The 59,004-nt window shown below is 45.2% G+C and overlaps 1 long non-coding RNA gene across 1 annotated transcript; it reads left to right on the top strand.

Moving 5' to 3' along the window:
* The first annotated feature begins 12,269 nt into the window (after positions 1–12,269).
* Positions 12,270–18,375, top strand: LOC128078980 (uncharacterized). Its single transcript, XR_008205941.1, has 3 exons — positions 12,270–12,347; positions 17,688–17,780; positions 18,203–18,375. It is a non-coding gene; the product is annotated as an uncharacterized LOC128078980 (long non-coding RNA).
* Positions 18,376–59,004: the final 40,629 nt, after the last annotated feature.

The following is a 59,004-nucleotide window of genomic DNA, read 5'->3' on the forward strand; positions in this document are numbered from 1 at the left end:
TTCGGGGGTCCTGGGGAAGCACAAGCTTTATTTCACCTTCTGATAAGTGAAAACAAAGAACTAAAGTGGAGCAAAACCAGACGCGTTAATTAAACAAACACAAACACTGTGGCCCCTGCACGTCCCCAGTGTGGAGTTGGCTCTGATTTATCAAGGCACATTTGACTTGCAAAGAATGAGGCCAAGTTCCTCAGCATTTCCAGCATTGGCTTTGCTGTGCTGCCTCGTGGGCAGGGGCAGAAACTCCAGCCATACAATTTCCCCTTGTCCTAGCTGGTATGTGAGCCCACGGACTGTGACCTGAGTGGGACACAGTGGTGACACCACTGCTGAGCAGAAACCAGCTTCTTCGTGAAGCACGACGCCTTCACAGTGTTTCTTTTCTGTAGCTCTAAAAATAAAGCCACAAACAAAAGTGGACGGGACCTGGGAATGGAGGATGGCGGTCAGGAGGTTTGGCTCTGCCTGCTCCTTCAGCTTCTTACAATTGGAAAATAGCCCTGGGGGATACTTGAAGGGGATGAGCACTAAAGACAGCATAGATCCCCGGCCAATGATAATAGTCATTATTAAGCTGATCCCCTGCTAAGGCCACAACAAGTTCACTCCTTTGTATTACTAAATCTGCCAGTGTTTAAGAGATTGCTGCAAGGAGAAGCAGCCCTTCCCTCCAAACCCACTGGGAAGAGATGGAAATGATGGGTTAAACCACAGTTAGAAGTGCGTTGTAAGTCAGAATTCTGGCTGGAAGGGGCTAAGCACTGGGAGAAATGGAGTCGTGGTGGTGGGTGTTCACTGAGACAGGTTGGACACAGAGCTACCAGGGGCTGTTTTGGGGCTGCTGCTCCTGCCCGATGGGTGGGGGGAGGTGATGAGTTCTTCAGGTCCCCCTGGGCATTTTTCTCCATCTTTTGGTGGCAACAGCAAATGTTCCATAGTGTGGGGCTGGTTACACATCATCCAGCCCGTGTGCATGTCTTTGCTGTTACCAGGAGTACAGAAATCGCCATCAGTGGCCTCTGGAGTGTGGTTTCCTTCCCCCAGAGCCAACCCTTGCTTCAATCATACCTCACAGCAGAGCAGACATGTTCTGCTCCCGTCCAGAAACAGCTGCAGTGCCTTAGACTAAAAGCCTAAATAGTGCCTGATGTGTAAGCCAGTAATGCAATATTCAGGGACAGTTATCCAAGTCTGGGATTTGTCATGCAACTGCTAGAAGGTGCAATGGAGCATTTGGCCAAGACCAAAACACCTCCATCAAGCTGGAAAGATGCAGGTTTGCATCAGCAGCACCCAAGGTACAGGATATTCTGCTGTGACCAATAGGGGTAGATCATAGGATGTGTTAACTTAGGCTATGGCCATTATTCACCAAATTCAGCTGCATGACATTGGTGGAAGTATCTGCTCAGAACCGGCCTCGTTCAGGGCATTACCCTAACACAGCTGCTGCTGAATTTGTAGTTAAGGTGGAGGCTCATATTTAAATATATTCTGATATTTGGGAGGGCTCAGATCATTGTGTACATCTTGCACTAGAACTTCAGTGATTCCTAAGGCCGTGTGCTCTCTGAAGTGCGCCATACTTGTGGTATATTCACAGGCAGAGCTAATAATTGCAGTTTCATATGGAAGGGAAGGCATCAGAATCCAATAATGAGTATTTAATGGAGAGAGAATACCAGTAAGACAGAGGTCATAAAAATACCATGCACAAACCCAGCTGTTTAGCCATTTCCTCCGTTGCTCATCATTGCAATGTCTGCTGGCTGAATTATTTCCTTTCTGTTCAGAGGCAGAGCAATGAGCAGGCAAACCAGAAGAAATGGAGCCCTATGGTGAATGAAAAAGACTCTCAGCTGGGAGAACAGCTTTACTTTCCAGTACAGCTCTGAGATGAGTTGTGTAGACAGATTGCGCGGGGAAAGAGTGAAAAAAAATCATCCACGTCTAATTGCAGTGTGTGGCCTGCTTAGGCTTAGAGCAAATTGAGATGTTTTCATGCAGAATAATCCGTTGCCCTGATAAAGCAAGTCACAATTAGCTGAGGGCTTCTTCAATCAACTCCAAATGTGACCACACCTCCGGGTGGTTAATGGGGTCCTTCCCAGAGGAAGGACTGAACGTGCCTGCAGCCCCTTGACCTGCTCTGTAGCCAGGAATTTCCACACTCCTCCTCAGGCAGGGGTGATCCAGAGCCCCTGAACGCTTCTCAGGAAGGAAGACAATAATGATCTGAAGTGAAAATAGTTACAAGTGGGGAGCCGTCATGCCGAGACATAACTCACTTCAGTCTGCCTGTCATGCAGCTATTTGCCAATTCCTTCAGCATGTAATCTTCCCATTTCCTACAGGCGAACTCTTTTTTGCACACTTATAATTAGGTGAGTTTTTTTCTCCTCTGTCTTGCTAACCTCAGGCTCCAGGCTTACGGCTTCCTAAAGTAGCTCATATCCCATTTAAAAAAAAAAACACCAAAAAACAGTACACCGCCATATATACAAATTATTACCCTGTTCTTTGGAAGGAGATAACTTAGGGTTGGGAGGGAAACATTTCAGCCATGGTGTCCTGGAGTGGTTTGGGAAGGAGATGGAAGCTGTGACAGAGGGTTGGGGCCAGGCTGGGTGCATCCAGGAGTGGGAGTGGGTGTCTGGGGGCTGCTGGGGGTCTTCTGTGGGAACGGCTTCATGGCACAGGAACCTCGAGCAGAGGTGGTTTCCCCTTTATTGCTTTGGGATTTGACATGATTACATACATTAACTTGTGGTTTTTCTCTTGCAATTGCTGGTTACATCCTATAAATGTGTATGCATGGATATATGCACACACTCATATACATATATGGATATACATATACATCTGTCTCCGTATACGTGAATATGCAAGTAGAGACAATGCTGTCAGACTCCATCACATCTTAGGGTAAATCCCATTGGACACCACCATGGGGACTCAGAAGTAGCCTGAATGTCCAGGGCAATGAAACTCTATTTGTATGCCTATCCCATTGCCCACCTCTGAGCTCCATGCCTGCAGGGAAGGCTGAAGGTGCACTTACTAGCTGCTTGTTCAAATTTGTTTGCACTGCTTTTATGTAATATGCATCCTATTCTCCAGGGATTCCCCTACTCATCCACAGGGGTAAGGGTTTATTTCTGACCCTTTTAGCAGGATTTAGCTTCTGGTTTCGAGATTTTTTACTTAATTTTCTGTTTCCTCTGAAACCGTGGAAATTGGCCTCTGCTAGAAACAGGATGTGGAGCAGAACACTTATGCTCTGAGTGGTACTAAAACCTCTTGGACGCCTGGTGGATAGATCACTCCCCAAGCTCCAGGTTAAACAAGCGGTCAGATTCAGGGTGCAAAAATCAATTCACTCAGGTCAGAAAGCTAAAGACCGTTGGGTTCCTTTGGAGCATGGGGATGGGTTACTGCACAGGGTCGCTGGGGACATCCCCCAGTAAATTCCATTGTACTGCAGGAGCCCTGAGCATCAGTGATCTGCCCACCTCGCCCACGACTGTGGTTTCTGCATGTGAGAAGGTACTGGGAGGTTTTTGCCACAGTGATGAATGGGAGATGTGGGGACTGGGTGCCCTGTGACCCTTCTTAGACCTGCAGCCAAAGATTTTGCCATCTAATGTGCGATAAAGAAACTTATCAGTTCATTACAGCTGGGCTCGGAGCCTCTCAAAGAGCTGGCAGCACTTCCCTCCCCCTCTACTCTTAGGGGAAAAAAAAAAACCTAAACAGTAAAAAGGACAATTCAGGCTAGAGTTGAATGAAAACTCACAGATCTCCTGATTTAATCTGTGTCACAGGATCTCTTGTTCTCTGCACAGCAACAGAGCCTTCGGGGAGCGACTGAGGCTCGTACCACCGCACGGCTTGGCTCCGCGAGGTTTGCCAGGCTCCGAGGATTAGCCAGCAGAGTTTGCCTTGGGGAGCTATTGCCACAGAGTGGAGCACAGCATATCCTTCTGCTCGCTGTCTCCTCGCAAGGAAAGCAGTGCTGGCTGGTTGCAACCCTCGTGCCAAGGTACGGCTGGAAGGAAGCTGCTTCACAGCTGGAGGGAGCTGTGTGATGACCTGTAAAACAAAAGCCTTTGCAACGCAAGTCCCCGTGCTTCTGGTTGGAGTTCTGCATGTGATTTGGGGTCACAGTGGCTTTGGGTCACCCAGAGAAAACGCATTTCTGTGTACTCTAGGAGCTTGGAAAAGCCTTCATATGAAAACTGATGGCAGCAGCCAGTGAGGTAGAGGATTACACAGCTGCCAAAATGTTGTTGTTGTTCAAGACCTCTTAAACCTTACTAAAGGAGATGCAGATTTCACAGCTGTATCTGCTCAGTGCCATGTAACTGCAGGCCTTCATTCGGGTGGTCCCTTCCTATGGTATCTCATCATCTCATGCCGTCACTGCTTTGCCCCACTGAGCCACAGCAGAACCCCAGGATTCTGCGTCTCCTTTCCCTAACAGTGCAGGGCCTGTTTTGGTATCATTTGTTTATATACCCTATCAATACCAGCACTGGCACGGGCACAATCCCTTCTTCTAGGAAACTCAGCTCAAAATCAGAGCCCATTTCCCAAGTAGTTTCTCTGCCCTGGGAATCAATGCTTATCACAGCCTTTGCAGCCCACAGCCTTTGCAATGCTCACCGTGCTGCTGCCCAATAACCTCCACTCAGCTGCACAGGAATGGTTCTTTTCTCATGCTAAGACCAACATTGCCACCTGATTGCCTGACAAGCTAGCAGCCCTTAAAGAAAACACAGCCAAAGGTATTTTAATGTCATTCTGTTGGATGAACTACGCTTAGGTACCGTATTACATTTCGGTTGCATTACATTTCGGTTGCTGCGTCGCTGCAAAAGACGGAGGGATTTTGGAGGGGGCCAATGATGGATGGTAGAAAGGGCTGAAGATGTGAAAAGCCTTAGAATTTTTTTTTTTGAATCATGGAATATCCCAAGTTGGAAGGGACCCATACAGATCAGAGTCCAAGAGAGAAGAAAAGCAAGAGCTGCTTTGAAAAGTGTGAACGAAACATGGAAAATGAGAGCTTGGGAGCACTGTATTCAACGTAGGCCTTTGGTGCCAAGGAGAAAATGCACCTGGTGGGCAGCTTCCCACAATCCAGAGCACACTCAGCTCTGGACCCACTCATACGAGGATGAAATCTATCCTCCCCACTTGGCTGGGATGGCATGGACAGACTGTGGTCTCCAGTTTATGCAAACAGCCCACAGCAGCTTCCAGCATCAAATCCCCTCATTCCTACAGGCTGAAATGGATACCGTAATTATTAATGGACAATAAACTTCCAGACTGGAAAGGCAAAATTCATCCGACCATGGACAGTCCAGCATTTACAGATATGTCAGCCCAGAGGAAAAATTCTGCTGAAATAGTATTAATCCTTCTGTGTTTCATTTTTGAAGTAAATGCTGTGGAATTGATTTAAAGAAAAGCCCAATCTACTTACAGTAGGGAAGTTCCATAGTTCTGGGTACCAAGAGGTCAACAAATTTGATTTTATTTGCTGCTTCTTTGTAACACTTGATATACACTCACTGAAACACTGCTCTGAGAAAACTTAGGAATTCACTGACAGAGCAATTTTCAAGTTAAAGTTGTGATTTTCCCAATTCCCCAACTCGTTTTCCAATGAATAAATGAATAGGGATTTTTATTTGTAGTTATCAGTTTTTTCTGTAGTAATGCTCCTAAACACATCTACTTAGAAGCTTTAACACCATTTATTCTGTTGTCCCCATTTTTTTCTTATTGTAGTATTAAAAAACCCTCAGAAATACCAATATTCCCATTTTTGAACCATGTGGGCTGATAACTGCGTGCCTCCCCCAGCAGACAGCAGGTGGGCTTTGGGCAGGGCTGGCTGGGAGCTGTTCAAGCAAATTAGAGGCCATCAGCAAATCGCTTGGTCGATGCTTTCATGACTTTGTTCCAAGGTTTCTGATCTCTACCATTGTGGATATTTCAAGGTCAGGTAAGTGCCTGGCTTGTGTTTAATTGCTGCAATGCCTTCTTTGCAGCTGACCCATTTCAGGCCATCACCACACGCCAAGGAGGTGTCCCCACACCAGCTGTTACACAGGAATTTGAGAAGGAACGTTTAACACTGCCTTCCTAGAAAGGAGGGAGATCTGTGTATGAATGCCAGAGAGGATTCTGTCCTGCAGTTCTCATCTCCAGGATGGCCAATGACCGAGCCTGACCCATGCTGCTCTTTGCTGACAGATTCTTATGGGCAGAGAAGAGGGCAGATGGCTGAGAAGGGAAACTTTAAACTGTCCTCCAGCCAGCTGGCTGCTTGTGTGTACTTTATTCAGACAACTTTGAAATGTAGGATAATTTATGTGTTCAATGGACCAGAACTAACTCTAGGAGCCTTAAGGGTCTTCCATCATCCTGGGAATGAAATAGCTAACGCAGACATAAAAAAATATATATAATAAAAATAATTTTAAAAAAATCAATTTCTCCAGACACCTCCACTGTCAGCTCACACTGCATCTGAACAACCCTTGGGTCCAATTTTCCTCTCTATTCCTGACACAGCCACCAAAATCCTCTGCAGAATTCTGCTTATCTGGATGTTTACCAGCTCAAACACTTGCAGTGTTACTCCCAGGAGGGCTCTTCTTGTGCTCCTCTTGCTTGCTTACAGCAGACAACCCAAGTCAGAATTTTCCTAAGAAAACCAATTGTTGTGAGTCCTGCAAATGATGAGCCAACCTGGTGAAAGTTATCACTTCTGTGGAGTATTTTTAAAAACCATGTCATGTTCTTCCATTGCAGCAGTACCTCAGAGGAGCCCTTGTGCTGTAGGACTGTTTTACACCAAGCATTTAAAATTCATCTCCAACATACAGCTCGACATGAAGAACTCAGCCCACGTAGGAGCCAGAGCAACCTCCTGGGGGGGTGTTACAAGAGCTTTCCAGCTTTGCCAACCCACAGAGGTCACGAGTTGTTGCAGTCAGCAGCTGCAGAGCCTGCGTTCTTTGGTTCAAGCTGTTACAGCTTTTAACTGAGCAGTGGATTTACTGGGGATGAGAAAAACGAGCTTTAACTCTGCCATTAACTATATCCTCTCGCTCCATTGGCAACTTGCAGACTCAGCTGCTGCCCACTGGTCCCAGTGGTGAAGAGCTGCAGTGCCAGGACTGCAGTTTTTCTGCACCTATGAGCCCCACTGCATGGGATGGTGTCCGAAGGCGCCGTCCATGTGCAGTTACCCCATTAAACACAACAGCTTCCAAGCCCTGATGCTGACATTCCCATGCATGAGGTGGCTCATGATGATGAGGAGATATCTCAGCCAGTGGGGAAGGCTGGGACTGGCTGGGTGCTTCCCTCCTATCCTGGGTAGAGCTGGGTGCCAATGCCTCTGACAGAGCCCAGATCCCAGACCTGTTGCTCCTGTATACCTTAGAGGTTCTGAAAATGGGAGAGAAGCAAATCCTAATTCTGAGCTTTGGCTGACTTCAGCCACGGCCACACAAGGCCTTTTTCATGTGAAGTTGCAGTAGCTCCAATCCAGCTCCCATCACTGCTGACAGCAAATGTTTGTTGGCTTTGGTAGGCTCCAACTGGGCACTTTTTGATGCACATGGCTGTTTCTGATACCATGTATTTTGAATTTCTGCATTCTTCATGGAGGCTTCTGTCTGCTTCAACCTCCACCCTTCCAACATACAAGAAAGATAAAACAGAAACAGCACTGACTCTTCAAGTCCATCCCTTTGGCTATTTCTCTTAGCAAAGCGCTGATGCTGCTGCCCTTCTGCCATTCTTCCTCCAGTAACTCAGTTGTTGCCAAGGCAGTTATTGTTATCAAGACACAGGTATGGCCCAGGTACATTCTCCTCCTGCTGTATGTACCTTAACACAATGACCCATAAATGACAAACCCAGAACGAACTTGTTTTTTCCAATAGCCCTTTTCTGGGTGTCTCTGTGCTCTCACTGGCTCTGCCCACTTTCCCATCACTTGGAGCATCCTTGGGATGCAATGAGAGCCAGGCCCCCTCCAGCCCCTCTTACATCAGGATGAAGCAATAGTACTTCACATCCTTTGGCATTTCAAGCGTTAATCCAGCCCACAAAACCGAGATGATTTTTTTTTTTCAGAATTGCTTGGCCTTTTTTTTTTTCTTTTTTTTTTTTTTTTTTTTTTTTTTTTTTTTTTTTGCACTGTTAACTGACATCTGAATGGGAGATATGAATATAGAAATTATTCTTTGCTGAAAGCTGCAGAAAAGCCACAACCCTCAGATCAAACAAGTTTTTTGTGCCACAGCAAAATTAAATCCTTGTGATTTCCATATTCTTCAGTCAACAGGCTGGCGCCCAGCTCGTTGCTATAGCTACATGAGCATGGGCTGTCAGGAGCAGGGAGCCGCGCTGTCCGAGGGTTAAGTAGCTGCTTAATTATTCAGCCCAATATCTGGCAAGCACTCCACACTGACAAAGGGGGGTCTCCTGTGATCTCTGTCAGGATGGATCACTTTAACCATTTCTCCTTCCTCCAAACCCAGAACGGGCAGCAGCTCCCTGATGAAAGGACAAATGGGATTGCTTAGCTTTGTGTTTATTCCCACCTGTTTGGCTGATTTTCCTCTGTCAAACTTGCTGGATGCTCCGTGGGACTCGCTAAGTGTGCACTGAGCACCACGGAGCAGGACAGCAGGACAGCACACCTGTGCCTCAGTTTCCCCAGCTGCAGCGGGAAGCGATGCCATCTGGCAGCAGCGTTTGCTGCAGGGACCCCAGCACTGGGACACATTGCCCTGTTCTGGGCTGCTCCATTTCTGCACAGGAACGTGCCCCAGTGGCATTAATCCTCCTGCACTTCTCGTGTGGGCTTGGCACCAAGGCTGCTGGAGAAGTGCAAAGTGCAGCTGCAGAGCACCGTTGCGCAAGGGAGGCTGAGCAGAAGGGGGTGACGTGAGCTGAGTCGAGAACCTCCCCGCCATGAGGTTCTCTTTTCCTCAGCTCTGCATGTACGGTGTATTGGGAACGTAGGCTGCTTTCCTTTCCAATGGAACAAAACAACGAAAATACTTGGAAGAAGAACAACTATGCTGGTCAAGACTCTCTCATTAAGGAGGGCTGTGTTTTCGGATGACTCTCTCTCTTTTCAGCTCTCCCTTTTTATTTAACTCTGGAGAAACCTGGGCTCTTTCTTGCTCATACAAACTTGAGGGCTTTTTCTTTCTGGAAATCATATTAAAAGCGTAGCCTGACTGAGGTCCTTTGCCAAACTGATTATTGTGCTGTCCTGCAATCTGCAAACACTGGGGGTAAGGTAAGGTAACAGTGCAAAATCCACCACTTAGTCATTGCTGGACGCAAACCACCACATTGGTTATCACAGAAATATGCTGAAAGTGGATGCTGAGAGCCCCTGGGGGTCTGAGTACCTGGCCGGTGCCAACAAAAAGAGACAGATTAATGAGCTCTATAGCCAGTTGCTTCTGTACTCTTTTCTTAACCTTTATTTTCCAGAGGACTTCCAGACAGATAAAGGACAGCGCCTGGTTAATCATTTATCCATCTGCATATCCAGCTTCTCTTTTCTTTCTCTTCCCTGGCCTCAGAGGAAAAATTAACGTATTTCTTTTCTGGTTTCTCCCCTACAATCCTACGGAAGCAATTTTGGTCACAATAGGAAGTCATGTCCCATCCAATTCAGCTTAAAAAAAACATAGAAAAAAGGAAAAAAGGAAGCACGCTAGAGTGATTGGAAAGGTCTGCAGGGGAGAGAGAGGGTGCTCCAGCAGCCCTGGCCTGTCTTGAAGTGATTTCTGCTCCAGCGTATTTTTAGCTACTGTCACAGGGTGATTTCCTTGCTGGTCTGCTCGAGGTTCATGTTGCATTGCTGAAAAGCTCACTTGCTCCAGTGCAGACCTCCAAGCTAGAGAGCTTTTGACCGCGGATTTTCATCTGGATGGTTTGCTATTGTCATGGGCCAAATAGTGGAGCTTTTCCTTCGCCTTTATTCAGAGTGGAATCCCATTGGATTGGCTGCCTGACTCATCTCTGGGCACTTTCTCCCAAGCCATTTGCTCTGTCAGCCTCCCACCACCACCCCTGCCTTGCCAGGGGGTGCTTTGTCCTGGCCCTGCAGTTCCTCCAGGCTTGCCTGCAGCCTCAAGTCCTCACTCTGCAGTGATGAAGGAGTACACTGGGAGAGTGGAAGCAACTTCTCACCTATCCTGTGTGTATGGGAACTACTGAGTCATGGCCTGAACCTCTGATTGATCACCTGAGGCAAGCCATGAACCAGCCAGAGGAGCACAGGTGAAGGCAATTCTCCTGTGCTGCCGGAAGGGTGGAGCCTGGCTCCACTCCTCCTGGACCTATTTAAGAGCTGGCTACCAGTGGGGAAGGATCTCTTCTAGAGATTGCCTCTTCTGGTGTTTTGTAGGTGAGCCCAGCATAAGGGTAAGCCTTTCATTTATTCTCTCTTGTTATCATTGTCCGCTTTGCCTAACTCTCTTGATTGTATTGTGATTGTAACATCTTGATATCCATTGATTATACACCTGTGCCAACATGTAGGAAGCCTGCTGTGACACGGTTGTTTTCAGGGTGATTTACTGGGCTTCAGCTGAGCTCTGTCAGCTGTGCTTCATTTGGTCTCGCTGAGGACTCAAATACAATATTTCCATTCTGGATTTTGGTGGCAGGAAAGGTGATGAGATTGTGGTGACCCTGGTGAATCCATGTGCTTCTTGTGCATCAGCAAAGGTGGAACCAGGCAGTCACTTTGTTCCGTGTTTCCCATTTTTAAAATGACTCTGGCTTTTGGGTACTTCAGTTTATTGCTCAGAGTCATGAGAAGCCTCAATTGCGGAGGTTGGGCAAAAGCACTGCCTGCCAGAAATTGGGTTCTTTCTGAGGTTTTTACTGAGCATTGGATTTGCTGATAGCACCAATTCCTGCATTTTCTCCAATCTCAACTCCAGTGCCCATGTAATTTTCTATGCCAGAAGCACAACCAGACCTTTGGCAGCATTTAAAACCTTTCTGAGGTGAATAGGTATCTCCTGGTGGCACAACAACAGCTTGCAAAGTGACCAACACCACCCTGGCATCTCCAGATCAGCTGCTGGGACCACCACGAAGGACAAGATCTCACATCCAAATCTCTGTCATTTGTCCCTCATCTGCCAGCGCAGGCTTTTTCCTATGGCACCTCAGGGTGTGAAGGTGCCTCAGCCAACAGCTCACAGAATGTTTGAGTTCACAGTTTGGTTGGAAAAAACAGCATCACTTAAATCAAGGAGGGAGGCAAAAGCTGTCCTCCTTTAAGAGGGGAAGCCAGACGAACAGGCCCACAAGCACTGCAGCACGCGGCTGTGTTGAGATTAACTTGCTTAATTGTTGCACGCTGTTAGCAACAGTTACCATGTTTACCGGTTGAGTCAGTAATGCTTGTTAAAACTCCAAAGGACCTCATGTAATAAAAAACAGCCTTGGAATGGTCTTTCACATTAGCTACTGTTGCTTTGCTACAGCAAACATACGTAACTCAGCCTTCTCTACCAAGCCTTCTCTGGCTCTGAGATACATCCACCCTCCACAGACAAGGTATTTCAAATTCCACGTTTTGATAAGTGTGATGTTTTCTCCCTCCCAGGTGTTATCTCTGCAGGTTGTTTCCCTGCCCATTGCCATGACAATGAAGGCAGCCATACAGCATCACAGAGTTATCCCTGCTAAGGATTAATTCGGCTCCAGGGAAATGCAGTTTGAACTCCAACATCACCTTGATTCTACCTGGCTTTTCAGAAGGATCTCCGTGGTTGTGGGGAATAGCAATAACAGATAATCAGTTCTAAATTACCCCCCAAAAAAGGCAATGGTCACAATCCAGTTAAAGGAAAAAAAAAGATTTACTCCTCTGTCCCAAGAATCAGGGCTCACCAAATGCTCCCAGAGAAGGGCTCTCCAGCTAAAGATCCTTCCTTACAGGCAGCCAGTGCTTGCATAAAGATTAGGGAGGGGTGAAAGCTGGTTTCCACCCATCCAGACATGCAGGTGAATTGCTCTATGGGAATTGTTGAGTCACAGCCTGAACCACTGATTGAGCACCTGGGGAAAGGACCAACTCAACCCTGGGAGCACAGGTGAAGGCAATTCAGCTGTGTGACTGAAGGGGTGGAGCCTGGCTGCAGACAACCTGAAACAACGGGGATAAGGTTGGCAATTTCTCTGGTGATTGGAAATGGCTCAGAGCAAAGGCAATGCCCCAGGACCTGCAGCATCCTTCCCATGCAGCACTCAGAGCACAGTGGGCGGCTGGTCAGGTGTGTACACTTTTCTGTCTGAATGATACTTGTGTCTGTGGGATCTGAGGGATGTTTTTCAGATGGAAAAAGTGCTTGTGTTGGATTGTCAGGGAGTCAGGAACTACATTAATAACCCCCCACAGACCTCATAAAATCAGAGGGATGCTGCCAAAGGAAAAAGACTGAGTGGAGTTTACAGTTGCAAGAAGCATGGAGGACAAATCAAAGCTTATGATGCAATTTTGTGTGAATAAGGTCAGAACATTTTGTTTTGGCTGCATGAGTGGGACTTTCACAATGAGATGCAATGTTGAAATATTTTGACTATATTTTGGTGAAGGAGGTAAATCTCAGTATCTAATTTCTCCATGACTTCCTGCTGATCTGAAGGGTGACTGAAACATTCTATTCCTATGAGGTATGGGTGGAGTTGCACTGTCACTCCCAGCTCTACCTGAGGAGAAATATTGATTCTGAATCCATTCTGTTCTCAGAGAAAATTGGGTGCTCCTTCAGCTCTGTCACTGATGGTTGCTCCATTGCTGTGTGCAACTAGTGCTTCCTAAAGGCATTATTTAATCCATGTTCATGACTGGGATAATGCATTCTGGGTGGGATGGTGAAAGTGATGTACTCAGGAGAGGAGGGGAAGGTCAATTCATAGGAAGCTCTTAGCAGAAAAACTCTCCATAAGAAGCTGTTTGTGCAGAAGAGAAAATCCCTGCTTCTCAATGGAGGGAAGAGGAGGAGGAGCTCTTATCATGTCTCTGGTGTCTTCTCAAGAGGGATTAAAGAATAGCTGGGCATTCACAGAGAATCCAGGCTTCCAGTTCACATAGCCAGGTTTTTTTTTGTTTGTTTGTTTGTTTTGGGGGGGGGGGGGGTCCTTTCACAAGCAATGACCAACATATACATTAATGTGCCTGAAAGTCCTGCTCTGCCTTCCGCACAGAGCAGACATACCCCTCTGAAGGAGATGAAGACATAGCCCCAGGGCAGGCAAATGCTGAACATGGAGCTTCTCAGCCATGCACCGCAGTGGGGATCTGATGGAAGAAATGAATGCACTTCTTTGCTCAACAGTATGACTTATAATTCAAGGGGGAAGAATGAGCTCATGAGGACAGCCTGTTTCACCTTCTCTCCCACTCCTCATGGGTATAGAGATGGGTAGGAGAGTCAAAAGCTGGCAAAAGCATCGGCCAGAGGAAAACTGACAGGCTAGCAGCTCATTATTACTCATCCTGGTGGCTGTTCCACAGGCAGTGATTTAATGTTGCACTTTTCACTAAGTGCTCTGATAAACATGCTCTAATTCCTTCAGTGCCTCTTGCAGCTTGAGTTTGAAGTAGTGGAATGACAGGAAGATTGAGGCTTTGCAGAAGGGCATTTGGTTTGGAGCCTTGGCCAGTGCAAGTCATCCTGGCTGTGGGGTTTCTGCATCCTTTTTCAGACCCAAAGCTGGTAAGTGTCTTTTGAAGTGTAGATGTCTTGGAAAAGCAGTGATACACAATTCTATTTAAATGATAGTAATAAAAGGAAAACAAAGTTAGGAAATAAATGTAAACCATCCCTAATCGCAACCAGGAAATCAACTTTGCTAGAGTGAGGCTGAGCATGTGTCTAATCTGGGCTCGGGCGAGGAACAGGAGAAATGTAGAAGGAATCAATTTTTACTATGTTATGCCGAGCCTCTCACTGACTGACACAAGCCAGCTGTCAGCCTCAGAACTTAAAGCATAACTTGACCAAACCGCCCTCAACTTTGCGACCAAGATCAATTGGGGCACATGCATGGCTCCAGGAAGCTTCATCCTTTTGGAAACAAGAAGCAAATGAGGGTGGCATTAGTGGCATGGTGCATGTAAGCAAATGGATGTCCTCAATATGAATGTGCTTCAGGCACAGCTGTTGGAAATATTTCAGAAGAGCCTTCTGATTCTTATCCCTTTGGTACCACCTTGTGCAATGGCAAGATCGAGCTCTGGATCTTCCAGCCTGACAACCTCTGGTCAGCTTCTTCATCCTTTCATAAAACAGCAGCCCCAGTGAATGCGGGATGCTCATGCTCTCTCATCGACTCTTCTCTTGCTTGTTCCTCTTCATCTCAAGCCTTTCCAATCTTCAGAAAGAGCAGAATGGAAAGAGAGACCATATGCTGTGGCCTCTAATAGGGTCTTCAGAAAGTGCCAGAGCACTGCATTTGAGATATTGCTGTGATAGTTCAGAGACATGACAGTAAACTGGCAGAATCCAAAGCAATCAGAGTGTGGTAAACCTGAAGCATTTAACATATACCGTGGTTTGGAAAAAAGATTTGGTCAAAAAGTCTTCAAATTACTATATGGTGTCAGAGCAACAGAAAGAGCAAGAAGCTTGTTCTGAGAGCAGGGATCTAGTTCAGATATATTCTACATGGCTATAGGCACTCACGCATATATAAATGTTGAGATCAGCACCGGATGGTGTTTTTTATTTAGTTTCACGCTTTGTTAACTTCTCTAAATTATGTGGAACGCTTTTTTTTTTTTTTAATACCCAAACTTTTGCCTGTTCCCAATTACCAAAAGAAGGAGGGGAAAGAAAAAAAAAAAAAAAAAAAAAGGAAAAAAGAGCTGAGTCTGTGGAGCAAGTTGGCACCACTATGAAGCAGCCTCCAACTACACAATGCATCCTTCTTGCAGGAACCATCAGAGGCAAATTGGGGGATGGAGAGATGGAGGAGTTAAGGCACATGGTGGTAGGCTGCAGGGAAGACACTGACAGATTGAAAAGGGTCTTGAGCATTTCTGAAGCCCTGAAGGAAGTGTCAGAGATATTTTGATGATACTCATCCCTGCCTTCTGGTTTGGGTACTTGGAGGATTTATATTAACTCAAAAATGCAGAAAGAAAATCTGCAGTGCTCCTTCTGAGTAGTCCGCTAAATCTTACTAGATTCAAACCAAAGCCTGGGATTCTGTCAGAGGCTCACCTTTAACAGGACAACTGCAGCTAACCAGAACCTGGGATGGCTCTGGACATGTAGTTTGTTCTCCTATTGGGTCTTTATCCAGTGTTCAAGGTTGCTTTTTGATATGACAATTGAAGATGGTTTTTATTCAATTATTGCATTAGTGGGAGTCTGAAGCAGGCTCATGATCGCCAGGGTTATTGCTGTATGAGTTAATGTTCACACCCCTTTTGGGTGTCCCAGAGGAGTGCTGCAGGCTTATGGCCAAGTTTTATTTTGACTTGGATCCCAGTGTGCAAGCCAACTGTTTCTGCATTTCATTTCTGTCATATCCTGTACATTAAAACACCATTAATTCAAACCTTTTGTTTCTAAGAACAACTGTGCTGTAAAACAGCAATAAAAAGCTGCCAAAGTTCTCTTAAACCAGTGTAATATGTTCATTCATGCAAACTGGGACATAAAAATAAAAAAAAAAAATACAAACACACTTTTGTCAAAAGCATACTACAAACAGTATTTCTTTCCCCCTCAGCTTTGTGAGAAGATGAGGGGTTCAGTCCAAGAGCAGGTTTCTCCCCGTGGCCATGGGCCTTCCTAGCACCTTTCTCCCATTTTTACCATAAAGTAAAGAACAAATTGGATCCTGTTACTTTTATCTGACACTGTGCTTGTCCTTAGGTTTAATTAGCTCATGCTTGCAAGGTGGAAAAGGTAGTGAGGGGTGCTTTCTGCAAACCTGTGAGCTGAGCAGGGATTTGTACCAGGCTTACTCCCCTTTTCCTCGCAGCTCTCCTAAATGCCTGTGGCACAGCCTCACGCAGCACCTGCTGCTTCTTCTGGGCATGAGGCCATGTGTGCAGCCAGTGCTGGGCAGGGAGCAGAGCACTGCTGGTCCTTGTGTTCCTAGGGATGGAGGGGACAGCCACCACAGCCACATCCTTGTCCCAGATGCAATAGCTGAGATGAGAAGTGTGCACAGCTGTTGTATCCAATGTCATGTAGGAGTGTTGCCAGCTTGTGCATGGCATTTATTATTCTTCCTCTGAACTTGATAATTTTCTCTTGACTTTCTCGTGAAGAAGTCTCAACTTCTGTGTTTTTTTTTTTTTTACCAAACTCAGAGTTTTAATCAACAGGATACACTTGCCTCTTGCACCCAAGCAGAATCTGTTCCATAGCCTCTCTCCTTGTTCACATTGTTCACTTGGGATAATGAAGATGATAACCAAGGGTCAGGACACCATCAAACACACTCCTCTGAGACACAAGGGCTGTAGCTGAGCAACAGGTTGCCCCACAGGAGTCCTTCATCTCTCCAGCAATGTCGTTTTCCCATCACAGATAAAAGATTCTTGGGGTTCTTCAGGTGCTGCCATCAGCTTTGATTTATGGCAAGTTTTTCTTGTACTTCCCTTCTTTCTCCCAAACTGGGGCCTTTTAGCATTCTGAATTGAATGCTTATGAGGCAAGGAGAAGTTAGAATCTGGAAGGAGGAACTGGGAAACATTCCTGTAATGGCACTGGGATGGCATCTCTGGGAACCATGGAGGCCACAGGCCACCAAGCCTCCCTCAGGTCTGGCTTTAGAGGTGCATTGAAGAAAGTTTAGAAGCTTTAAGAAAAAAGTAGACAGCAAAGCATCGAGAGTGCATGACTCAGTCTGTGCCCTGAGTTCAACCTGCCGTTACCAACTAGGAGCAAACAGGTTGGGCTCCTTCATCACACACTCTGTCTTTTGTTTTGGGGCTGGCCAGGGAATATTTTCAGTGGAACTAAAACCACTGTAAATCCAAGCCCCATGTTGCTCAAAGTCAGCTCAGAAAGAAAGAAAGAGGAAAAAAAAAAATAAATCCAATACCACCAGGAGACAGGGAGAGATCTTTTCCCAGGACACAAATTCAAAATATACCAGATGAATTTATGAACTGGTGGTTAAACCGATGCTCATGGAGTCCAAGATACGCCATGAAACAAGCTGCAATGCATAAATGAGCTATGTTTTGGGGAGGATATTTTGCCCCCATTTGCTTTAGCATTGTTTCTAAAATTTCCCAAATCACATCCTGATCATTCTCTCTCCTCCCCTGGCTTAAAAGCCTTGTTTTGGCTCTTGCTGCAAGGAATAATATAATGAAGAAGGGGAGGGAAAAAGAATCTCGGTCAGCTGCTAAACATATAAACCTGCAGATTTATTTAGTAGTGATAATCCCTGAAGGAGAAACTTATTCAGTACTTCATCATTGGCGAAACTGCCCACATCTGTTCAGAGACAGCAGCAGCACAGAGGGAACCAACCTGTTGTATTGCCCTCCTCCTGTTTGAGTCTTCTGTGCTCACCTGGATTCTCAGTGCTATTTATGGTGTTTTTTCTCCTTTGTGGAAATGCTGGTGTCCTCTTTCCAGGTTCAGTCAGTGAGCTCGCCTTTGAAAAGTACCCCAGGACAGAGCCAGAAGCTCTGGCAGAAGCCCTCTCCATGCCATGTGCCCTACTCAGGGGTTTGTTGCATCGTGCCATGCATTTTGGGATCCATGCAGGATGGGTTGCAGCTTGCTGGTCTCCTGGCTGTCTTCATTACAAAAGTCTTCCATTACTGTTTGCACTTGGCCAGTGACGTGGGGGTGCTGGGGAGGCAGAGCCCTTGACTCCTCCCAGTTTGGAGGGAAGTGACCTTTTCTTGGGCATGAGCCACTTCCAGATTTCAAGAAGGGAGATGAATGAAACTGAATGAATGCAACTGGTGCAAGTACATAGAATGGGCTGTGGGTCATGGCTACTGGGAGTGGGATGGGGGCTGCTGGCCTCTAGGGTTAGTGTTAATGAGAGGTCTGGATTGCTCAGGAGAAATTAAGAAATGACCAGACAGGAGAGAGCATGGTTTGCAGAGCTGGACCTTCAATCTCTTGTCTCCACCTCCAAGAGCTGCAGAAGGAGACAGAGGTACCAGAGGTGATGCACTATCCCATGCAGGATGCACTGCCCTGAGCCACCCCAGGATTTGGCACGCTCCAGCTCTTCCCAACACATATCACTTCTTTCAAGCTGTCCATTGTGGTGCAGGAAACAGTCCTTCAGAGATGGCAGAAATACGAGATATGGCACTGAGATTTGGTACAGGGAGGGCTCAACAGGGGGAGAGGAGGAAGGACACATCTTTGAATTGGGATGAAGCACTCACACATTTACATGTTCTTTACTCAGGGCTTGGATCAGACCTAGGAGCCACAGAAGGGCTGGAGATGCTGGTTGTCCTGCAGCCACCAGTGCATTCCCTGGCACCAGAAAAAGGCCAAGTTCAGCCTATAAGCTGTAGCAAACCAATTCTGGGGCTTGAGAGCTGCTGCTTCACCTCAGCAGTTCAAGAGTGCTGTTCCCATCTTCTGAGCAGATGGAGCCAAATCACGCCTGGTTTGTCCTTCAGTTTCCAAAGCTGTGGCTGTCACAGCCTTCTATGCTGTTGCAGTGTTATCTAAAACAAGGGCCATGTCCAAATGATATGTGTTATCCTGCAGAGCTGAGTTAGGCTATTTCCAGTGCGTCATTCATGGTGATTTTATTTCCTCTTAACTTTTAATTTCTTCATCAACACATGCAGAGAAATAGTTTAAAATTGCTCTAATCCCAATAGCATTCAAGCTGAGTTCCTTTTGGCTTGCAAACTAATTTTGTTTTCATTGGAAAAATGGATCCTGTTTATTTAATTTTCCTCACTGAAAACAAAATATGTGGGTGGAGGAAATGGGACAGATTGGAAAATACTTTGACTGATAAAAACAATCATTTCGACATTATAGGCTTTTATATCTGCAACAGAAGCCATAAGAAAGTCATTACCAAAGAGTTACTGCAGATATCTGCAACTCCAAGCATAGGTGGAAATGCTGATAAAGTGCTGATACTCCATGCTAGCTGCTGGAAGAGGGAGACTACAGGCTGGATTTTAATAGGCACCAGGGAAACTGCAGGTTGATTAAATGGATGTGTTGATATACACTCTACAGCTGGTGGGAAAACATGCTTCACCCAAGTGCAGAAAGTTTCACCCCAAACTCCAAAGTCCTGATCTATTTCCTGAAAAATACAAATCAGAAAGAATTTTCAACTTCAGATTAAAAAAAATATATATATATAAACACACTTTTTGCCCCACATAGAAGTTTTCAGTTAAAAAAAAAATAATCAATTGACTTTTTTTGTAAAAACATTTTGGCCTTAGATAATGGTGGCCTTAAATTTGATTCCTTTGCTATAGGTTGTGCTCGAAGGGCTGCGTCTTACGAGTGGCATCTGGGGCTGCGGCTGGGATCTGCTGTGTGGTGCCAGCTCCCTGGCAAGGGCCTCATCGGAGGAAGCTTAGGGAGCTTTGGCTTGGGAAGAGATCCTGACTCTTCACGTCTGAGCTGGGATGAGTTCCTCCTTCCTAACGACTTACCCACATCTCAGGTTCAGGGAATTCTTGTGTGAGTCATAGTCTGCCGAAGAGTTTTTCCTTCTCTCCCCAGATACTAATATTTTGAACAAGTCTCACTCTTTATTATCATGGAGATATAAGGGAAATATCCCACAAGGACAGGGGTAGGTCTGAACTGCATGTCAGAAACTTTGCTGTTAAGATTACATGTGATGTGTGACCAGACTGTTTGGATCTGTGGTCGGGCCCCAGAAGATGTGTGTGGTGACTGACCACATCCCCTCCGGAAGGGGAATGTTTGAGTTCATTGTGTCGGTGAAATGCTGGGGTTTGATCGTGGCGTGGATTTAGTGGAGGTGGGAGAGGGGAAAGGGGCTACCGGGGCCGTGCTCCGCCCCGCACACTCGGCCGCAGGGAGCAGCTCATTTGTCCAGGACGCACCGGACTCCGCCGTATGGTGGATGCATCATATTTCTGTCTGCGATTTCCTGCACGGAAAAATGAGAGCCAAGAGCAACTGCTCCTACATCCCCTGGGGTGGTCCGAAGCTGGGGCTGAGGCTACAGATGTGCTCGCGCCTCCCCATCACCGTCCCCTCCCAGATGGCAGAGCACCACGTTTCAGAGGCTGTTGGCCACGTATCCACTTTCTTTGGAAATGTGTCAGGAGCAGTTTCTGGTTCATTTTTTATCTTAAGTTCATCAGATATTTCTCTGGTGGCCCTTAGCTCAGCTGCCAGGTCATATGTAGGTAGATACCGTTGGATCGGGTTGTGCCAGGAACCTGACCATGCTCTCCTGCATCAAATCACATCCACCAAAACACCTACATACTCAAAGCTGGCAAGAAGCACTGTGTCTCAGGACTGTATGTCAGGAAGAAGCCTATGGTAGTTTGCAGGTTCCTGGAAAGCTTTGCAAGCCCTTGACTTGGTGACCCAATGCTGGTGTGGCAGCTCCTGGGAAAACTGCAAGTTCCATCAGTGATGCTGAAAACCTTATCTGTGGTGTTTACATAATGATGATTTCATGTTTACTGTTGTTTAAATTGCAGCTTGATGGAGGGACTCCTCCAGAGGTGTTTCTTCTGCAGAAACTTACTTCTTCTTGCTGTAGCCTTCAGGTCTTGTACAAACTATTCTCGGAGCAGAATTGACTTTTGTTGCATAATGTATGTTTGCATAAGAGTTAGTGGACTGCTGCTGTTAATGGTGGTGGTAATAACTGTGTCTGCTCCCGACAGCAGCTGCTCAGCTGTGATAGTAAGGTAAGCAGCCACAGGCAGATGCCAGTGGTGCAGCTGTCCTTACTGCTATCCTTGGGTTATTTGTATTACAGCAAAACTGCTTTGCTGCATGCCACAGAGATGCTCTCGAACATAATTTGGAGGATGCTACCAAATATCCCGCTTGTCTAATTGTAATGTGATGTTTCAATTGCTGCACACACTGCACTGTTTTGCATTCAGCCATGCAAAACGCTCCCAGGTTCCAGTTCCTACAGATTTATGAGGTTGCTCACATTTTGCTGCTGGCGTGCTCTTTCTCCCCACTGGTGCAGCGGAAGCCACTTAAAACTTGAACCGAAACAACTGTAACATGTGGAAGGTTAACTCCCACCATCATATATTGCTGTGTGGGGAGATGGGGGTGGCTGATCTTTTGAATAAATCGTGTATTTTTATTAAAAATTGTGATACCTTACCTGTGTTTTATTATTGTCAGCGTAGCTGCCTGTCAAGAGGCCATTTGGTAGTGCATGTCAAGAAGCATGTCAAGCATGACGAGTCAAGCAGCAAAGGCAGCCGTGGAACAACCACTTTGGTTTGCCTTGTATCCCCAGTTTGTACTTAGGTTGGAGATGAGGAGCTCCCTTTCCAGGGATGAGCGGGGCAACACGTGCCTCAGACTCAGTAATGCGAACACTGGAGTATGATGGAAATCCCCCCCAAAACGACACGCAAGTCACTTTAACCTGTAGAATAAGTGTTTAATTCTGTAGAATAAGTGCTAGTTAAAATGTTACTTTCTGCCACTGGGGCAGTGCCAGCTTCTTTGGAGGCTGTGCCACTTCATTTGGGGAATGTAGCCAGTGGGACCCTAATTCTGTCATTTAAATAGTGGGTCAGCTCTTTGGGAACCCTAAAATAGTGAATAACCCAACATCTCAGTCTCCTGCACATGATCATGACCCTCCCAGTTGTACAACTGTACTCCAGGACCAAATTAACCTTCGCACCAGTTCTCAGATAGAAAAGAGGCATTGAAATGCAGGGTAAAAAGAGTGATTTTGGTGGCTGAGATCCTTCAGCGTAGAAACCAATTGAGGGCAGGACATAGACGGACTCAGCTCACGGGGGCTCCAGGATTTCCAGGCACGTGCTCTCCATGGTTTGCCATCAGCACTAGGGCAAGGAAGCCTGTGCTGTGGCTGCAGCTTTCAAAGGGCAATTGTGTGAGATTCTGCAGCAGTGCCATGGGATGGGAAGGAGCCATCCACGGAGCAGCTCAGCTATGAGTCTCCTGCGAGAGCCATGCAGCTCCATTGGCTTTTCACACCTAATTACAAAGGAGAATTCACCAGGCTCATGGTTCCCTTTGGTGGGATCATGGTACCAATCAGCAAACAGCATCACTGTGTTCAGGCTGTCATTACTTTTGGGGCCCAGGGTCAGATGGAAAAAAAGCACTTGATGAAACTGTCTGTCTAGAGGAATGTCCTCCCTGAAGAATTTCATTGTCCAAGTTAATGGTCCAATAAAATCCCTAAGTCTGGGCCCTTGGCTTTGCAGCGTGTTATTACAATGCGCTGCGATCCGCTTCGGATGGATGTGAAAGTGCAGTGTGTTGGACATGGTTTGGAGCCTGTGGTGCTGAGGGTGGCTGTGCTGGATAAGGCAGTGGGCACACAGCTGCGTACCAAATTTGGAGTTTGTGCCTGCAAAACAGTGCCTTCCACAGACCTATCTACAGCACTTTGTCAACTGCACTGAGCCCATAGAGCCTGGATCAGGGTGAGCATGGCAAAGTGGATATCATGTGGTAGTGCTGTGACAAACCAAGGCTGGTATAAGCAATTAAAGGTGATTAAATGTGTGCAGAGCCCATCACTGATGATTGATACAAGGGAGTTCACCGTAGGTTGACACTGCTTGCTGGTCCGTTGGGGGATCTCTGCTCTGTGCATTACCTGTACCATAATTTTGAAAAACTGAACTAAATTCAGATTCTGACTCATTCTGCTTTCCCATTCTATTTGGCCTGCAACACTCACCAACAAATGCTACAGAGTGTACCAAAAAACCCCCAAACATTTGTGTGAGTGTGTTCTAGTAGCATAGGATGGACCATTTTATGCTTGGCTACTTTTTGCTTACTAAGTTAGAGAACTGCAAAATGCAAAAGAAAACACACAGAACTCACCCCAGGAAGCTTTAATTCTCGGTCAAAAGCCACAGTTTATGTCACAAAACTCTTGGGAAAAATAGCTGACGCATGGAGCAGAACAGATACCTTGGAAATCACAATAGAAGGGACTTGCACAGAAATTCAGAGCTGAGGAAATCCATTTCTTAGATGGAAAGCAGTTCTTTAAAAGAATTGGATCCAATAGGAGAGACGTAGATTCCTGGGGGAGAGGTTGGAAACTAATTTTTTTTTTTATGTTGCAGGATCACATTACTGGTGGAAAAAATGACCTGCAGAGACTGATTTCCTTCTTTTTGTCACTGACCATCTGCCAAACCCTGATTTTTTCTGGATATTAAGAGAAGGGCTCAAAATACGCATACTTAAAGCCCACCTCTTCAAACCAAGCCTTCTGCCCTGTCCCATCTCCTACATGCCCCGCATTTGTGCATCCTAAAATATTAACCCTTTCTGTGCCAGAACGGTCTCCCTTCATGAGAACAACATTACTACATCTTTCAGACAATCCTCTCTCCAGGCAATGCACCTTTTACCCCTTCTCTCTCATCTTGTAAGGCGCCAACCCATACTACTGTTGCCTCTCTGGTACTACAATAGCTTCTGCACTCCAGGCCAGTCTCAGCAGGGTTTCTTCTGTCTTGCCATATGGTACTTACAACATCATTTCACAGTGTCTCAAGCCATGCTAAAGGTCATGAGAGGCCTGGAGTTATTGCTTTGCATTTAAATAGCTCCAGTGTAAAGCATGTTGGTAGGGCAGAATCCAAGTCAGGTCTTGTCTGCCTTTCTCCGCTCTTTTTGCCCTTCTCAGGACCAAATTTAGGACCAAAGGATGAAGTCAGCTGAGGTTTCTTGTCACAGTTTGAATAAAATGAACTTGGAGGAGAATTCTTCTCAGCAACCGCCTGGAATGTGTGGAGGAGGAGGCTGGATTTCAGGTTTGGTTTCTTTTTTTTCTTACAAAGTCTTAGCTGGGTTTAGGCTTGGAAACCTCACATTCAAATGAAAGATTGGTGACTGAGATAAAGGAGATCTAAGATGCAAGTCAACCTGCTTTTGCTTTCGCAAACCCCAAACCATCTTGGTTTGCCCTTCATAGAAATGAAGAAGGAAACCCCCCAACCTTTTATCTGACCCCTCCTCAACATTCTTTTGATGCCAGAGATAAAATGGAACCCAGATTCACACAAAGTCCTGAGGGAAGAAGGGGCCTCATAAGATGAGGTTCTGGCCCTGCTAACTACCCTGGGTGGATGAGACCCAGCACAGCTTGGCAACCCAAATTCTTCAGTCATTGATCCCGAGAAAAGCAATAAATCATGTTTGACAGCATAAAAAATACCAGTCTGACCTTGTGCCTGATCTTGGTCCCACTGAGTTCAGCACTGATGCAGCTGTAGACCTCAATGAGCATAAAAATGACAGCTCTGAGTCCACGGCCAACTAGAAAGTGTGCAGAAAACACCCTCCACACACTAATTATATGGGGAACATGGAAATGTCTGTCCAGGGTGGTGGCCATCCCTTCCAGACCAATTGTTAGCTTGAGTTGTTAAAAAGATGTAAAAGCAGACACTGAGAAACTGAGAGAGTGAAACAGAATAGATGAAAGCATGAATCAGGACAAAGCCATTTCATAAAGAAAATGGGGGCTATGGCCAGAAACAATTTGCAGTTGAAAAGAAAAGCATTTCTGTCCACAGCAGGCTGCAATATTGCAAAACTCAGATAATGATGAGCCAGTCACTATGGAAAACCTGCTGTGACACCAGCTTAGCACCCACCTATGAATAAATCCTCCTCTAGCCAGGCCCTGTCTCAGGCTGCAGGAAGCCAGGCCTCCAGATGCAAAGTCTGAGCTTTCTGGAGGCAGAGAGGAGCTAAGAGAAGAGATTTATCTGTCGCATGTCGGGAACCCACACAGCATCCAACAGGTTTCATTGGGATTGGAAGAGCAGCATCTCCCCACCAGAGATGTTTATCCTTACTCCCACCACCTTGCACACTTCACATCAGCTAGGTCAGGCTTTGGAAGTTCTCAGAAGCTTTGAAAGCTGCACACAGTTTAGGAATGATTCTCACCAGGCCAAAAAGCTTGCAGCCCTCCAGGTCAAGCCCTTTTAAGATCTCTTTTATTGCGACTTTACCAAATCCTTTTTAAAAAACCAACTCTCCTCCTGAAGACTACACCTCTGAAACGACATCTACCTACAAAGTTTTAACACAGTAGTTCAAAGTGTTGGAAAAGACACTTTTACATTTTGCAGAGAACAGCAGGTTTTAATCTATTGTGATTTTTTTTTTTTCTCCTCAGCATGTTTTGAGTCTGTTACATGAGTGTTATCTGTCCAGTTTCCAGGTTTCTGTAATCCACTGGGGCCTGTGTAAATCTCAGGATTTCCTCTGCAGACTCGGCTCATGTTCCACAGCTGTGCTTGAGCACATGTGTGAGGAAATTAGAAATGAAATCAGCTGATCCAGTGTGGATTAGGGCAAGAAGAGTGATCCGAGCCTGGAGGGTCGGTGCCACCCCCGAGAACATGCCCTTGGTTGGTGCTGAGCTCCTGCATGGGATGTGGGGCTTCTGCGTCCCATGGTCGGTGCTTACCTCTCTATGGGAACAGGGGCTTCTGCATCATGGGGTGATCCTCCTCATCCCTAGAGGAAAACACTACACTTGCATCAAGCAGCTTAGTTCAGCACAACAAAGAGGTGCCAGGAGTTCTCAGCTGAGAGAAGACCACAGCTGAGTGAGGGCAGGGTGGAGGTGGCAGCCCGTATTTGACAAATCTTTGCTTCATCTCATCCAACCAGCCTCAGTCTGCCCGCTCAGCTGCCCTGGCACTCTCACTGTCTGCCAGCACCTCATCTGCCCACAGCAATGCCCGCAGCACCACGGACCTCACCACCTGCTCCAAAAATCTCCCCACATCTCCATGCCAGCTCATAGCATAGCTCACCCAGGTGGGCTCCCACGCAGAGCCAGGCGGGGAGGTTTCATGCAATGCCCCATGTGCTGCTCATAGGATGCAGGGCCGTATCAAAGCGCAGCAGCAGCGTGGGCTCATGGTGCCATCCGAGGGTGAAGCGAGCCCCGGGGCTCCCACAGCTCAGGGCTGGCCCCCTGCCCAGCACCGCATCCCACTTCAGAAAGTTTTGCCCCACATGGTAACTTCTTACCTGTGAGATGGGTTTGCTGTGAAATCCCTGAGCCAGGTGAGTGCTTGCTGTGTGGTGCTGCTGAATCAAACCTGCTCACTGCTTAGGGATTCTGCTCCTCCTGGTGAGGTCTGTGGCATCACGAGGAGCAGATCCCGGCTGCTGGACCACTTTCCTCTTCTGTTAGATCTGGTGTTCTGTTGACAAACCTTCCAAAAGAAGGACGCAGAGGAAATGATATCTCCTATAAATCAAGCTAATTGCAGCGCTGAGCGCAGGAGAAATGGTTCTCTGAGAAATTGTGGACAGACGTGGGTGAGCCCTGCAGTGCACTTGCCCAGGGCAGCCTCATGCTTTGTAAATGGAAATGCCCTTACACTGAATAAAGCTGCTTACCTGGATGGCAGTGCATCCCGCTCATCAGCGCCCATGTGATTACAAACATCCATTTATCTTTAAGACCATCTCATGTGGAAACAGCAGCTGGGGCTGCTTAAAGCATCTGTGCAAAGTTTAAAGTCTTTAAAGACTTTTCAAGGGGCAAACGTTGCATTCCATGGTCTGGCAACCGTCTGCTCCATTTCTGGAACTGCAGACAAAAGGTAATGAGGCTGGGTGAGTGAGTTCCCCAAGATGCCTAACGAAACTCATGGCTGTGACACACATGTGGCTGGAAAACCCCATTCTTTTTCCTTTTAAAGTAGTTGAAGGAGCAGGAGAACGGGAATCTAGCCCAGGTTTCCTGCACATTCAAGCAGCATTTCTCCCTCTAGGCCACAAGCTTATGCGGAGGGAAGAAGAACAAAGGTAAAACACAACAGTTATGAACTGAGATGAACTTCCAGCCAGAGCTGGTGAATGCTCCAGCTTTCCAGAGCTGTGCAGTGCTATGGCTGTGGGTCCGGACACCGCAAGGTACTTAGTGAGCACAGGCTCTGCAATCACTTTAATGGTTAATAAATTAATAACCTGGTTAATAAAAGCTTGCCCTAAGGGTGGGCTCCCATGCCAGGTTTGAAGAAGGCAGTGGGTCAGGACCTGCAGACCCTGGCTGACTTCAGAAATACAGCCAAGTCTCATAGGGCTGGAAACTGGCTGCCAGAAGTCATCTTTGTGCCATCACCTGGGATCTGGGGTGCAAGGCCCCTCAAGGAAGAAATGTTTGGTTTCTCACTGAGCAAATCCAGCAGTTTGATTGCCAATAATGTCACTGCTTTGCAGAAAGTAACATTTTGAAGGAAACAGATCTGGACTTAATCCTGTAACCAGTGCTCCCGTTAGGGTAGAGGACTCCTAAGGGCACTTTTGTCATCTTGGTAAGAAATAGCTCAGCACCAGAACTAGTAAAATTTGGTTTCCTATGCTGATTTCTTACTCTTCCGAGTCTTTGATGTCTAATACTTGATTTCCCCTGATGAAGCTCCCACTGAGGCTGTCACTGATGGGATGTTCTGGTGCCTGATGTTGCAGGCTTTTCCCAAATGCTGTGATGTCACTCAAGGAAGTCAGAGAGGAGGTCAGGAGGGTGAAGGACTCAGCAGAGTGAGCTGAATGATCTGGAAGCAGCTCTGCTTGGCAGAAGTGTTCAGCAAACAACTGCAGTACAAAAATGAGACAGGTGCTTGTGTCACCTTGCATTGTAAGATCCAGGATGCCAGCCTCAGAGAAATGAAAATGCATAGGTGATTTCTTAAGTGTGAAAATGCAGAGTTAAGGATGCATACAGGAGGGGAATAACATCCTCACAACACAGGGCTGTATCCACACTGAAGGCAGCCTATGACAAGTTTTGTGCTCCAAGGACCAGGCAAATCTGGCTGGGTTGCAGAGCCAGCACTGAGCTTCATCTCCACCTGCTGTTGAAATCCAGAGCAAGGAGCTGGAAACCTGGTTCAAGTATGTCAGGTGCGTTGCTGGATGGTCTCATCACCTGCAAGGCTCAGGGCATGGCCATGGCACCAGTGGGATGTGGGCTTGGCAGCCCCACCATCCCATGGAAAAAAGCCCTCTTGGAACTTCAGAAGCCTTCAGTGGATCAGCCAAACCCATCCTGGCAGCCATAGGAAAGGATGTATTTAAGTTTCCTCCACCTGTTGCATTGTTGTTTGGCTCTTTGGCCCTGGAGAGTTCACATGCTGAGATTTATTGGATTTTGCTGGTTTGCACACAGCTTCAATCCAAAGCAGTCCCTGGACACCTGGAGAGGGCTGGGAGTGCACAGGCCCTAATGCAATTTATCCTTCCACCCCAGCACCGTGGGAGGCCCCATCCCCCTCCCTATGCACCCACGCTCCAACAGCTCCTGCCTCCAGCACGGCACTGCTCGCGTTCTGCATCCTGAAGTCCCAGGTCTTCTGTGACTCAGTGGACATTGTTTCATGCAAACCACCCAGAGCGCATCCAGATGTCCTCCCTCAGATCCAGCTGTTTCGGGGGAGGCCATTGTAACCACCAGCTGCTTGTCACTGCTGCGCTGCCAGCAGGGCCGCCTGGGTCAGCGCTCCCTCATCCATCTCTGTCTGAGGAGCCCAGTTAGCACAGAGCTGCTGCTTGCTGTCTTTTTGAGCTTGGCTCACTTCAGGCTGAGCTTGATCAGGAGGGAACCAACAAACTGACTTTGTTCTGCGTTGCAAAACTCATTCCCTCCATCAGCTCTGCCTGCCATCCAGGGCATTCGAAATATCTCTGAGTGCTGAGCTCATCTTTTTGGTGCTTAAAATACCCATGCAACTCATTTCAGTGCATATTTTAGACTGGATATAAGGAAGAAGTTGTCTATACTAAGGGCGGTAAGGAATGGCACAGGGTGCCCAGAGAGATGGTGGTGCCCCATCCCTGCACACACCCAAAGTCAAGCTAAACTCGGAGCTCTGACGGAGCTGTGGGTGTCCCTGCTCAGTGCAGGGAGTGGGACCAGACTTTAGAAGTCATTTCCAACTCAAACCATTCTATGATTCTATATTCTGCACATTTCACCCTTTTCCCTTTCTCCCCTCTGCCGTTCTCATTTCCATCCCTGGGGAAACCTGGGCCAGTGGCTGGAGCCCTGATCCTGGGCCAGAAGCCAGCAGCTCCTTACCACTAATCCCATCTCTGCCATCGACGTGTTGTGTGGCCCTGGGCAACGCACATATCACCCCGTCTCAGTTTCACCCCAGTTTGTAAAAATGAGGATAATGATGCTGACTGTTACCTACCTCACTGAGCTGCCTTGAGGATTATTAGATAGCGCTCACACAGTGCTTTGAAAACACTCAGGGTGTAAAAGTCCAATTATTATAAAAATCAAAACATTTTCAGCCCTCCTCGTGAGTGGGAACAGAGCAAATATGTTTCCCAACAGTTCCCAACAAAGCAGCAGCCACTAAAATGTTATAAAACACAGCAAATGCACTGTGTGTGCGTGTGTGTGTGTACATGTGTGTACAGAACAGCAGTCTGGACTCAGCTTGAATTGATTCATGTGGTTTTTGACTTAGATTATCCAAGCTTACAAGGAACGAGGCTCATATTTCTGCTCCCGATTCCTGGATTTTTCCCCCCTTCTTATTTTCTCTCACTGTTTCTTCCTTGAATGAACTCTTCTGGATCCTTCCTCACTGGGTTATTGGAAGGGCTGAGTGTGCTGGCTTTTATCTTCTAGCCCAAAAATCGTGGCCTACCTCACTTCACTTAAAACCAAAGGCCAAGAGGAGAGCAAAATTGCCTTTTTCTTTCCTTCTTTCCTTCTTCTTTTTTTTTTTTTTTTTTTTTTTTTTTTTTTTTGACATGCACAATGCATTCACCCTGCAGAAAAACAGCAACACATCTGGATAGTGTTTCTCTGGGGCTGCTCAAGGAATTATCAGAACAGCGTCCTTAGCTTCGTATTATTATGTGGTACGCATTAAAAAATGGCAGAGGGGGGGGAACCCACAAGAACTATTAAAAATTTTTGAAGGAAAAAAAAAAGCAAATTAAAAAAAAAAAAAAAAATCCAACCTTCTGCTATAAAGAAGAATTTCCATTTGGTCAGAACACAAAACAGCTTTGCCAAAAGCGACACAGTTTAGGAGTCAGCAGTTGCATGACCTGCTCTGTATTTAATCCCACTTTCCCCATCAGGAGGACAAGGGCTATGGATGGGGACTTGAATGCAAGAGTCTCCCATTTGGGGACACGCATGGCAGGGCGGTGATGGGATGCTGGAGCAGAGCAGAGCGGGGACTCTCAGGGTTTTCAGCTGTTTGGTTTTTTACCCAGTTGGTGAAAGGTGGATTGTGAGGCCACTGTGAATGCGCCTGTCTGTCTGCCTCTCCCGCAGTAACTCAGCCAACTTCAGCCCTGTTGGAGAGAGACGCCAAGACTGGCAAGATACCGAGTGCTTACAGGTCTGCTGAGAATAGACCTTTGGAAGATCTGGGTGATTTCAGAGGCTATTAAACCTCTGAAATTTCTGGGAAATACATATAATGGCCTTTGAAATTCCTCCGTTGAGAAATGCGGGTTATTGAGCCCCACTCCTGCCATTGCCGTAAAAGGGACCGCAGTGCTCAGGGATGCACAGGTAGTCTCACTTAGTGAGAGTGCATTTGTCCATCTCTGCACTGGGCACTGCAAGCACAAAGGTGCTATTTCACTAGGGAAAAGCGTTCTTGAAGAGACCAAATAACCTCCAAATCCAGGGCTGGTAAATAGCAGTTGTGACAAATATGTTGCTTCCTGCCCTTCCTTTCCATACGTTTCTTGATGAGCTGCACTTGGCAGGTTAGAAAGCACCTGAAATCCTTTATTGGCGTCTTCTGAGGGGATATAAACCACTGCTGGGAACCAATAGAAAGCAGGTTACTAAAAGCCATGGTGACAGCTGCATACCAAAAGCAGACTAATAGCAGAGAGACAAAGGAATGGTAGAATAATCTGTAGTGAAATAAAGATTTTAATAGCAAAACCAAGTCTTCAGAGAGTGAACATGATCCAAAGCAAACCATACCTTTATGCATGGGGATCTGGGAGAGGGGAAAAAAAAGCCATCTTATTTTTTTTCCCCCTAAAACAAATTACTCCTCATGGAGCAGTTTCATATGTGCTGCTAAATTATTAAACTCCTTCTCTGGGGAAAAGAGATAAAATAAACATCCACCATTCTACTTTTTTTCCCCCCATAACTGAAGTAGGCTTGGGTGAGTGGAAAAGCAGGCTGGCCAGGAGTAACCAAAATAAAATCATCAGATGCTTGGTGATGCTGGGAAGATGTAGAACCTTAAATAAATCAACAGCTTAAAACTGCTTAGAATCACAGCAGAAACATCACCATGCTGCAGTGGGCTCATGGTGCTGAGTTTTCCCATCGGTGTCTGTGGCTGGAGGAAGCGATGCACAGCACGTTTGATGTAGGAGGTGAAAAATGTGTATTCGTCTGATTGAGGCTAGAAGGAACAAAAAGAAGGAAATAAGCAGTAACTGATCCAGGATTATGTCACACAGCACAGGGTATGGGCTGGAGTGTGTTGGGTTGCACATGTGAAAAGTAATTGCTGAGAAAGGCTGAGGGGCATCAGTGCGAGTGTAGAGCCAGCCTGGCTGCAACAGGGACCAGAGAGTGCTGGGCAGCAAAACCAAAGGCTAAGGGAAAACCAAAAGTAAGGGAGCTATGATGTATCCTTGTGCAGTAACCCTGGGGTTCCCCGACCTTTCCCAAGCAGGCTCAGCTCTTCTTGTTCAAGTTCATATCTTGAAGGTCAGGAAAAAGATGTAGAAGTGCTATAGACAGCCAGGAGAAGCAGTCTGCACAGATGAGACTGCTACTACTGGGCAGAGGGGAACTGGCAGAAGGAGGGGGATGGCAAGTTCTTCAGGCCTGGTTGTTCCCTTTTTGCCTCAAGTAGACACCCTCATCTGTACCTTGGTGTCTCCTCCAGGACACAAGCCAGCCAGGCAATCCAGGGCTGTGCTGTCAGTGATGGAGAAGAGTAACAGCTGTTTTTCCACCTTTTTTTGTATCCTAAGTCATCATTGACTTCACGTAGAATCAGATTCGGGTCTCCCCATCCAACACCAAAGCAGATGTACTGTCAGAGCACAGGGCTGGGATTGGCTCTTGCTGTAGCTTGAAAGCTGCCTGCACCTGCTCTGGCTCTGCAAAGCATCACTGTGCACCAGAAGTCAAACAGCAAAGGACACATTCTTCCCTTTGCTCATCACTTCTCTGCTGTGTGCACCAGAGATCTCCTAATCCCAAGCTCCTCTGGGTTGTATGCTGGGTTTGGGAGGGCTGAAGGTATCAGGCACTCCCTGCTTTTCCCAGTCACTTTGGAGTGTGTGAGTGTACAGAGCTTTGGAGAAGCCATTCTTGTCAGAGCCTGTTCCCTAAGTAATATCATGCATTTAAAGTGGCATGGTTGTTGTGATTTCAGCTAATGAATTCAAACAGCCCCTATAGAGGAAATCTCCTCCTCCAGTCTGCAAGAAGTTCTCTTTGCAAGCCCCTTGCACTTCAGGTCTTCACAATTTTTGTCTTCTTCAAAGTAGATTCAGTCCGTTATTGGGTGGCACATGGTTACCACCAGCACCTGGCAAACTCTTGGATAAAATTTCTACCAAATATACTTTGCCATTTTCCTTTCCCAACAATTTCAGCTGAAAAAAATTCTCTTTTCATGGGTGCACAAGTAGTAGGGCACTGAAAAAGAAATGCCAAGCAAAAATACATTGCATTGAACAGAACCTTTGAGTTCAAGCAGCATCTTTTGACTCCACAAGTGTTATACTTAATAAATCAGAAGGACTTGATGGAAAAGGAGATCTGACGCAGCTCCTGGGCTGCACTTACCAGATTGTGTGGAGGTGAGTGAGTGGTGCTGGGATAAAGCAACATTTTTCAATCTCTGGAATCAATACCATCAGGAAGTAGAAACATTTGCCATGAAGTGAGAAACAACACATGGTTATTTCATTATATTTACCTAATAAAGTACCCTTCTTTCATGTAGTATTAAAAAAAGGTCTCAGGCGGTATTTAATAAAAGAAGGATGCTTGGAAATATTGTGGTGGTTAAGGAAGAATAGATGAGCAATATTTCCCTCAATTTTTTCATTGTGATACAGCCTGTATTTTCTCATGGAGGAAGTTATCCTTCCTGCGATGCTTTTATTGTAAAGACAAACAGATATTCTTCATTTTTAAACTGCTGGGGGGAAAGATTCCTCTTGCATCCTTATTACACATTCGGACTCAGCACGCAGCATCAATCTGCCATGCCCACTGTAGGAGTGAACCCGGAGCCCCTCAGTGCTGCTGGGAGTGATGCAGAGGAGTGCTCGCAGAGCTGCACATCCCCCAGCTCTGTGCCCCTGCTGTGTCCCCCCAGCAGCATCCTTTGGGCGGCCGAGAAAGCACTGCGGAACGCTTGGAGAGTCAGGCTGCTTTCTGAGCTTTGATTGCCACGTGTGTGGGATCTCACAGGAGGAGCGTGGGCAGGGAAGCGATGGAAAGAGCACTTCCACCTCCACAAGGCATTTAGCGAGGAGTCAGCCCCTCCTTCGGAACTGAAGTCCCACTGCCAAGACTTGGGGATTTGTAACCACGTGGCACCCACAAGCAACTGCATCCAGGGCTGAGATAGTGGTGAGATGGGGAGCTGGGGACACAGAGCGCTGCCAGCCTGCTCCTGGACAGGGCTCTGCACTGGGATCCTGGTGTCTCATGCTCGTCCGGTAATGGTGACAGCATCTGAGCCAGCTGATGAGCTCTGATTATGTCACGACAGGGCAAGCAGAAGGACTGTCAGACCACGGCTGCTGTTATCTTTACTTTGTTCAGGAAGGGTTTCAGTACATACCTACATTTTTGTCTTCATTAATACACTGTTAATAACACACACATGTTGCTCCATGTGGCCAAGGGATGAGCCTGTGTCTGTGCCAGAATGCTTTGTGCTCCTCAGGTTTGTCCACCTGAAAGCCCTGCCCTGCTCTGCATACCTGGAGTAGGGGCCAATGATAATTCCTTAATTCTCACTGCTCAGAGTCAGCATGGCTAACACTGGGTGTGATGGAGGACCTTCTTTCCCTGCATTCTCTTCCACTTCTCATCACACTCCTTCAGTGTCTGACATGAATTCTGACAGCCCAGCACAGCTTGTACCTGCTGGGTGCCCAAATATCTCCCAGGCTGACAAATCAGTTTCATGTAGAACCATCACTAAGGGTGCACTGTTCTGCAGATAGGCAGGAGGAAAAGAAAGCCCTGACCCATGTCCAAACAACACTTGTGCATGTTCTTCATGATTCCTAACCTCAGCCCATTACTAGAAAACCCCATCAGGGTGCGCTGGGAAGGATGAGACAACTGCTGAACAGGAAAAAACAACTTTCATTTTCTCTGCGAGCCTGCAGCTGTCAGCTGAACTGATGCATACCCTCTCCATAACAACAGCTGGAGCGGCCAAAAATGGCATACCGACAGCGGGCTGCTGGTAATGAACGGCACAACTCCTGGCCGGATCGGTTACAGCCAGCACCTCACAGATGCCACTTCCGTTAAAGAATAAAAAATGGGGGGGAGAAAAACACAGATGGAAAAATTATTTGCCTGACACTGGAAATTCTTTTTGTTACATGAACCCTGACATATGTTACACCATAAAAGGCACGCAGGCAAGAGGAGGGGGGGAAAGAAAAGAGAAACTGGAGGAAGAAGAAATTCTCCATGAACTTGCTTTTCACCTGTTGTCTCGGGACGGGGTGTCTGGGGAGCAGTGTCTGCTCTGGCGGGGGCAGGACGGGGCCAGAGCTTTCACTCTGAGCACCCTTTTCCCCAGCATATTTACAAAAGAATGGAGGGTTTTATTTTGTAGGGAAGCAGCTTTTTGTTTGCTGGCTCATATGGCAACTATATGTTTTTCTGTAGAAAACTCAGCTTCAGCTAACTTGGTGTCAAAAAAAGAATTGATAGCAGGCTCTGTTGGGAACCAGATTGATGCAGTGCTCATGCTGACCCAAGGAAATCATTGAATCATAGAATGGCTTAGGTTGGAGGGGACCTCAAAGAGCACCCAGTTCCAACCCCCTTTCATGGGCAGAACTGCCACCCTCCAGATCAGGATCCTCAGGACCCATCCAGCCTGGACTGGAGTGCAGAGATGGAGCATCCCCAAACCCTCTGCCAGCACAATGCCCTTAAGTCATCCTCTGGCTGGAAAAGGTGGTAGGAGGAGATGGTGGAGGTGGAGAAGACGTAACAGCAGTCCTAGCTGCATCTGGTGTGCGAGAGGCACCCATGGGCTGAGGTGCATGGCAACTGCCCTGTGTGCACCCATTATCTCATTTTGGGTGGAGTGGAGTGGGGTGGAGGCTTGAAAGGAGCCCCAGCCCTGGTGCATAGGGATCAAAGATATGGGGAGTGGGTGATGTGGTGTGCTCACATGGAGAATCAATCATTAAAATGTTTCTTCTGCCATTTCTGTGAAGATTTTGATATGATTTGTCAGCATTGTGCAGGAAATGTTCGCAGCAAACAGTTCTCAGCAGATGCTTTCCAGGTCCAAAGTGCTTGCAAACACTGATTAGTTACAGTACTGCAGCTTATTAATCACTGCCGTTTCTCATTGCTATAGCTCATGTCAACATTTCTGTGTTTTGTCTGGTGCTTATTTCCAGCATAATCCACTTAATCAGAGCTGCTCCCTTCCAGTACATGGCTCATCTCCGTGCCTCCACCAGTGGCTGCTGTGCTGTGTTGGCAGAGGGATTCAAGCTGCAGCCAGAACCTGACGCAGCCGCAGTATTGTGGGGTGCAAGTAGCCAAGAATACACGTGATGCAAATCACCACCATGCAGGGATGGTGCCCATGTTGGTGCAGCAAGTGCAGATTGTGGCTGGAGAGGAAGGGGAGCAGGAGCTGCCCCAGCCAGCAGGCAATGGGAGCAGCTTGCAGCTGCATGGAGCAGCACAAGGGGAGAACAGTGAGAACTAATCAGCCATCAGGATCCATAGGACAGCCCTGTAACAGCACAGCTCTTGCTTCTTCCCCCTCTCACCTCTCCCTACATCATTAGCATCTCCACAGGAGCCTGGCATTAATTCCCCTCAAAATCCAGACTGGAAGCTTTCTGTGCAGAGGGGTGCAAAAAGGCAGTGGGTGGGAAGGAGTAGGTGCAGAGGTAACTTCTGCTTCGTACTTCAGCCTCTCCATTAGCGCTAGCTGGAAGCATTTGCTGGTGGGAGAACATTCCTGGTGACAGGTCCTAAAATAATTGTGGAGGTGACATGAGTGAGCGACACTGATAATGAATGCGAGTTGGTGGAGCTGGCATAATTTCCTGCAGAGCTCTGCGGTCCCCAAGGATGCTTTTACACCCCCGCTGGGCCTAATTTAAGAGAAAGTTTGGGAGTTTGACTTCACCCTGAATCTCTCCACTTGCTCGAACTTTTCCCATTACTCTGATAAAAGATAAACATTAGCTCTCGGCTGATTTCTATTGAGATTTAGCGTCCAACTGTTGTTCAGCCCTCTGGGGAAACATAATTCTGTGTTGAATCACTCCTTGTGTCAGTGTGGAGGGGATGAGATGTGCCCTGTCCTCACCCACCGGGGTGACATCAGAGCAGGAAGGCATCACTTTGGTGGGTCATTTTGCTTATCACTTTTTGGCAGCTGTGATAGAAATGCTGGGGAGGAATTCAGCCTCCAAAAAACTCACTGTGGCCACTGGGCTGTATTTTTGAGAGAATTTTAAGAGGTGTTTGTAGCACAGATGGAAACCTCGCTGCGTTTACTGGTGGATATATTCCAGCTCTGGAGGTTTAGATAAAGCCACTGAAGTGCTTTGGGAGGAGAACAAAGCTCTCTGGTTTTGAAGAAGAGATAGGTCCTTTGTATGGATCCAAATAAATGGAGAAGACCTTTGGTGTGTGGCTGTGTAGGATTCAGAGCCAGATGCTGTGCTGGGATGGACCATTCCTGATTTGGGAACCTCCCTGCCTACTTTATTGCAAAGAATTAAGGATTTGAGGCACAGGTCCAGATCCAGGGGTGAGGTGCCCACAGTAGAGCCATTTGTAGAGCTCGTGATCCAATGTGGCACACTGTTGCTTTATCATACACTAGCTAGACATAAATTCAATCCCAAACACAAAGCCAGCCCAAAAGGAGGTTGTGCCTATTCCTACTCTCAGGACTTTCTGTTGGCTTCCAGTCCTTCTTCTGTGCAACTGGAAACAGGTTTCCCATGACACCGAGCAGGAAAGCACTTTGCCTTTTGCTAAAGCAGTCAGCTGGTCCATAAGTGAATATCCCTCCAAACTTTTGCATAACTTTTATGTCCAGACAAGCATCCATACTTCCCTTTTGTGCTAATCCCAGCAAGGATACCCAGCCGTCTCCCTCCTGAACTCACCATTACATTTTGCAGCAAGCCAAAGTGAGAGGGAAATCCACGTTTCCTTTGAGACCAGTCCCGTACCCAGCCCGGAGATCGTGCTGCAGAGAGGTTTTACATGTGTGCGTGTCTCACCTTCACACCTTCCCTTTGAATGGGTTCAAACAACTGAGGCTGCTCCATCCCCTCCTCATCTCCAAAGGATTTCCATCACAGAAATCATTGTCAAAACTGAAGTTCTGTTGTGATTCTGCATTTTACAAACCCTCTCAGAGCATCAAAGCTGCCCAACATCATTTTGCAAATAATTTAAAGTTCTTCCCTAAACTAATTAAAACCCTTACGAATTTTCTGATCCTCCTGTTTTCATTTAGGAGCTAATTTTATGATGAGAATTACAAGCTACCCTCTACTTTTCTTTTATGTATGCTTCCTCTAAAAGCATCATAATTAGAGATGCTCAGCTTTAACGCCTCCAGATTATTGCAAATGAATGATGCCTCCGTAATGAATGACACAGTAATCACAATATCAGCCTTCATCATTTTTAGACAAACTGCAAAGAAGTGATCACATGCTCCATTTACAGAGCCCTCAATGTAAAGTGTGGATGGCTTAGAACTAATTCATTTAGTTTTAGACATGAACATCCTGTATGTATCACAGATATCTGAATTAGGGATAGTGCTATCAGAAAAAAAGTATTGCTGAGGGCTACATTCTTCATTTTTCATCTACGTATGTCAGTGCTTAATAGAATTCATAGAGCCTCAGAAGCCACTGCTTTTGCTCACCACTGGCTGGGATAAACGCAGTCAATGCATTTGGTGTTTTCTTGCTGTCTCATGGAATTCAGCAGCAAGGAGGAACAGCACTCCATTGGTGCCCGATACAGGCGGCTCCAAGCAGGCACTGTAGCTCGTGGATTGCAGGAGGATTTCCAGCACTCTCTGCAAACCTCGGGAATATTATAGATCTTGGTTCCCCTCTAGTGGCATATCTAAAAAAGACATTGCAGAGCCCAGCTGCTTCCACAGGGCCAGACCTATTTCCTTCATGGGTAAGCAGTTCGGTGCCTGCTTGTGCCAGAGGCAGTGACAGCTTGGCTGGGATGAGCACAGAGGTCTTGCTGCAGGGCTGGGAGAGATTTGTTGTCGTCCACTGTGACGTGAAACCAGAAATCACCTGGAGTCATAGAGTCACAGCATCATAGAATCATTCAGGTTGAAAAAGACCTCTCTGATACCCAAGTCTGACCACACCTCATCCCACCATGCCCGCTGACCACATCCTTCAGTGTCACATCTCCACAGTCCTTGAACACCTCCAGGGACAGTGAACCCACCACCTCCCTGGGCAGCAGTGCCAGTGCCTGACTGCTCTTTTGGAGAAGAAACATTTCCCAATATCCAACCTGAACCTCCCCTGATACAATGTGAGGCCATTTCCTCTCACTCTGTTTCTGTTACCTGGGAGAAGAGACTGACTCCCACCTCACCACAGCCCCCTTTCAGGGAGTTGTAGAAACCCATAACATCTCCCCTGAGCCTCATCTGCTCCAGAATCCTCTTCTTCAATCCATGAAGAAGATTTATTAATGGGGAAACAGAAAATGAGCATCACCTGCACTACAGTGGTGCCAGGAGGGTAACAGAGTGCTACACAGCGTGGGAAAAATGGTCTGAGGAGCTCTTAGGGAAGAATGCTTTGCCAAAGGAAAGCTACTCTGAAATGGAAGTGGGAATGTGTCCTCAGTACCATTCAGTTCAACCCCGGGTCCCCGGTGCCAATGAGCAGGTACGTGGCACTGAATGTTTGGGACTTTTCAAAATACACATCCCCAGATTTGTACAACCCTTCCTGCCAGCCCTCCAGGTGATGGCACAAGCACTGTCTTTAAAGCTGCAGGGAGGAAAAAGAGAAGAAGAAGAAGAAAAAAAAAAAAAAAAAACACAAAAAAGAATGTATTTCTTGGCTCCATGCTCTGTACCTATGGAGCACTTCATCATCATCATCATCATAGCTGGAGATCGTGCTTCTGCCTACAGCGTGCTGCTCCCTCTCAGCAGTGTCCCCTGGTGGTGCTGGTATGGAAGGTGTCTGTCTGTCTTCCCAGTGTGCAATAAAACGCAATTAAAAGATAATTTAGAGCCTTCAAGAATTCTTCCAGGAACAGATCCCAGTCGTAGAGCATTGCCTAACAGGTTTTCTGATCTTTGTTCATCGTGAGCTTTCAAAGGGAAGTTTTACATTAAAAATTAGGAAAGATTTAAGTCAGTATTGTTTGGGATGTTTCATGCTGCTAACATCTGCCAGCTATTAATACAACAGGAGGTGAAGATCATCTCGAATGTGGTTTCTTATTATTTTTTGGTAAATTTTATTGGAAAAAACATATATTAAAAAAAAAAAACAACCCAGTTCTGATTTCTCCCGTTTCTCCATCACTTCTCACGCTCCTCGCCTGCAGCAGGCAGTCACTGCATCCCTGCTCCCCCCGTCCCACTGGCGGCCGTTTCCTGCAATTACTGAGAAAGAAACAACGACGTCAGTATGGCAAAGGGGGAAATACACTGATACAGATAATATTAGATCAGAGAATTTGGGGAAAATGTTACGAGAGCCTTACCAAGTGATTATTACCCTGCTTTGGAAGAGAGTTTATTGTGCTTTATTAACAGAGTGCTGCACTTTGCACAGAAGCACTGGTGGGACGGGGAACAGCTTAATGCCCTGCAGAGCTGTATGGGCTGGGAAAGCTGCAGGGCTGTGCATTTTAAAGGCAACACAATCTCCCAGATGTGTGCATCCATTTTTAATATCTCAGCAGTGAAGGGTAGGTGGGAATGGCACGTGGCTGCTCTGGTCCTGTCTCCAGGGGCTGCTGTGGAGTGATTGTCTCAGCGTTTTGCTGAGGATGCTGTAAAGTCAGTGCAGTGCAGAATGAATCTTGATCACATTGCACCTCGGCCCTGTGAGAGAGAGGAGCACTTCCCAAGGTTCAAGCTGAGGTCTCCTTCGTCCATAAACAGCCTTTGATTTCCACCTAATGAGACAAACCTCAGCAGTCTGATGGAATTGCCTTAAAGCACTGAGAAACAAGCTTTAGGGATGGCAATTGGTGCCCACTCTCTCAAGAGCTGTGCTAGTGACTCCAGGTGATTATTTTGATTATTTCCCCTTCTTGCTGCCAAATTCATCCCTCCTACTTTGTGCAATTGCCTGGTAACTCACCATGATGCTCTCTTTCTCAGATTTGGTGAGAACTGAAATGATGATAAATAATGATGATAAAGAAGACAATGACAAATTTTCAGTGACAAGAACAACACTGAAAATTTGGCAGAGTAGTAAATCACATTTCTTTTTGGAAATGAGAGTGAATGGCTGCACAAGGCTGGGTATTTCTTGGTGGGCTGGCAAGAGCTGATCGGAATCAGACATCTCACGAACAGCATCACTTACATCTGGCGTGAGTCACAGGAGGAAAATTGAAAGTTTCATAGCAATGTTTCCCCATGTTGCTGGACTAACAGAAATATTAGATCTGTCTTCGGTGGCTGAAAGTTGGCCCTTTTTGCCTTGGCAATGAATCCTTACCAAGTGTGATCCCGTCACAATATTGTTTCTTCTCTGCGTGGCCTTGTGCTGTTGGGGAATAACTGCAGAAGGAGAGGGAAGGAAATTTCCCTCAGGAGGACCAACAGGCCCACTGAAGAGGACCAATGGATCTATCAAAAAGGACCAATAGGTCCCCTGAGGAGAAATGGGACCATTGAGGAGGACTAGCAGGCCCACTGACGAGGACCAGGGCTTGCTGGTGGCTGCAAGAAAGTCACCTTCACTGTCCTTCACTGATGGACAGGAGCATTGGAGGGAAGCCAGGGCTCTGCCCACTCTGCTGCTCACTTGTAACAGGGAAAGCTGTCCCCAGTCTGCACCTCACCATGCAGGAGCCAGCTTGATTTTCCTCAGGTGAGCAGTGATCTTGCCCTGACCTTCAGGCACACAAGCTGTTCCTACAGCAGAGGAGCCCCATCTACTCAGCAATGCCACTTCTGCACAGATTGTTGCAGCTGGGCTAGGAAATTTGCCTGTTAAAAGCTTCTTCACCAGCTCTGGAGTCAGTCCATCTGAGTCCACAGGGTCTTCCCCACTCAGATCATTAAAAATATCAAAACAGAGGATTAGGATCCAAGAATCTTCTGGTTTGGTCAGTTAAAACCAGCATGACTTGAGCTGCAATCGCCAGTCCCATTTTGTGTCCTCATTTCTCCCCCAGAGATGGTGAAATCATGTAAAATGCAATACGTGGCCACAGATTCAGGAGCCTGGAACGTGAGTGCAGCTCGAGGGGAGATGAAACCCACTGTGATGCACTTGTAGCTGTGTGTCAGTTGGTTCAGCCCTGCAGCGTGTCTGTCTGGAGGCACATTATGGGAGGGACATGATGCAGGCGGGGGGAACCTGCAGTTATTAGCTGCGGGCACATCCTGTTCTGCTGTCTGGCTCTGGGTTTCTAATTAAATAATTGCAAGCCTTGTTTCCCCATCTGAAATAGTGTTCTCTTAATAAATGCAGCTCGCAGGAATTAATTCTGATTCAAGGCTTTTGCAAAGTGAAATATAGAGTCAATCTTCATTATTGCATGGGATTGGAAGTGGGGAGGGGGCAGAAAAAATACAGCATTTACCTTTTTTAACATGCTGTGTTTTTCTACCTGTCTGGAGGAGGTAAGAACATGGTATGTACCTGCCAGGGAGAAAGCACTTTGCACAGTGTACTGCTGGGTGCTATGGGGAGCACAGGAGAGCATTACATGCTTTGCCTTCAATTCTTGAGGACACAATTTGGTGAAGCACCCAAGAAGGATGGACCCTGGAGCAGAGTGGAGATGCTGCAAACTTTTCTAAACCCTGACGCCCATGAATAGACAAGGACTGGGTTTTTTCTCTCTGTCCTTGGTTCAACTCAATTTCCCTATGCATCTTTGCCAATTGAGGCAGATTCCTGTAAGATGGAAGCTTTCACTTGTGGTGCAAATCAATACAAAGTGCATGTGACAGAGCCTGAGATTCGGGATAAGGCTCAGATCGGATGATAACTGACGTGGACTGAATAAAACATCACAGGCACAACAGCAAGCCCTGTGCTACCCATCTGCCTGCTGCAGCCATCTGCTTGCTGTTGGTACAAACTGAGATTGTAACCTCTTTGGAAAAGGAGCCTTCCTTGGTTAGGCACTGGCACTGTGTTTATCGTTGCAGATTCCACTTGCTATGGAGTGCAGAAAATAATGAGTGAGGAGACAGGCAGGTTTTATAGCTCAGGCATGGGGCCAGAAGGCAGAAGATCAAAGTTCAGTTCCCTGCTGGATGTCAAGCAAATAATATCATCTGTCTGCAAAATATTGTTAATTCTATTTCTGTAACTCACAGGATAGAGAATAAATTCATTAATATACATGATACATGCCAGAGATAATGCGGGCACTTGGAAGACAAGGGCAAAAGCATCAGAGGAGCTGAGCAAGATCTCCTGAACCTCGCTTCCATCTCCAAAATCCTGCCCTTCATTGGGGTTCACATCAAGGCTGTTCTGGGTAAGTCAGAGAATCTCCACAGTGTGCACAGGAACGTCCCCTGCTCAAAGGCTGGAGGGGCAAAGCACCATTTTATTCTGGTCTATCTCTTTAAGCTTATCACAACACATTGCAGCATCAGTGATGTCCTTCAGATCAATCTTCACTCCCTTCACAACTCCTGGCCATCCGCACCACTGTGTAGGTGCAAAGAGGATGGGAAAAATCCCAGGAAATTGCAGTTTCTTAACCTCCACCTGGCAAGAGACTCAGAAGGGTTTCCCAGATACCTATGCCTCAGTTTTACAAGGATCTGCTGCCGCCAGTGGGTAATTTACTACTAAATGATTTTTAATTTCATTCTGGGAAAACAAACAAACAAACAAAAAACAACAAACAACACAAGCAATCCTGGAGGGTGAAGCAAAAGATTGACTAATTTAATAAAAAACACTTTGATGAAACTGCCTGAGATGAAGAGCTGGTGGCAGCAGGGCTCAGCAGGAGGTCCATTCTTAAACATGCAGCTGAAGGTTTCCCTGTTCATTGCTGGGGAGTTGGACAAGATGACCTCTGAGAGTCCTTTCCAAACTCAAGTGATTCTATCACTGAAGTTCTAGCATCAGAGCAGAGGAGCGAGGTGTGTGATCCTAATTTGAGACAAGGCAGGTAATCTGGGCTCTGCAAACTCAAAATTAGAGGACGCTAATGAGTGGGTAAGCCTGACCTTGTGCTATCCTGACTCATAAAAATGGAAAAACTAACAGTATGGAGCTACACTTAGAGGATGTTGGTGAAAAATGCTGCCATAAACACTAACGGAGATAGATGGAGCAGGTGCTGATCTTTAGAGATGAGTTAGTTGTGTTCAGTAATTAGGGAAAATGAGACATAGATTATAGTGCATGACATTTTAACTCCACTCCACTGAAATCAACTGCAGCCTTTAAGGATGTGGGTTTTTTTAGCCACAAGCCAAATGTTGGAGCTCACCATCCAGCACGAGCGTGTTACTGCAGCCTCACAGAAATCCTCCTCATTCAGTGAGGAGCCCAGGGAATTCCTTCTAAAGCACAAGAACAGCTGGGAAAAGGTAAACGATAGCATTTTAATGGCACCCACAGTGTATTTTGTAGGCTAGAGTGGCACTAAGAACACCTGGCTACAAAGAGTACTTGCCAAAATCTACTCTAATTTTTCCAATGCAATATGCTGTCTCTCCCAGGAACTTAAATGGTCCTCTTTGCTGTAAACACTTCACACCGTTGGTAAAGACCCCCCCTTGGCAGGATGTGGGGGGATTATCCTGTTACATAGTTCAAGTGGAAATGAAGTTGGAACAGACAGACCATGAAAATTGGCTGCAGCCATTGTCATCACAGTCAATGTCACCACAGTGGGAGAAGGGCAACCTTCTGATGCCCTTTGCAGGCAGCACATCAGTAACAGCATTCTACAGCTGCAGTGCCCACACCTGTATTCCCCAGACATTTTCACCTCTTGGGGAAATGCTAATGGCCCAAGTCTGCCAAGCTCCGTGCTGTTGAAGAGCTCTGTACCATCATGCTAATTCCACTGAGCAGGATGGGGCTGCTGTTTGGGCCACTCTGGAGTAAGGCAGGCAAGCATTAACAAGCAACTGAAGGAAAGTTTACTCCAATGGGCAAAATCTAACAGGACTGCTACATCCATGCTTTGCATGTACCAAAAATATGAATATGAATCTTTCTGTCACCTCCTATTTCTGTGATGAATGAGTGCAGCATAAAACTTTATTTTTTTGTTCCCGTTTATCCTGCTGTTGCCTTTGTGCTGTTGGGCAGAGCTGTTTGTATAGAGGTGAAGTGAGGTACAGGGGGATGAAGAAGTTTTTGCAGAGTGCATAAGAGGATGCCTGTTGACTGTGTGTTACACTGGGCTGCAAGCATGAACACAACCAGCACATCATCCTTGTTTCTGCACCGGAAAACAAATGTGACACTGCTTAGTTTGCTTCCTGGCTCAACCTTCTGTATCAGGGAGAGCTGCCCCCTCTAGGCATGGGATGGGTTTTTCCTCTTCCATCTGCCCACTGAGTCCTCCCATGCAGAACTAAAATTCACTGAAGAAAAATGAAGAAAGGGGAAACCCTGCAAGACATAGAAGGGACAGCATCACTGTCACAAGCGGTTATGGGGCTCTCAGCCACAGCATGTGCCAGCTCGGGAGAAAACATATCGTCATCACAGCTGGCCCAGGTGATTCTCATTGCAGCTTTCTGGACACATCTTGTTACTACCTGCAGTGCTGTCTAACAAGAAAATCAGTGCTCAGGTCCAACCCCTGGGTGTCATTGCACGACTCTGTATTGCTGCCAGCTCCCTGCAGGGGCAGGATTTGTCCATCCTTTTGTCCTTTCACAGCGCCAGGACTATTCTCAGGGAGTGCACTACGCTCTCTGCATTGCAAACCCTCAGCACAAAGCACAGACACTTCCCGGAGAGTGTGAGACACTCAGGCATCTTCCTATTGACTCATTGTTCTCGCTCCGTGGAGCAAAATGTCAAGACAAGTATAAATGTCAGGTTCACGTGAAGCTTGTCAATCCTGGGGTGAGCATCCTCTGCAGAGCAGGGATCAGCCGATGTCAGGAAGCAGAATGCCCTTTTGTGTGCATGCTTTGCAAGCCCCAGGGATCACGAGGCACCATCCATATCCTGAGACATCAAGATCTCAGAGTTTGACCAAACATATGCAGGGCTCAGCACAAGACACTTCGGAGCAGCCGCTTCTAAGCCTCAGCCTGTATGGAAAATGAAGAAAGCTGCCCAGGTACTTTGAAGCAAGGAGAAGGGTGTCCAAATCTGGTTGTCAGCAATTAAAAGGCTGTTTGTAATGTGTCTTTCTGAATGATGCTGTTTTGTTCTAAGGAAGAAAAAAACTGGAACATGTTGATAAAATTTTCCCTGGAGATAAATCCTGTGTACTGCTCCGGAACAGTACAAGCATGACAAACCTGTCTCTGTGTTCTTTCTCACTAGCTAGCAGTCTCCCCTCTCCTAATCCAAGGTGGCATCTTGGAGCAAAGCAAAATCGGCAGCCAACATCAGAGATTAAGTTCTCTTATCAAAGTGATAAAGGCCGTGTTCTGCAGCAGCCCTACAGCCGGAGCAGCAGGAGGAGATGAGCATGGTATGGCTCTGCAAATCTACTGCTGAACTTCTGTTCTGCTCCAGTTTTGTAGAGCTTAAGGTTGGCTGCAGTATCCCTAGGGAAGGCTGCAGCAGAGATGTTCCATTGGAAAGTAGTTGCCCCTGTGATTGCGGCTGTGATGCTTGGGGTCATGAAATAACTTGAGTAGGAATGTTTGCATTGCTCATTCAGGATGGGCTGCTCCCTCTGAATGCTGAGAAGCACAAACACAGCCATGCACCATGCTGCTGCCTTTCCTTTGCCTCCCTTCTACGTGAGCTTGCTTGAGTAAAGATATCCTACTATGTGTCTGACACAAAAATAGAAAGTTAAATAAGGTGAAACCCAAGCAAATCAAATCAAGACTTTACTCTGAATGGTGAAATGCAAGGCAGCAGGGATCCTTGCTGTGGCTGTATTATCAGGTTGCAGCGAACATCTGCTGCTGACAGGTAGTGGGATGGTGATATTCCACATGTGGAAAAAGGAGAGAATTAAATAATCACAACTGTTTGGGAATACATGAAACCTAATCTAGGATGATGTGGGCTACATTTATCTAAAGGAGCATGAATAAAAATACAAAAATGCAAAAATCTGCAAAGGTGGTAAACACGTTGTTCCCTGTTATATCTGTTTTGTTTGTAAGACCTGGTATTTTCAACTGAAGGGACAAATCATAATGCAGCTGAATGCAAGGTACAGAGACCGTTGTTAGCAGTGGAGCCTAAGGGATTCGGATCACTAGATCCCTTAATTCCTGTGGAAATCCCAGCTAATGTAGCCAGCTTACCATGCTATCTTATCTTGGAGGAGGGTTTAAAAGCACAAGATAAATGCCAGTACCTCAAGACTGAAGGAAACAAGCAGCAACATCTGGCAGGGCAAGGAAGGACCAACTAACCAGGAAGGCAGAGTATGCTCTCCTTGTCTCAGCAAGTGATTTTAAAATGTCTCTAAATGTGGTCAAGCACCAAAGCCAACAGAGTTCATGTTCTTGCTTAATCTGGGATTCTTTCATAAAACAGTGATTTTTCCTGGATAATTTCTGAAGTTTGAACAAATATCCTACTGAAGCTATTCCCATGGCAAACCCTCAGCCTTGTTTAGTTATCGATGATTTAAATTAAGGGTCAATTTATAGAAACCAATTCTTAGAATTAGATTTCAACTCTCAGTGATTCAGTCACAACACCAACACGATCTGGTCCCTAAACAGCCAGGAGAAATGCTGTGTGAGCAGAGTTCTCCAATTTCTTTGGCCATAAGGCTTCAATTCCAATTTGGAGCACATGCAGGAGTCAGACCAGCAAGATGGGGAATGGATGAGACCTCTTGTCCTGGCTCTCCAAGTAGCATTGGTGGTTGTTTTTGTGAGTAAATCTCCTCTAGCAACAGAAAGAATTGAGATCTGCCCTTTACTTCCCCCTAAACAAATTCCTGGATTTTTATTTATGCCTCTCCTCTGTGGAGGTGATTATAAAGGGGAAATAATTTGGGGCTGCAGTGGAACAGTCCAATTACACTTCTCATGACAGCATTTGTCTCACGCACCAGAAGAACACATTTGGTGACACGCAGTCTGAGCTGTCATCAGTGGGGAGGGGACTGCAGTGGGAACCTCTGAAGCCCTGAGATGGAGACAGCTTGGTGCATCCATACAACACACTGCAAATAGCTCCTGCCTTCAGCGCTGGACAGCAGTGACATTGATGCATGCTTTACCACAGGAAACAATTTTTAATAAACTTGTGAAGTGCTTCTTTAAATGTCACTTGACAGCTGAAGCACAGAATGCTAATTCAAGGGTTCACACATTGCTGTGGAGAGGCCAAAGTGCACAGCTTGGATTTACACGAGTGATGCATGATGTGATGCTTCCTCACATCAGTGAACCTCCATGATTTTTTATCCCTTTTACTAAGTCTCATGTGTGATGAGATGAAATGCTGTTTTACTTTGACCAGGACCATATTCTGGATAGCAGTTTAATTGCAGTTTAATTATTCTGTTTTTTAAATCAGAGTAATTAGCTTGCTATGAATGTTGTAGCATTGGCAAACAGGAGAGATGCAAAGACCTTAAAATTCTGTTTCTCAAGTGAGAAAAGAGGTAAATACCAACAGTGAGACATCTGAGAGCTCTTTGAACTGTCTGAAATCAGAGCCAGAGCAAGCAGTCCTGTGCTTCCTTCATGGCTTTACAGCCTATCAGAAGGGGTTCAAACCAAGGGTGAGGACTAGATTGTTGTCGAGAATGATTAGATGTTAGTGGCATATGCTGCACCACTGATGTACATAGCAGCCCCCCAGACCATTGAAACAAGACAGGGAATTTTTTTTTACATGAAGTGACAAATATGATTCCTAAGCCACATTTTCCATTTGTATGGGAACTGTTGAGTCACAGCCTGAACCACTGATGGAGCACCTGGGGAAAGGACCTGGTCAGCCCTGGGAGCACAGGTGAAAGCAATTCACCTGTGCAACTGGGAGGGGTGGAGCCCGGCTGTACCTCTCAGACCTCACTTAAGGGCTGACTGCCATTAGGGCAGGTTTTCTTTCTGGAGGTTCCTCCTCAGTGAAGCTCTCTCCTGCAAAACTAGAATCTTCTGATATAGGTGAGCAATCTTTTTCCTTTCCTTTATGACACCTTTCTATCACACCAGTCCTTTCATCTTTGCACCTTTGTTGTAATGCCTTTCCCATTGTATTGATCTGTCTAATCATTGCTGAAATGTCTGGTTAGCAATACGAAGATCAGGAACTTAGGCAGTAAACTTCAGCCATACAAATTGGGCCATATTGGTGCATAACACTTACCTGGGAAGTTTATAAATGGCAAGTGAAACTTGCAGAAAACAGATACAAGAAAGAATGCAAGGATGAGAGGATTCAAATGATATTATATTTCAGAAACACATGGGGGGAAGACATCATAAAGTGAGCTCAAGTTTTCCAGTTCATCACAGATCAACTTGTCTACGCATGATATATATGATATATATGATATATAAGGATATGTGTTTATATCCACAGAGAGAAATCCCTCTACGTTTCATATATATGAGTTTTGTAAGGTTAGAAGTGCTCAGTGCAATAAGTAGAGATAGTTACGAAAACAATAGATACAGAAAAGTAGACTATAGCAATTAACTTTCAAAAACACAAGCCCTTTGAAATTTTGGTGTCCAATCTGCTTAGGAGGATGACTGAACTGAGACTACATCTGTTATTTAATTCAAGCATTGTGCTTCTGTCAAAGGAAACTGTGCTGGCAAGCTGCATTTCAGCCTGCCAAGATCCTTTTGTAAAAACATAATTCAGAGCTTAAGAGTAGGGACGAAGAAAAAAATATATAGAAAATAAAGATGTAATAGTACAATCTCTGTGGGCAGAAAAAAGTGCAGAAATAGTGTTCTCCTTGATGCTCTTATCTTTCTATTTTCCCTCTGCTGTGATTGAGGGCCTGAGTTATTCACACACCCCAGACCAAGGGAAGATGTGCATCTCTCCATTCACCGCCACTTCATGCGTTCTCAGTAGCACAAAGTGGCTAGCTAGTAGTATTAATCCCTACTCTTGCTTACTCAGACTGGGGGCTAAGACCAGAAAATGGGTAACTTTAAAGAAATGTGTAAATGTCTTGCATGTAATCCTCAATGAGAGTATTACTGGAGTAAAACCTGAGCACAGGGACCTCATGATCTGATTCTAAATAGCTGATTTCCTTCAGTGTGAAGAATGACTCAGTACTATGATTCAGGCTTAATATATTACAGATCTGGTTCTTTCTGGCTAGACTTTGCTTTTGCACTCTTGGGGCCCTCAAATTTTCTCTTCTGTCAAAGAGAATGAATTTTACCATGAGCTCCAACTCTTTCAATGACATTTACTTTGCAAGGCTGGAAAACTCTCCAAGGAGGGGAGGGAGAATTTAAAACATTTTTTAGATAATGAATGAGAGTCCATGAATTTTGGCAGCAATTCTGAGTTTTTAACCTCTTCAGGTTTTAAAAGAATGTTCTGAACGAGCCACTAATTTTCCTATCAAACGTGAGACTAGATAATGAGCCATTCTGGCAAGACTAGTCTGAATTTTATGCCAGAAAGGACTGTGATATTTTCAGAGACTGCTATCCTGAAAAGAATTATAAAACAGATTCACTTTCTCTTTCAAACAAAACTTTTAATGTGTTTTTCAATTGAATTGCATCGTCACATCTTCTATTTTGATTGTCACATTCATATTGGCTGCAAACTCTTCATGTCTACCTGTACCAATTTTAATAAAATTATGAAACAATTAGAGGAAGACTTCATAAAGTTGATGGCACCAGCATGGGATATAGTGCTGAGAAAAGGAGGAAGTTACCTGTTTTGTGAAGGTCTGTTTAGGATTATTATTGTACAATGGCAGAATATATGCAGAAGCTTGATCCTAAAGTAGGTTTCAGCAAAATCTGAAATACTGTTAGCTTTTGTCTTTTAATTGCAGTCTAGCTTGAAATGATGATAGGGGAAGTTCAATTTGTCAGTTATGTTAATACCGTCACGTAAATGTCAAAAGAAAATTCAGACAAAAACCTTATATCAAAGTGCTCTGAGGAACAGCATATTGAATTTGTTATGAAGCAATAGAAGTCATTAGTACAAATATCAGGGCCATGTTTCCTCAAAGTCTATGCACGTACACATTGTCATTTTTGCTCTGTTTGAAATTCACCTTGTGTAGACAATTGGTAAGATGTAAAACACACTGAATCTCTATGGATCAAAGTTATTTCTGTACAAAGGGCTTCAGGACAATCTGAAGACCAGTTAAATCCCTCAGTGCTGTTTTGACAGCATCATGGCCTTGAATGACTGCATTGGTGGAATAGTCCTGCATGACACTAAATTTCTCCCTTTTTTTCAGTTCAAGTGACTCTTGATTGCAGTAAAGATGCTGCTAAGTAGGTCTTCATGTTTAGGTAGAAGCAATGTGATGCATTTTCCTATTGGAGACAGCAGAGAACGAAATATCAATTTTATTTCCTACTTTAAAACTAACTGTGATTAAGAGGAGCAAATTTCAGACCAACTCATATTTAAAGAAACCTCTGTATTGTGTTTTCACAAAGGACTACGTGCATAACTATTGCATTTATCAACCATAGAGTGGCAGAAATTCCTACCTTGCAAGCAAAGGCAACTGTCAATCCCAGATCCCCAAGGTGTTGAAAATTTGAACATATTTTAATAGAATATTTATGTCTAACTTTTGTCCTAGATGGATGGAGTCCCTTTGTGTCCTTTCTACTTTTGAGAATTCCTGCACCAAACATCTTTTTTTCTTGTGGCTGCTTGAACATGTACCAATCAACAACAGGAAAATTGAGTTTTAGAAAGGTTTCCCAGAACACAAATTCCAAGATAGAAGAATGGGAACATTGAATTCCCTCATTTAAAACACCTCATAGCCTATGACACCAAAGCCGTTCACACATTTACATGGCTGACATACCTTATGCTCAGGCTAATATACATGACTGTGTTTTTGTGTCAACTCCCAGGGCAAGTGCAAATAGCCCTCAGAAACTTGTGATCAGGATGTGACTCTAGTATTGCTAAATAAAATTGGATGAGCATCCTAATTAAACTCAACTTGATGAAAGGCATTAGTAATTTTCAGGGTGAAAAGATCTTTGTTCAGATCAGGTATATTTCGCCTGTGTCAGTCAGCCTCTCATTTTGGATAATGCTTGGTTTTCTGCAGATTTTTGTTTGTAAGTTAATATCGGGCTCCAGACCCTGCCTGTATTCATATCTATGTATCATTAGAGACAAAAAGAAAACAAGCACTGGGGGAAGTCCTATAAATAATACATCTGGTAGGTGACTACAATCTTGTTGCTCTAAGAGTGGTTAATTTAAAATTGCCCCTTGGGCACTGCACAAATGGTAGCAAATTTGAAACAAAACCTACGCCATCATTTGCTGTTCTTATTACAAACCAGAATGCCTAAAGTGCTTTTGGCCACAAAATGAATTAAAAAATCCAGAGAGGAAAAACGTTTATCACAGAGTGTTTTAGTAGTCTCCTGTTGTTCTCTCTCAAAGATGCCCACACACTTGTTTTCAGTAATCTGAATGACTAGACTACCTTAAAATAGCACTAGATTTTCCATTTGAAGCTGAGGTTTGAATTCAGAAAACTGCTCGAGTAAGAGTTTAAAATAGCTCTCAGGGCTTGAGATTATTTCTTCCTCAGTGAGGCAAACACACTGCAAATTTCAGAAGACCCCGCAGACCTGGGCGTTCACATGCTCTGAGAGCCTTTGCCAACCCAGCACGGCATGCACAGGGATTTTGAGCAAGAACAGATTTCACATTACTACAGCTTGTAGGCGTATTCATATATAACTTCTGCTGAGGGGAGTTATACAGAAACGCCAAATGCAAGGATTTCCCAGAGTTTGGGAGGGTCAGACAGTTAATCTCTGAAGTACGTCTGAAGAGATTGACGGTTTCCACTACTGTGGTTTTAAGAAACCCTCGGGGTATCAGCTTCCACCCCAAAAAATTCAGATTATTTATTGCTTATAACCAAGTCACAGCTACTCTCCACCCCGACATGCAGTGAGCAGCACCATGGAGAGCAGAGGAGCTGCCCCTGCAGTCCGATTTCCTCATTAAAACACAAAAAGGAAACCTCTTCCCATCTCCCAGCGAATCCTTTGGGTCTTGGACCACCTCTATAGGAGTTGATAAAAATATAAATTAGCTAATGAGTGTTTGATCAGTAAGCAGATGAGGTAGTTCTTGCTTCAAATATCCTATTGTCAGAACAGCTGGGAGGTGAGTGAGACAACAGATAGTTGTTACTAAAATCTCACTGTGTCTGTGCTGGGAAACAGCACTAGATGGGTTTCATTCTGTCTGAGCTTGCAGGGAGGGCACGTAGTTGTTCTCCTTTATTGTTTTTATTTGCTTTTGGCAAAAACAACTTATTTTGTTATTCAAATTTGGCTTAAGCTTCTTTTCAGCAAAATAGCTTTTTTTTTTTTTCTGAAGCTTGTCTGACCCTAAGGTTTACGTGGATAGTATACTCTGAATCACCATGGCTCTAAAATTTAAAGAGTATTGTTTGAGGAGTTGAAATGTTATCGATTTTTCTCCTTCAAATTCCAAAACTTACACAGATAAGGGTAGTGACATCTAATCACAGTGTTGAATAAGAAGCTAAAGCTCAGGCCTTCCATGAACATTTGCTTTCATGTTCTACAACATAATATTTTTAGCTTAGAGCATAAACACTCATCCTGGTAAGTGGAGAATAATATGAAAATAAATGCAACAAAAACAAGCCTGAAGCCAGCTCTGATGACTCAATTATTTACTTCACTGTAACTAGATAAGAACATAAGGAAGAATGACAGGTCTTGGACCCAAGTACCTACAAAAAGGTAGATGAGATGTGTGGTGAACAACAGACAACATAGCTTCACCCCCTCCTACATTTTTCAGAAGAAACAAGATTTGATTCCCTCTTGACACATTCAGGTTAATGAACTCCTTCGCCTTTACTTTAAAAAGGACTTGCAGAGATGTTTATGCACCCTGTTCTCTGAGCATCACTGAGGATGAGTGGACAGAAGGGCTCTATCCTACAAGAAGTGATCTGGAGCATCAGTGCAAGCTAGGAGCAAGAGGAGACTGTCAAAGGTTGAAGACTGAAAGTCAGCTCAGCTCAGTCAGGATCATTTAGACATGACCATAACTTCCCCTTCCAATAAGCTCATGGTCTTTAATTGGCCAAATCACCATCTGTTTTAAACCAGGTGGCTTCAGTTATCACTTATAGCCCTTAATTCCCATGGTTATCAATGTCAAGAGTATCTTCATCTTTCAGCAGCTGCTGCAGGGGAAAGGTTTTCTTGGTAATACCAATTTGTGGATTCCCATGCCAAATTCAGAAGAAAGCTCCTTTTTGGACAATGCTAAATGTAAACTATTAACATTTGAGAGTAAAAAGGTTCTGTAGAATGATTTCTCTTATACAGAGCAGGACTGCAAACGACTTCTGTACTCTTGCTTTTATCCCCAGCAGTAGCAAATGCTGCTTGCTGTGGATATCTTAAATTTGCAGAGCCACTTACAATATCTCTGTTGAATGTTTCTGCCTTGCAATGAAAACAATACCCTGGCTCTTATCAGTATCACTCAGACACTCATTTATGCAAGAAAGAAAAGGAGATGTGTGTATACATCCAAGGGCATAAGAACCCAGAGTGCTAGGATTTTTGAATTATAGGACTATCAGAGTACATTGGCCTCTTTCTAACTGCCCCCTGTGAGCTCCTGTGTGACTTTTCTCAAAATGATAAGTTGCATTTCAGACGTACTTGGGAAAGACCGATCTGCTGGAAAACATAAAAACAGGAGCAAAAAGGTCCTTGGCTTCTTTAGGAGGACTCGAGTACTATAAGGAATATTGTGAATATTCTGAAATCACTGATAGGACTGTGACTGCTTATCCCTTTCTTCTAAGCAGTGAATTTCTGGGATGTACTCATTCACTGCTTCTGGAGTCTGCTTTAGAGAAGAATGGGGGAAATAAGGATGGAATCCTTCAACCAAATCTATGCCCATATACTATAAGTAATGCTTCAATGCTTTTCTTTTTTTTTTTTTTTTTTTTTAATTTTATCAACATTTTTTGGATATTGATGAGAATGAGAGAAACTTAAAAACAGAATAAGCATTGCAGCATTTTTCCTAAGTGCAGAAGTGCATTTCAGCCTATAGAAACTTGCTGACCTTGCTATGTTCAGCTCATAAATTTAAAAATTCCCCCTTGTTTGAATGAGTTTGGTCTGAGTTTAAGAACTTCTGCATATCTTAAGAGAAAAAAAATCTGTGTTAATGTCTGAATTTGATGGAGTATGTCTCATCCTTGCTTCAATTGTGGCAGCAGAATGAGACATATGGTTCTTGAGTCAGCTGCCATGCACTCAAGCAACATCACTCAATCACAGGCTTTCTTGGCATCTCTAGCTCTTACCAAGAAACATCCTGAGCAGTTTGATGTGAGTGTACAAGAAGAATCAGGTGGAATAAGTGCAGTTTTCATTGCTTTCTTTGAAATAAAACTTTCCTAAGCCTTCATATGACTCACTGAACAAAGTAGTGTCCTTATGCAAGGAGCTCAGATGGTCTTAAAACATGTAGAATGAAGAAAAAGAAATTATTTGTTCTTTTATAGAGCACGGCTATAGGATTGCCTGTACTTAGCTGGTCATCTTGCACTTTGAAAAATGAACTTAAAAAAGGGAATGGACTTGTAGAAGAGATCTTTGCATTAACCAGCATAATTCAACCTGTGTCAGCCAGGTGCAATTATATGATAAGATTTCTGTAAAAGATATCCAAGATCTGCATGTAACCACTTTGTTAAAATTAGTCCAAGTTTCTTAATAATGTTGGCAAAAATGCATTCTGGGGAGGGGGGGGGTTAGGGTAAGACTATTATTCTTGCTCTCAATCTGGAAGGTGTGAAACTCAATTCTGCAGCTGTGGTGGTTTAGATCAGGGAAGGTGAGGATGAAGTGCAGTGGAACACAAATGGTTAGAGAGCTGTTAGAGGGCATGGGGGCCTGGTGGTCTCCCCTTGAGGCTCTTCAGTGTCTCTTGATGTGAAAGTGACTGAGGATTTAGGAAATGAGTTTGTTGTGGGCAAGATTATTTCTATTTCTTCCCAAAGACTACTCTTGCCCGGCCACCTTGCATCCAATTTGAAGATTGCACTTATTTCTTCACTCTGTCACTTATTTTTATTCTAATTCTAGGTATTCTTTGTTGCTCTCATTTTTGGAACTCCCATCTGTCTCTCTCTTGGATTCTTATCAATTGGTTCAAATCTTCCTTGAAAAGCAATACTCAAACTTTGTGTACTATTTCAGATAAGGTTCTTCGATTTTACCTGCTGTATCTTCTCTTCACATTTTTATATGTAGACATTATAAATGCTTTTATACTGAGATGGAGTTTGCTTTTCCATAACAGCAGAGCACTGCTCACTCACAATTTTCTTTTCTAATGAAAAGCCTCCTCAGTTAAATGCTATTAAAATCTAGGTATTCTGTGAGAGAATATAACTTAGTTTGTCTCTTTGCCAGAGAGAACTAAACAAAGTTGATTTCGAATTGAAAAAAGTGCACACAAACAGCTCAACTGACACTCAGCAGTCTGATTTGCCTGTGATTCGAGGTTAGAGCCCAAGAAATCCTTTTCTGAAAACAAGTGAAGAGAATGCTACCATAAGTCTTGCACCAGAGGGAATAGATTGCATTTGAGAGCATGAGTTGAAACTTTTCTCAAGTTTTATTGAACTCAAGAATAAAGATCTTTGTTATATAAATGCATATTCATTTCTAACCCATTCTGTGTTGCACAGTGTCTATCAAATATGCAGTACTCCACAGCAGATGTTCACTGCAGGCCACAGAGACTCTGTATGACACCACAAGGCTTTTTGCTGGGAATGGGCATCCTGGTTTTTTTCCTGTTCCGATGCTAACGCACCCCACCATGGAGATATTTTCAGGCAGAGGTTTCCTGACATGCTCACACCTTCCATCACCTATATTAATGTCTTCCTCTTGCCATAGGTTTCAGGATGGCCCTGAGACAAGGAATTTTCTTCATGAGCGCAGTTGAAACTTGCCATGGACCTGTTAGTCCATGCGGAATTGATCACTCATATTAAAACAAGATGAATGTTCAGAATGTCAGGTATCAATCAGGGCTTCCTCAGGGCTGCGTCCTGCCTGAACAGTTAACATCTGCATTACAGCTGAGGTAAGAAAAGCAGATAAGAAGTCAAATATTTCCTAGGAGAATCATTGCTTACTTTCCCCTAGAAAGTCTTCTGTTGCTGTCTCATAACAGTTATATTCCTGAGGCTGATAGATAACCTAGCAGATGATGTTGCGCACAAGCAGAAAAGTTTGGAATATCTTCATTTTGGAGTTTATTTTTTCAACCTGCATAACTGATGGAAGAGAAACTGGCTGGCAGCCTAGCATTCCCAGAATGGGAGCTGTGCTGTTGGCCACCACCAGAGGTCTGGTGCACTGGGGGTTGACTGTCCTCATTTTGTCCCTTTTTCTGTTTGAAGTTGGCATATCTAGTTCATAACATGTCCAAATTGCCTCCTGGATTGGCATTAACAATGACAGGTGCAACCTTTGGTCACCTGGAGAGTTTGTCCTTCTTTTTATATCATTCCTCATTCTGCCGAATCGAGGCAAACTGTGCAGGGAGAAGTGACATTTTTCATCAGACCAACTGATGTGGTTGGCATGGGGAGCAGAAAACTTTCAGGCATGCAGATCTCCTGCAGAGCAGAACTGCTTGGGGCTCTGCCCATGTTTCCTGGCCAGTCAGCTCCTCTCAGTACCATTGAGTCTGTCCGTATTATCTCTAGCTTACGTAGGATAGAAAGTTTTATCTGCTGCGTTTGGTCTGCATGCAAGTAACAGACTCAGTTGTGGGTTTGAAGCCTCGATCCCTCTAAAAACATATTTTATTATGACAGATGTAGTGGCTGAATAGAGGAACATGAGATGTGTTTCATCTTCCTTTTCAACACTATCAGCAAGACAGATGAAAGGAGCAGTGAGAGGTGCCTCATATTGGATATCATTCCCTTACCCTTTTGATGCTTTTGCATGTAGATACAGAGTAATTATACTGTGACTGATTATATCACAGTGCTACCCGGTGTGATATTTTATTAACAGAGCAGAGGCACATGGGTGTTGCATAACCAGCCACCTCTCTATGCCAGCAATGTTCCCATTCCTTCTGAGCTATAGCATTCAGACAGTGTAATTCTTCTGTTGGCACTGGACTGTCATCTGAGTAACTGTATTCATTAGGAAGATCACAGAGAGGTGTAGATGAGCAAATTTGTGTGGACTTGGAAATGCAGTGATAGAAATGTAAATGGATCTTAGGACGATGTGTATGAATGTGTGTGCTGTCCTCAGGATTCTCATTTATATTATTGCACTAATATTGTAGCTTCTGGCCTTTACCATGGAACTTAAATTCACTATTCATTTTCAGGCAACAGTTTCTGAAGTGTTGTATATCTTCTTGGAACCTTTCTAGAATAATTGACTCTGAAAGCAGGAGAATAAATGTGATGCTCCCTCCAGTCTCACAGGACTTGTGTTCCTATCTAGATGCAAACAACTAACATGTATAGGGATGTGATGCAGGCGATGACTTCATTTATCTTTTGCAACTGCCCCCTCAACAGTAGGTACAAAGCACCTCTGCACCCTGAATGCAGCAGAGCTCTAAAAGCAGATGAGCAATGGTGCAGGGCAGACTTTTCCATTTATACAGTGGCAGAGTAGTACTGATATTAAAAATCTTTGCATTCAAACGTAGTTTCCTACAGTTAACCAAGGCTGTACAAACCTGGGTAAAATCTTTGCAGCCAGAAGTCCTGTCCCAAGCAAGAGTGAAATATTTGATGCTGAGTTTATTTTCCTGCTATGTCTCTGTGAGAATATACAGAAAACATTGAGTTGGATTACCAGAAGGCAGGAGTTACAGC

Source organism: Tympanuchus pallidicinctus, unplaced genomic scaffold (genome assembly GCF_026119805.1).
Source record: "Tympanuchus pallidicinctus isolate F22 unplaced genomic scaffold, pur_lepc_1.0 scaffold18, whole genome shotgun sequence".
Classification (NCBI taxonomy): Eukaryota; Metazoa; Chordata; class Aves; order Galliformes; family Phasianidae; genus Tympanuchus; species Tympanuchus pallidicinctus.